The sequence below is a fragment of the Molossus molossus genome, unplaced genomic scaffold, assembly GCF_014108415.1.
Source record: "Molossus molossus isolate mMolMol1 unplaced genomic scaffold, mMolMol1.p scaffold_m16_p_5, whole genome shotgun sequence".
Lineage (NCBI taxonomy): Eukaryota > Metazoa > Chordata > Mammalia > Chiroptera > Molossidae > Molossus > Molossus molossus.
Window position 1 is genome coordinate 32,453,270 of NW_023425388.1, and position 72,089 is coordinate 32,525,358.

A 72,089-nucleotide genomic window follows, 5' to 3' on the forward strand; every position below is an offset into this window, starting at 1 on the left:
TAGTAATCAGAAGACAATAGGAGGGAATTCTAGTATCCATTAAAATCATGAGTGTAAAAAAGAGTTCTAACTCCTCAATGTATCTTGCAATTAAGGCACAACAGATCACAATTCTTTAAAACCAAAACATGAAAAGTAGAGGAAATATTAGCACTGTGTGAAAATATGTTCATTAAATATCTAGCTGAGAACATGTCCAGACCTAACACAGATGGAATTGTTGATGTCTACTGCCTATTTAAACTACACAAGTTTAACTATACATTTAATAAGGTGTAACAAAAACATATTGAAGTTTAATATAAGGAAGGTGGCATTTCAAGGTTGTAACAGCTTGGAACTGACTGAACTACTTGGTCCTAATCATGGCTATCTGAATTCCACACTGTCTATAGCTTGGCTATATCACAACTGTCCTAATGTCATAATACTCTCCACTCAGGAAGGTTTCACTCTAAAAAAAAAGTTGCCGTTGTTTTGATTGTTGCAGCAGCAAGGACCTAATCTGATTAGAGTTTAAGATCAATCACTGAGAGCAGTGATGGTTGCCAAGTCAGCATCCAAATGAAAAAGGAAAGCTATGTTTACAAATGTGAAAGAAGTAACACTCAACAGAGACTCAAATGTGAAGTCAAGAGGACTTCCTATCAAAATTTCAATGTTTGAAAGAATTGAATGCAAACTTACCCTGGAGGAATAATTTTCAGTTCTGTTTATATGGCTTTCACAGCTTTTATGCATTGTTTCTGGATTAGAGTACAGAGATTTGATAAAAGTTCCAATAATATAGAGCTTCCCAACAAGTGTGTGGCTGCCGTTGTTTTGTTAATGGGTTATTGTCCAACCAAGGCTGACAGACATCTGCAGTATCCTACTTTAAGTGCTCTTGACAGTGGTTACTGTGGTGAGAAAAAGTTCCATGAACATTTCATCCAGCTTTTCCCAGGTGCCACCTTACCTCAGATCTTCACTGTGTGCCTTTCACTTCTCGTCCTAGGCCTGTTCTTAAAAATGTTTGAGTGGCATGGAGACCCACTGAGTACTCCAGGAATGTGCAGAAGTGTGTATCGCTAATGCCCATAGGGCCACCCTTGACCAATGGAGAATGGAAGCCAATATATAAATCCATAAATACATTGATATAACTAGATAAATAAACAAATAAGTAAATAGATAAAAATGCTGTTCCTCTTTTTATAGCAGGTGAACAGTTTGTGTGACTAAGCTCTTGTGGTTCATAGTAATGGCCAACATGGTAAAATGTATCTTTTCTCCTTTTTTGATGCCCCTGTTCTTCAGGTCTACTCCCTGATGTCACTTCCCAAATAAACCATCTACAGCCCTGTTTCTTAGGTTTTACTTTTGGAGATTCCGGACAAAGACAGCTACGGTTTATCCCTCTCAGTCCTCAGTGTGGTTGAGCATGTCCTCTCTTAGCTGGAGCTTCCTTGTCCATCACCTACTTATGGAAGCAGCCTCTACACTCTGTCCCAATGAGCCATGCAGACACTATCATTTTTAAAAAGGTACCAGGACACTGAAAGGTTCAGAAGCATTGCAATAAGCTATGAATGTACGCGGGCTTGTTATTGGACTCTTAAGCTCATAATTTACAAAGAACTAACAAAAAATAAAATGTATACAATTTCATTTCTGAAAACAAAATGCTCTTGGTTATTACTCTATCCAATTACATTATTAATTGGGAGGGTGCTGGGGCTAACAGAGTAAGACAAAAGGACATTGAATGTCTAGGGAGCCCAGAGGAGCCTAAGAACAAAGCACGAACGTGAATAAGGTGACAAATCACTAAGTAATCTCGAAACATTTTAGATTTTAGCTGAAATGTGATTTGGTATACCCTACCACATAGAAAAACTAGGTCATTTTTTGCATTATATTGTAAATACTAAAATGAAAATACATATTTTTCATGGGAAAAGAGCCAAACCCTATGGCAGAGCCCCATTACATGCTGCTGGCCTGCTTTCACGATTTATGTGGACTCCTTGTGGCTTCGAAAGGTGTCTAGTGAGTACTTTAGAACCACTATTTACATTCCTAAAGTGATGTTTTCTTATAATATACATAAGGTCCTATAAAAGTTGACCTTTCAATTTATGAGCTTGTAGGACAACACTCTAATACTCTATAAAAGAAAAATATTTTCATATAAAAAAAGAAACATGTTCATAGTTATCCTTTCTACACCTATCATTAGAATTTAATTAAATATTATCAATAGAGGTTTCATGTAAAAACATCCCCAAACCTTAACACATGTATGAGAAATAGTGTTTCTTTTATTTATTATGTATTAAATTATATACATTCACTCTGTGTTTCCATTTCTCCTTTTTCATTTTTAAGATGTTAGAATCTAATTCAACTATTTTTTCACTAAATAGGTGTTCACGACATCACTTAACAGGTAATGATGCCAGTTCCTAAAGTGATCGTTTCTATTAATTTTAAAACATGTATGGTGAAAATCTAACTGTGATGCATTTAGAAGTTGTATTATGTGGATTTTGCAAAACTATAGGAATAAAAATTTTTATGGCAGAAATGCCTACATTGTGTAACAATATGTTTCCATAAGTTTAGCTTGTGATAATTGCAGAAATGAAACATGCAATAAACATTATTAAAGATATATAAAGTCTTTATCTGATTATGACAGACACTTATTTAAATATTTTGTCAAATAAGTTATTAATTAGTTATAAGCTTTTAATTCAAATTTATAAGATTCATGCACTTTTGTGCTTGTTTATATTAGAACCTCACTTGATATACAATAAAAATGAATTTTTACTCAATAACATTTACTTAAAATATTTTTATCGAAATGTATGTATAAACAGAAAATAAATTCATAAGTACAGAGGCCAATGTATTTTCCCCAAATTAAGACATCTGTGTAACTAGAACTAAGTTAAGAAACCAAACATCAGCTGCATCTTAGAAGGTCTTATGCCTCCTTCCATTCAATAAGCCTCCAACTGATACTATTCTCTTTCCTGACTCTTATTCAATAGATTGGTTTAGACTGTTTTGTACTTTATGTAAATGGAGTAATGCAGTTCATTTTTGAGTGGTTTAGCTTACTTCACTCAATTTTATGTTTATGAGACCTATTTGTATTATCTTATGTAGTAGTATGTCCTTTATGTTTATTACAGCATAGCATTTCACTGTATCAGTATAACATAACATTATTCCAGTCTTCTAATGATAATACATTATTGATGGACAATATGAAGTTATCACAGATTATATTGTTATGCATATTTAATGCATACCTTTTGGTGAACATACACAGGCGTTTATATTGGGCATGTGCATAGGAATGAATTACTAGGTCATATGGAGTGCATATAAATCAATGACTAACATGTGCAGCTCCCACCCCATTTGGCCTCTTTTCTCACATGAGCCTCAGCCTCATCATGGCTCCCTCTTTGCTTATGTCTGTTTAATGGCTGTTTGACAGAATATAAAGCAATGAAGAAATGAAGGAAATTTTTTTTTTTTTTTTTTTGAAAAATTTTGGGAGACAAATCTAATTTTAAGACAAGATCAACAAAGAAAAAAAAAATGAGAAAAGAGAGACTGATATAATACATTTCTATTTCATGAAGAGGAATAAGGTCTTCCTCCTGGTGTTTATTAAGTAGTATTACAACTACTCCTGGTAAAGGGGGTCATAGAGTTTATCAGTGATCACATTCTAATCCTGATTATTTTATTAAACAGTATTACACAAGTATCAGCATCCAAAGCAGAATTTATTAAAAGACAGACCATGATGATGTCTTTTATAAGAACCCCAAATAGAGGCTAATAAATTGAAATCTATATGTGATTTACATTATTTTCTTGTGCTCTCAAATTGGAAAAAAACACTAACTCTATTTTTTGAGACCACTGCATTTTGAAAACTATTTTTTTCTTTTGATTTCTACTATTATCATCTTTGTTGTTATTATCAGAAAGTTATTTGTTACTGTAGATATTATATTAAAGATTCAGTAGAATATTCAACAGGGTACCTGACTTAAACATTTTACTCTGTTGGTCTTACATGGGATATGAATATTAATAAGTTAATATTAGCTCTATAACAAATTGATCACCAAATGTATAATGGTTCAAATGTATTATTGTATTTTATCTGTGAAATAATCTTTCATGATGAGTTTTCTTGGTCAGGAGGTGGACATATTTTTCCATACTCACTTAAACTGATGGATTTTCTTCAATTTTCACCATGATTTCCATGAGAGCCTGCAGTGGGTCAGCCAGAAGTTGGATCATGGAGCACGTAGGAGGTTTCCATGGTGCAGCCTTAACGTGGCTGATCTATTTGTTCTGTTCTTGTTTCAATGACTAGAATTCTGTCACATGGCCCCATAAAACTGGAAGAGAACCTAGAAAATGTAGTGTTAATGTGTGTCCAGGGGGAATAAACAGATTCTGGTGAATAGTTAACAATAGTTGCTGTCACAATACATTAAATGTATATAAAGCATACCTGCTCTGGATAAAACCCAAAACTAGAACTGATATCCACCACCCAATAAATATAACCTTAGTACCTTAAAAATTTTTTTTGAAAGTATATATGTTTTCTTAGAAGAACATTAGAAAATTACTGCATAAAAATGTACACATATACTCAGAAATCCCATTCTTGGAATTCTATACTACAAAAACGAAAACATATTTTAGAAATAATTTCATTAAAAATGTACCGATTTTTTGTCCAGCATTCTCATTTAAGAAACTACATACTAGAGAAATAAAAGCATATTTTAAAAACTGTTGCATTAAACATGTACTCATTGTCTCAGCAATTCAGTTCCTGGGACTCAATAACAACAACTAAAAGAATATCATGTTGGAAAAATCTGTCCTCAACAATTTGTTTTTCAGAATATCTTCTGAAGTATTATTTGTGGTAGAAAAAAAAAACAAAAATCAAACTAGAAAGTGGAAGCACTTCAACAGGGAAGTAATGGGAGAACAGATGCATAGAAATTTTAAGGTCATGAAAGATTATGTGGCTGTTTCTTAGAAATTCTAGTTGGAGTGTAAACATTTTCATAATGTATTAATTAAAATATGAGAAAAACAAGATGCTGATGATTGTATATAACATGAGCTCATGTTCCTAAGATAATGAGAAGATAAATTTTTCTATGTGCAGAGGGCATATGTCGGAGAAAGGTGTTGTAATATAATCACATTGAGAGGTATGACTATGTTTGATCTTTTGCAGTTGGTACATGTTATCATTGAGCCAGGTGAATGCTAAAAGTGGGAGAAGATAAAAGACCATGTGCAAATGTACCCAGTGTAAAGACAGCATTGATAACATAACTCAGGACATTGTAAGTGGAAGCAGGACTTTGTACATGCAATTAAAGAACCGAGAACCACAATTCACCACAATTACCATAATTTGTATTTTAGTCACATGTGATTGAAGGTGGGTTTTTAATTTTATCTTTTCTTCCTTTTATATGTTTTATGATAAATGTGGAAATGCTCCTACAAAACTCTATAGATTTTTTCTTTTTCAAAACAATGCTGGGCAAGAAAAAGCATAAATGAGATTTAAATTCAAATCTTATTCCAATAATCCTCACAGAATTTTATATTTTTTACTTGTTTAGAATAAAAATCACTCTTTGGGCTTATTAAGTTCAGTTAGCAAGAACCTGATTATTAATATATACGTATATTTTTTATCGGTTCTTATAATTAAAATTGTTTGCCTAAATGTAGGTGTGTTAGCCATACATCACATAATTGCCTAGCATATGAGAAATATATTTGAAGAGTATTTCAGACATGCAGTTTTAGGAATGGTTCACAGCAATAACTATTGTACCAATATTCTATTTGCAGAAGATTTTCAAAGAACCTACGGGACTCAAGGGGAGATTTTAATTTCTCCCTTTCTGGCATTACAAAGGAAATGGTGTGTATATTCTTCTATAAGCCTAAATAATTCACATGACTGTTCTGACTTTTAATGAGACTTTCTCATCATTTTTCTGCTTGAATCTTTTTAGTCAGTTTCTGATGTGTTTTAGACTTCTTTTTACTCATTGTGCCTTGCAGTGAAAAGAGATATGCCCAACAATCTCTAACAATTCTGTAATAGATTTTTATACTTTCAAAATTCAACTGACTCTCAGAGAATTCAAATTATCTGTCCATCTGCCTATTTGTCTATTTATCATTTATCTATATCAATCCATCCATCTGTTATCTATCATCTATCTATTTAATCTTTCTAAACATGGCAAATTTCCTCTTCAATCCAGCAATTTGATCAAATCAGAGACATTCTGATGATGTACTTCTGAGTCCTAGAAATGGTTACCATGGTAAAGATGTCAAGAGTGGTCTCAAAAAATTATCTAAGTAAATAAGATGGCATTTCAGGCTATATCAGGAGGCTGAAAAGAGATTTTTTTTTTTTGGTAAAAATATCAAAGGGGCTGCAGATATCTTATTATTGCTCCTGTAGATATAAATATCACAAAATAAGTGGGGAAACATTTCCCCATGACAAAAGTGGAAAACATGGTGGAGCAGAGTCACTCCAGGATGAGTAATTAAGTCCTCATCTCTTTTTTCTTTATCAGTTGTAGTTATAGTCCTAATTGGAAGAAAGTGCTTGAAATTTAGATATTCTGAAGCATGTGAAATCTAGATTGAAGAGAATTCCACTAAACACACAAAAATTGTGACCACTTCCTATATTTTAGTGGAATGGCAACAATAAAAACAACATTATAACAGTATAATTGAGACTTATCTACCAAAGTTGCAAATTGCAGGACCAGGGGGGCTGCATATTTGTATTGAAGCTGTAACATTGGTCAGTGAAAACACTGGACGAGCAATATTAATTCAACTTCACAGCCCCTGACAATAGAGACAAGCACAGGACATCATAAACATAGCTGCAAACATTGTAATTCAGAATAATGTGGAAAAGACCTACCCAAAGACCTATTCCATGTCACATCAAAAGTGAAAACAGAGTCACCACAATGTAAAGGACAGCAAAGAGAATAGTCCTGAACATGAAATTAATTTCGGTTTAAGACTCCTGCCATGATTTCTTAACATTTTGCTGCTGTTTATTTGATAAAGAGAGAATAAAATACATATAATTCTGTAAGAATTAAAAATTAGTTCATGATATTCCTTTACATAATGTGACTCTGAGTTAAGAATAGTTGGGGACAGGCAAAGACAGTATGTGTGACGCCTGCCAAGAAGCACTTGTACAGGTAGGAGCACAGCTTGCCCGCTCAACCTGTAGACTCTTAGTCAAGAGCAGGGATTTGTTTCTATATCTATCATGTTAGAGCATTCTCTACCCTGCTCTCCCAAAAATGGCATTACTGAACAACAGTAAAATATATTTAAAAAATAGAAAGAGCTAAATTGGACGATAAAATAGATTGAGAAAAAAATAAGTGAAAAATTCTTTGGAGATTTTGTAAAAAAATTACAATGTATATAAATAGCAATCAAAATATTTATAACTAGTCTGACCAGTGTGCTCACTGGTTGAGCATCCAACCATGCACCAAGAGATCACCTGTTCAATTCTCAGTCAGGGCACATGCCCAGGTGGCGGGTTTGGAGTGAGATTGGGGGGATGGAAGATGGATGTTTTGTAACCTTGTGTTAAACACTCTCACCTGACCCGGGGGTGGGGGCGTGGGGGAGCCTGGCCCACCCAGGTGTATTGGGTGAAAGTACTGTAAGGGTTTGTAATTTGTTGGCTTCAAGAAAATGATTTTCACCGGGGGGTACCAATCTGAAACTACGTTAGGACAGCGTCCAGAGTTCGAGAGTACTTGCTATCTTGCATGTGGTTGTAGTGTTATAATCCAGTAATTCTCCATCCGCTAGAAGAAGGAACCTCTCCTGGGTTCCTTGAACCCGAGTTGTGTTTGCAAAAATTCTTGAAGAGGAAGGTATGCATCAGCCATGACCATGAGCTTAACTAATCAGGAGATGCCAGACGGGACAATGAGGCATTCAAGGCTAGGGTCTAGTAAATGTTAAGAAATATAAAATAAACAACTTGTGCAGTTACTAACTGCTGATATCTGCTTCTGTACACGTAGCTTGCTTGCTCTGCTAAACTCTTGAGTGACCCCCGTCCTGTACAAGCAACCCTCCCCCTGAGCGCGGGGCTGCAGTTCTCCTCTGTGTAGGTTGGCTGCAGTCCCTGCACAGGTAATAAAGCTCCTAATATTCAAAATTACTTGATGTCTGAGTGAGGATGACTCTCCTGGGTTACAACAGTAGGCTCCCTCTCACTCCAACCAGCGTGTGGTTGCAGGTTCATTTCGTTGCACCGACCCCGGCAGGCCAGAGAAGGCAAGTGGTGACCCCGATGTGACTCGGGTACACAGCGAGAATTCGTTGCAACCGCACATGGTAACAAACGCAGCGGCCAATGGAGGCGACCAGCAATGTAAGGGTATGCGAAAGTGAATGACCATCCGGATTTTAAATAAATTTCACCGGAGAAAGAGGTTTTCTCGAGCCAGGGGCGCCCGGTTTGGGACAGCTGCCAGCATACCTAGTGTCCTGAGAGGTTTTCAGTAAGGCGGCAGGGGGTCGGTACTTACAGCATTGCAGCAGCTGGTCCCCAGGATCAGTCCCAGCAGCAAGGCGGCTCCAACCTCCCCTTCGGAGGAAACTCCGGAGCCCACTGCTCCCGCATGGTCCATAAAGGAGGAAAGTTTTCCTCCCCCCTCCTCCACCTTTCGTGGAGGATTTCTTCGCCTCACCACGCCCAGCAGTGGAGGGCTGTCTTACAGAGGCCAGGAAAGCAGGTGACCTTGGGCTTTCCCAGCTATATTATGGCCAGATCAACAACCTGTGCACGAATGTTTGCCCTATCAGGTTTTTAAAGAATTCAGGCAAAGCATAAAGGTGAATGGTTTGCAAAGTTCCTTTACCAAAGGAATATTGAGCTGGTCGTTATCTGATGACTCCCTGGGATTGGACGGTGCTAACAAAAACAGTGTTGACGCTGGCCCAGTTCGCCGTGTGGAAGTTAGAATATCAGGAGAAAGCCACACACAAGGCATTGGGAAATTTTGGAACAGAAATTCCTATTGGACCAGACAAGTTACTAAGACAAGGAAACTATTTAGATCCCCAAGTACAGACAAGGCAAGATGCTAGATTGTTTCATCAGGCCTCAGATGTAGCTGCTAAAGCTTGGTGAAGGGTCCCAGAGTCTGGAGGAAAGACAGGCTCTTATGCTACCATTAGGCAGAAGCACAGGGATCATCCTATTTTTATAACACACATTCGATCTCATTCCATGCTCCCTGGACCTCGAACCCAAGGAAATCAACAGGCGGATGCCATTGTGGCAACAACTCTTGCATTTTGGCAAGTACGCACGCCTTTTTCACCAAAATGCTCGAGCACTCAGGAAAACCTTTCATTTGACCCTCTCACAAGCACAAGATATTATTAAGGTTGCCCAGATTGCCAACTTTCCGGAGGGACTCCAACATCAGCAGGAATCAATCCTCGGTGTTTATCCCCTAATGCATTATGGCAAACAGATGTAACACATATTCCATCATTTGGTTGATTTCAATGGGGACATGTTACTATAGATACCCATTCCAATTTTCTACATGCAACCCCCGCAACCGGGGAAAAAGCCAAAGATGTTAAGTGTCACTGGCTGTCCTGTTTTGCACAAATGGGGGGGCCACTGGAAATTAAAACAGATAATGGGCCAGCCTATACATCTCAAAGCATTAAATTATTTCTCCAACAATGGAGCATTAGCCATAAAACTGGCATCCCCTGTAACCCTACAGTATAAGCTATTGTTGAACGTACTCATGCTACTTTAAAATTATAAATTACAAAAAAAAGGGGGATATGGAAGAACCCCCTGTAAATCAGTTTTCTCTGGCAATCTATACCTTAAATTTTTTAAATCAAGATCGCTTCGGCGCCTCAGCTGCGGAGCAACATTTTTGACAAAAGGCTTCTGCCTCAGGGCCCGAGCCTTTGGTCCGGTACAGAGACCCACAGCAAGGACCTGAATGACGGGGTTCTGCAGAGTTACGGGCTTGGGGGCGGGAGTATGCTTGTGTTTTGTCTCCTACAGGTTCCAAGTGGCTGGGGGCTCGGTGGATAAAACCTTACCATGAACGGGAAGGACCTGCCCTTCAACCTTACTCCCCAAATGACACAGCTGACCTTGGATACTGATCATAAAACTCGCACTCAGTCCCGGATTTGGTCCCGTGGCCCCTCTCTAATTCTTTCCAGGGTTATCTGGGGAAGCCTTAAGCAGTTGCAATAATGTTCTGAAACAAGATTGCCTGGTGTTTTGCTACATCAAGGGCTAGATGCTTAGGACAGATGGTCTCTCCAGATCCGGCTGCCGGACCCCTATAGATCTGAGGGGAGGCGCCCCCTGAGATCCAGGGCCCCGAAGATCCTACTTAGGTTTCCCACAAGTGGCCGGGAGATACCAAGACATCCCCAAAAAGATTAAAGGAGACCTGGTAAAGCCTCCGGAGGTGTATTCTGGGTGACCGGTCTATCTAGATGAGTGAGGGCCGGATGCGGCACAGCCTCTCTTCTCCTGGGAATCCCCCTAAGACGTTAGGTGGGGTTCAAATCTGGCAAAATCTATTCATTCAGACCCGCCACTGGGGCGGAAGGGGAGACTGATCACCTCCCAAGTGGCATAGGCGCAGCTCAGGATAAGAAATTTTGGGAAGAAAATTTAAACGGTGTAAGACTCTGTAAATGTAATTGTGGTGAGTGACCGTGCTCCACGACATTTGTAAGCAAAAAATTTGTCCTGTGTGTCTTCCCTTGTTTTTGTCCACGTCTGCCTCCCTACTCTGTCTCCCTCAACTTTGTGATGGTTCTAATCATGGATAGCAGCCCTAGTGCCCAGAAGACCTCATTGGGTTGCATTTTGAAACATTCGTAGAGGAAGATTTGAGGAAGTTTCTGATTAGGGCACATATACTGATAGTGGGCCCCAAACTGGGCCCCAAGAGAAACCTGGGCAAAGGCAGGGCAGTGCCTGCGAGGCAGAGATACAGCTAAAGGCCCAAACAAGTTTCTGGCCCAAATATATACTCTTTGGGCCCTGATTAGGAATTGCCTTAATCCTGTGCAGGAGGCTAATAAGGTGAGGAAGCGAGGTGGAGAGAAAGACTTGAGAAAAGCCGAGAAAGGCTGAGTTCTTAATAACTCCCCCACCGTCTTCTGCTACAGCTGTAACCAATATGTATTTGTCGGCCTGGAAAGAGCTCCCAACAAAAGGAAAAAAAGAGAAATTTGCTAGATCTTACACCCATCAGACAAGGACCTGAAGAGCCATATCAAGATTTTGTATCTACAGGCAGTTAGCAGAATAATTTATGTTCAGGGGCCGTCCTTGCTCTGTGCGTTCTGCATGGTGCCACGCTTTGGGACTGGGGTCGGTGTGGACAGTCCCTCATCCTGGGAACCGGGGGCGGGGGGGATGTGCAGAGGGAGAGTTGACACACAAGCACTCACCCCGAGGCCACAGGGCTCCCCGGGGAGGGCAGTCAGGCCACGGAAGGGGCGTGTTCCTTCCGTGCCAGCCCGAGCAGCTTGTCCGCCGCCCCAGGTTTGGCAGCAGCTAGTTTCCAACTGGCTTCTTTAAACTTTGGGGAGTTAAAAAATAAGGATTTCAGGCGCGGGCACGAAGTATTACCCTCCCCTTTCCTGAGTCCTTTTGTAAACCTGGGGTCGGAGGAAACTTCCCCATCTTTCTGCCCAGGGTGGGACCCAAATACTGCCAGGGGAGGGCCTCCCTGGACACTTGTCACCGTGTTTTCCTGTTAGGTCTCAGGCTCAATTGGTTAATTAGCTCTAAAGGTATATTAGAGATGCCCCCGGGGAAAAACAAGACAAAAGAATAGCCAAGGCATTAAAAGCAGCCCTTCGGGAAGCAGGGCCCTTGGGGAAGGATCGCCCTAGGAAGGGTCAAGTGGCAGGCCTGGGTCCCAATCAGGGACAGAAAAGACTAGGACTAGGTCAGGTGTAAAGGATCTGGTGCAGCAGACTCAGTCCTGACCAAGCCAATGGGCCCCTGACCTACCCTACCCTGGACTTCGAAGAGGACTATGGACCATGGGAGAAACACTGTGACTCATTTGTTTCTGGCCATGCTGGAGTATCCATATCCCCTACTCGGACGTGATCTTCTTCTCCAGTGACTGTTCAATTGCTGGCCACTGCCACTCCAGGTCAGCCCCACATCAAGTTCTACAAGACATTGGCCATCGATCCTGCCTGCCTGTCTCCTGCGTGGTGGCCTGGAGAAACCTCTTTGGGACAGCCCGGAGGTGGTCAACTTGGTGCAGGCAGCCCGTTCAGGCCTCGGGGATGTTCTGCTGCCACCATCGGAAGAGGTGTTGTTCGTGGACGGGAGCAGCTGTGTCCAGGAGGAGGTCGGGTATGCTGGGGCAGCGGCAATGACTCCGGACCATGTCATTTGTTCTCAGTCATAAAGTAGGGGAACTTCAGCCCAGTGGCCTGAACTCATAGCCCTGATCCAGGCTCTCCGATGGGGCAAGGAAAATCTGCTACAGACCAGGGCCCTGGAACCAGTGGGGCCTCTCCAGGTACACTAGGTCAGAAAGTGACCTGGCTGAAGAGAAGCCAGCCACCCAAGAATCAATGGATGATGGACACTGCTTGCTGGGAGGTTTTTGGTCCCCGAGGCTTTAGGTCAGACTTCAGTGGACCAGCTGCACCAGCGTAGCCACTTAGGTTACTCCAAGCTTACTAAATGCCTGAGAGACAAGTTATGCTCAGTAAAATCTCAGGGAAAGGGGGAAGGCAGAGAGAAGCAGGAATGTGTGGGTCTGAGTACGGAGGAGAGAAGGAAAACTGGGCCATGTGCAGACAGCAGGTAGATCGAGCAAGCTCCCAGGTTTATGCAGGGAAAGCACCAGGAAAATCGGAGAGGGTCTATGCAACTTAAAGAAAGATTTAGACAGGACCTTGAAGGAAACCTCAGCCAAATTTACTTTAAAAACCGGTGACAACTGGACCACTCTGCTCCCCGTCGCCCTCTTGCAGTTCTTGCGGGTCCTGCAGCCCGCCCAGAACGCTGTCCATTAACTCATCTGCGACACCCTGCCCGTGCCGCCTCGGACCCGTGCACCCTTTCCAGCCCGAGGACTCTGGCGAATGGTGTCCTCTGTTCAGAAGACCGAAAAATGAGTGATGACGCTCCTGACCACCGCAACAGTGGCGTTCTCGCATTTGCAAGAAAACAAAAAGGGGCGAGATGTGGGATTGGGGGGATGGAAGATGGATGTTTTGTACCCTTGTGTTAAGCACCCTCACCTGACCCGGGGGACCTGGCCCACCCATGTGTATTGGGTGAGAATAAGTGTTTGGGATCTGTTGGCGCTTCAAGAAAATGATTTTCACCTGGGGGTACCAATCTGAAAATAAATAGGATGGCGTCCAGCGTTCTAGAGTGCTTGCTATCTTGAAAGGCCCCCTCTCACTCCAACCAGCGTTTTGTTGGAGGTTTATTGCACCGATCCCCGCAGGCCGAGAGATGGCAGTTTGGTCCCCAGGGGGAGCATGCAGGAGGCCGCCAATCAATGTTCCCTCTCATTGATGTTTCTATCTCTCTCCTTTCCTGTCTCTCCAAAATCAAAGAAGAAATATTAAAAGTATTGATAATTAATGATTTTAAAACAAGTCAAATATGCAAGAATATGAAATGAAATGAAATAATACAAATGGGAAACCTCACTATAACAGTGACCATAAGAAGCCTGCAGTAGAATTCTTTGTAAATTATATTAATTTAATATATCCTTTAGTATCATTGTATACATCATACCTAAAATTGAATGTGATAAGACACACTAAGAGAAATTAGTTTTAAAGCACAGATGTATATTGCAATCCCTATGTATTTTTATATTTGTTTTTTTTTTGTATAAACTATTTCAAAAGATGTATTTTAAACTCTAGAATATTGATCTAATGAAGAATCTCTCTCCTGAAAGTTGAAAATTTTTCCAAATAACCTAGCCCCTCTTTCTTAGTCTATATGTGAAATAGATTTCCTTAGATAGCTGTTAGCATGACGTTGAACTAATATAAGAGACATTGGGAATGAGCAACATTATTAATGATATAGATAGAAGGGTATGGATAAAGTATGAGGAACTGACTTTATCCCATATGCCCTCTTAAATTATTCTTAGCATTATGGAATCAGAATATTTTAACATGCTGAATAAATCCTTTAGGAAATGAAGACATCACAAGGGCTTTAGAGTTTCTTCCTCATTTCTTGTAAAAATTTTGTATTTTGAAAGAAAATATAACATTTCTGATTATTAAAAAAAGCATAGATTAGAAATACATTTTAGTATTTTTTATCTATAGTTTGCCTCTCACAAATGGAAAAGGAGGTTGTAAAAACAAACTGGTATCTGGGCATAATTAGACATGCTCATTTCCCGAGATATAGATGATCTAGGGTCCATACTTAGTAATAAAATGTGTCCCAATGATTTCAGTCTCTGCTAGAATGACCTCATTATATTTTATCCCCCCAAGCAGAACCACCTGTTTTGATGTTGGTAAATCCCCTTCTCTCTCAGGTTTGGAATGCTGGTGTCATTAATTTATTTTCCTCTTCAGCGCTAATGTTAATGAAGTCACCACATTCTGTTCTGCTTGTAACAGTATTTTAACCCACTTCCTCCCTTCCCACTGTCACCCTGGTGGATCAAACATTCTGTCACAATAGTGCATATCAGTTAAGAATGCCTTTTCCCTCTCAGTCAGAGTTCAAAATTTTTGTTATGCAAGATGAGTAAGTCTTAGAAGTCTGTTGTACAACACAATGCCTATGATAATATTGCATCTTATACTTAAAGATTTGCTAAGAAGATAGATCTTATGTTGAATGTTCTTATCACACACAAAAAATGATAATAAAGAGGTTAGTTGGAAATATTTGAAGGTGATAGATGTGTTTATGATGATGGTTTTAAAGGTGTCTACTTATCTCCAAACTCATCAAGTTGTATATATTAATCAACAATAAACTGATTTAAAAAAAAAAAAAAAAAAAAAAACCTTAAACACTCTAATTGTTAGGCTTAAATTTCTCTTATACCACTTGATAGATTTTGATACTGAGAAAATTATTTAACCACTATGGGACTTTATTTTCTCATACTAGGAAAATAAGAGTAATTATTACCTATATCATAGCTTCAATATAATATATCATATAACATATAAAAATTTACACCTGCATCATGGTCAAGCTATTAAATATAAAGTGTCTTAAATACTGCAATACATATAGTGAATTCATAGCCATTATTCTTGTTATTATGTCTTAATTTAACTTTCTGCCTCCATTTTTTTTTGAAACCACACTATCAACTTGATATTTTATTTATTTTTTATTTTTAATATATATTTTTAAATTTTTTTTAGAGAGAAACATCAATGTGAGAGAGGAACATTGTTCAGATGCCTCTTGCATGCCTCCCACCGGGGATCAAGCCTGCAACCTGGGCATGTGCCCTGACCAAGAACCAGGATCCCTCACTCCATGGGCTGACACTCAATCCACTGAGCCATACCTGCCAGGCTCAGCTTAGTTTTTTAAAACTATTACTTAAGTTTGCTTTTATCCTTATGTAACACATAAAGTCATAATTTCTTAGTTAACCAATTACGGTATAAAATTTCAAGTTTGAAGTGGACCCAAAATATCTTCTACGGCTTCTCCTCAGTTCCTTTCCATTCTATCCAAACTCTTTTCTGACTCACATTTTCTCATACTTTTATATAATACTCAAATTCCTCAGACCTATTAAAACCCAAACATATGTAATGACTTCAGGCTCACATAAGTTGTCCGGGGAACTTGATCTGCCCTATGGGACTAGAGAATCCAGGTGCAGGACCCATTAATTTCTCTCACATTGTCTCTAAATAATCTGTTTATTTTTTGAACTTATAGCATTGTATAATTTCTTGTTAACTGGTCCATTTGACTTTTTTCTCTTTCCTTCATTAGAATGCATGTTTAGAAGAATAAGGAACTTGCCTATAGATAGTTCCCTTGTATTTTACTCATGCTAAACATAATGCTTGACCAAAGAAAAAAATTGGCTAAAATATAGTTGTTACACTAATTGAAGACCTATTATTCATTCTTTTACTAGATAAATAATTGTGTCATAGGAGAATTCAGGTCATTTTTGGCACTGTCAAAGCCATGCATCAAAATATCTGTCATGTCTCTCACCTCTTCTGCTACTGGCATACTGATAAAGATCGCTTACATTCGTAGGAAAAGTTGCAGGACAGGCAATTTTTACTTACTTTTATTTATATTTTCACTTATTTTTATATTCTTTGTTTTGAATTAATTTTAGATTTACAGAAGAGTTGCAAACATAGTACAGAGCTCCTGCACACACTTTACTCAGCTTCCCCAACCCTAATTATGATACATTCACCAAAACTAAAAATTGAACTTGAATGCAACACTATTAACTAAGCCAATGGTTCCACCAGGTTTTCCACTAATGTTATTTTTCTGTTCTAGGATCTAATCCAGGATATAGCATTGCATTTAATCATTATTTCTTCTTCTTTTTTTAATCCTTACCCAAGGATATTTTTCCATTTACCTTCAGATAGAGTGGGAGGGAGGGAGGGAGAGAGAGAAACATCATCGATTAGTTCCCCTCCACACCGGGGTCTGGGACAAACTGCAACTGAGGTACAAACCCCTGCCCAGAATCAAATGTGGGCTAATGCTCTAACCATTGAGCAACTAGCCAGGGCCATTTAATAATTATTTCTTATGTCTTAGTTTCCTCCAATCTATGCCAGTTTTTTTTTTTTTTTTTGTCTTTCTTATTTATTCATGACCTTGGCACTTCATATATATATATATATATATATATATATATATATATATATATACATTTTTTTTTTTTTTTTGGTATGTGCCCCTAGCGGGACCTGAACCTGGCACTCTCTGGTCCGCAGGCCGATGCTCCAACCGCTGAGCCAAACTGGCCAGGGCGGCACTTCATATATTTTGTAGAACACTCATCAGTTGGTTTCTTCCAATGTTTTCTCATTAGATATTTAAGTTGGATTAGGGTTATAGATTTTTTTAAATCCTCACCCAAGGATATTTTTCCATTTATCTTTAGATAGAGTGGGAGGGAGGGAGAAAAGGAAAGAGAAGAGTGAGGCAGAAGCATCAACTGGAGAGAGCCGCATCGACTGGTTGCGTCCCACACAACCCCAACCAGGGCTGGGGAAGAACAGCAACTGATGTACATGCCCTTGACCAGAATCAAACCTGCGACTCATTGGTCCGTGGACTGATGCTCTGACTGCTGAGCCAAACTGGCTAGGGCTATGGTTATAGATGTTTGAAAAACAAAAACATAAAGGTAAGGATAAACATATACTTTTAAATAAATTCAAGTAGTCTGTACCCTAAATGGAAGCATTACAGAGAAGTATAATTTCACAAAAATCTAGAACACTAGTGGTATCTTTAATTATACCTCATCATAAGTCTTTAAAAGTATTTTAGAGACATGTTTCAGAACCCAAATTTCTATGTAAATATTTTTAAAATAATAAACTAAATTTTTATTTTTGAAAATAATACTAAAACAATATTGTGTGTCTTAAATTATGGACCATTTCTGAGTAACTTAAATCCATTTAAAATGTGATGATCATAAATCTAATGCATTTTCATCCCTAATATAAAAATATTTATTTTCTCATTTTAATTATAATTTTTTTTTCTGGGATAAATGGATTGGATTTCATTTTTAAACATAATTTATGTTTTCTTTTTCTATTAAGTTTAGTATACCAATTTATGTTTAAGTCTGTCCTCAAGCATTTATAATGGAGATGTTGCTTCACTGATGGCAACTTAATATCATTTATATATTCAGGGGAATTAGTTCAGTGTGCTGATGCATTACAACAAAATTAAAATTAAATTTTAGTTGTCTCATAATATTTTTTCTAATCATTTGACAACCTAGTTAGTTAACATTCTAACATATTTTCTCCTCTGAAAGCCTAACAGGTGTTGGGTAGATTTTTTTCATCTGTTACAAATCAGTGCTGATTCCAATGGACATGTTCCATTCAATAGATGGACATTTTTGTACATATAGGTATCCTGCACCTGTTCAAACAGCATCAGCTCCAAACCTGTCTTCTTGGTTGATGCTGGCTGTTCTGTTTTTGACACCTGGCCCATTCGATCCACTTCACTGTCTCTATAGAAGAGATTTATTATACACATACTCTTGCACTTGTCTCAAATTATCTAAATCTGTCTCTGTCTGGCAAATGGTTAGTTTCAATGGGACTGTGAAAAGATAGGTTGACTTGTGCTGAACCATATTTTTAATGTATGGCAAAGTGATTTATCAATTCTCTAAAACCTTCATCAAAGTAAATTCTGACTATTTTACCACTAGAAAATAATCTTAGGCTGGAAATTTCACACTGGATTTTTCCAATTTTCAGAATAAAACAGATTTTGAGGGTCAGAAATTGAGAATGTACTTATTGTATATATGGAGAATAAGTTGACCTCATTGCCCTTATTATATCGTTGATAGAAAAGGTAAAATTGCCCGGCCAGTGTGGCTCAGTGGACTGAGCCTCATCCCATGAACTATGTGGTCCCAGTTTGATTCCCAGTTTCAAGCTAATCCCTGGTAGGGGGCTTGCAGGAAGCAGCCGATTGGTGTTTCTATGTCACGCTGATGTTGCTATGTCTCTCTCCCTTCCTTTCTCTCTAAAAAAATGAATAAAAACATATTTTTTCTTAAAAAGAAGAAAAGGTAAAGTTAACCTTTTGGGGAATAAAAAGAAAACATGAATTTAAGTTAGCTGATATAGATACTCTTAGGAGGAGAAGAATGGAAAAAATAAAAAATAAGAGGAAAGTAGAGATGAAGAAGGAGTCCCAATTTTATTAGAAAATGATACTTTTGGTTAACATGGATGTTTCTATCAAGGGAATATTAAAAATTCTTGATACCTGTTCCTCAGTGATTAGAGCGTCAGCTCGCAAAAGGGTTGTGGGTTTGATTCCTAATCAAGGGAAAATACATAGTTTGCAGGTTTGATTCCCAGCCCTAGCCAGGGCCTGTGCAGGAGGCAACTAATCCATCTCTCTCTCCCCTTCCCCTTCTTCCCTCCTTGTCACTCTCAAAAAATTAATGGAAATAACATCCTTGGGTGAGGATTAACAACAACAAAAATAATGTTGTTATATCTTTATAATATTTTTCATCTTTAATTATTTATAATTTCATGTGATATAGTATACATAATGTTTTATAGTTTAATTATCAATATACTATTAAAATTTCTACATATTTATAAATTTAAGAATAATTTTTAAATGCTTTATTTTTAGGATCATAAGACTATAATTTTTAAATTTTATAAAAATCCATTGGGAATATTTTGCCTAATAAGGTAATTCAATTCTTTAAAGTAGAAAATTCATATTCATTACTTATGTTTGTTATAAATATTTTTATAAATATCCTAAAACAAATAGTTCTGAGATTTTCTGTGATTATTTTCTTTAAAATGCATGTGTACAAGTGGTATGACTGGATCAAAAGTGATGACATGAAATTACTTTATTTTGCTTTGTCACCAAATATTCTCCCATAAATTTTGCACTAACCCATAATTACACATAAATTACTATTATTTTTTCTAAATTGGTTACTCAACATGAATACATTGAATATGCTTTTGTGCATTTACTGGTAGTTGATATTTACTTTTGGTGAACTGATTATTCTATCTTTTGTGGCTCTTTACACATTTATTTTAACAGTAGAACTCCTATTTAACTTTTTAAAGTACAAGTTCATAGCAAATGTTAACATTTTGACCACTATATTATTTGTTAATTATATGCCACTGACAATTATTTCAGAGATTTCTCATGAAGTTGCTGAGCAGAGGAGCAATAAAATAATTTTCCTTTTTATACATTAATCATCATTTACTGCATGTGATTACTTCTTATACATATGTGATAAAAATTTTAATGTAATAATTTTACTTGATCAACACTTATTTTTTAAACATATTTTTTTTTATTTTAGAAGAATAAAAAGTAGGTAGACTTTTACAAGAATACATATTCCATGAACAGAGAGGGGGAATGCTTGTCTTTTGACTTCAGTGGGGACTTTAATGAAACAAATATAAATCAGAAATAGTATATTTCTAAACTAATACTCTCACCTTTTTGCCGAAAGAACAGGATTTTTGTAGTATATGCATTCCATGCTAATTTTATTTTTGAAGAAATGCATTTATTCACACTCCTTTCTTCTTCTCAAGTAGCTTCAAACCAGACTTCTCAGAAGACAAAGATTTTCTTTTGTAACTAGATCATAATAAAAAATAATAATAATAATAATAATAATAATAAATAATAAATAAAAATAGACCTTTGCATTTTTAAAAGGCCTAAAAGTTTTTGGAAATTGGCCATTCTAACTAAAAATGATTTAGCACTAAAAATTTCTTGTGTATTAGTTCTGGAAAGACTTTGAATGATTGTTATCATTTAAAGAGAAAGGGAGGAAGGAAAGAAGGAAGAAGGAAGGGAGAGGTCTTAATATTTTGTTGTTGTTGAGAGTGTTATAGATGTCCCCCATTTTTCACTCTTTTTCACCCTCCACCTGGCTCCTGCCCCTGGCCTTCACCTCACTATTGTCTTTGACCATTGGCTATGCATATATGCATATAAATTATTTGGTTAATCTCTTCCCACACCCCATCCCGTCTTCCCTCTGAGATCTGTCAGTCTGTTCCATGCTTCCATATCTCTGGACCTATTTTGTTAGTTAGTTTATTATAAGTGAAATCATGTGATATGTCTTTCTTTGATTGGCTTATTTTGCTTAGCAGAAGAGAGAAATCTTAATTTGTGTGAGGAGTGGGTGTAGGGCAAGGTCGATGATTTCAGATCAAATCTTTGAAATTCCTTGGGCATTACATTTATAATCTCTATATGATTGATATGCTATATAATTCACAAAAATCAACTATACTAAAATATAAGGCATAATAAGCAAAAAATCTATATGGTACATTTCTTGAAATTAAGGTCAGAGGTCATTTTAAATAAACATAAATCTTTTGTGAGCAAATAAGTTATACAGAGCACATTCCAGAAATTATGGGCAAAAATTGTGGGTCAGAGTTATGACAAAAGATGTTCCCTTTAGTTTAGTTACTTCTTTCCAAAAACTTTGCCCTTTTCTTCATGCTTAGACCCCAATCACTTATATTTTTCTTTTCTCATCTATATATTCATTTTTTTCTACCTATCTATCATCTATCTATCATCTATGTAACAGAAACAGAGAGATATGCTAGCCCAGAACTTAGTAAAAATACAGACTTAAGAAATAGTTGAAGAATGACTGGAAGTACTAAGAATCAAGTGCTAATGTAGTTGAATAAAGAGGGTGCTTTCTTTGTAAGAGCATTAATAAGTACTCATTATTTTCTAAGACAGTGTAATGGATAATGAGTTAACAAATACTATAGCAAAGGATGATAATCAGAAATAATCAACAAAACTAAAAACTAAAAAACTACATATATACTCAATGTGAAAATGTCCTTTGATAGATTACATAACGAGTATATTATCAGAAATAACATTATTTATTGTAAAGCCATTATATGTTTGGAGTTTTTGTTTATAAAAATGAAGGAATATTTTAAGTTATATATTTTAAAGGAGTATTTTAAACATCCTTTTATTGTGTCGACATGGATATTGAAATTAATAATGAAATAATTATTAAAATATGAGGAACCATCTAGGTGAGAGAAGTCACCTTATTTATTTTTCAAATATTTACTGGGAATGTTGTTTTTCTGATTTCATAAATGATCCCTTGGCTCTGCTTAAAGAACCTATTAAAAGGTAAAAGTAAACTCATCTACAAAAATATTTGTAACTCTACAGGAAAACAGAAATGGTAGTATAGTCAATAATCCTTTTCTGTCTTAAAAAAAATGAATAAGCATTTTGAGGTTTTCAAGTAATCAGACAAGCAGGAAAGAAATGAAGTCCCAGTTTGACAATTAACCAGAATAAACTAAAGCTCTGATGTCTGAAGTGATACAAGAAGTGACAGCATCACATCATTATTGCTCAGAAACCTTACAGCAGTTTATCAAACAAGAATTACTCATCAAAATTCTAATTTCAGTAAACATTTTACATAGGATTCTATTTATGTTACCACTGTAATTAGCTAGTTATTAATAATAGGAAAGGAGCAAAGGGGAGGTCAGACATTATAGAAGTGTCATTGGGCAGCTTCACTAGGTAGCTGCAACTTTGAACTCCCGAAGGAACCACCACCCTATTCCCTGAAAAACACTGGGAGAAGGGATCCAATGAAGGATAGACAGGTGTATGTCCAGTAAATTTGGGGTGACACAGGGAAGGTACTTGCTTCTCAGCCACAAATAAGAACAGGAATCATTGGCCAGAGTGGGTGTGACCACAGCAAGCATGCGAAAATTTGAGAATACATAATCTCCTAAACAAATGAGTTTGTTCTTTTGTGTTCTTGGCTTGCTCTCGACTTTCTTGCATTCACCCGTGTTTCCTTCATAGCCATATGGATCTTCAGAGCCCAAATGCAGTGGACTGATGGATTGCAGAGGGGAAATACAAATTAAGCTAGCCTGATACTAGACTGGACTGTGCAGACATGGAAAGGAAATTCTGGACACTGGCTCTGATTTTGGCTCTACTGAAGCCCGAGCTACACTTCTTCCATGACTAGACTAAGGGAAATATGACTTAGGAAACCCAGGGGTGTAATTCCGTGGAAATAAAACTTTCTACTATAGCTCATCCTTTTGTACAAATCTTAGAAAATTCTTTTTCTCAGAGTATTTAAAGAAATCCACCCCCATGAGAACCAGGGCAGATGAAGACCTCTACTATCCAGTAACACTTAAACATAGGAAATTAAAAAGTGCTTGATTGCATTAACTAGTCCTAAGAATTAGTGTAATTAATAATTTTAATTAACTTGGTTAAAGTTGAATGGTACTTTTCATTTTATTTTAAATTGCAGTATATGATTGATTGTTAAACCCTATAATTCTGTCTGAGGCACAAATATAAAAATATTTATTTAACAAAACCTTTTGTATATTTGTTTACACAAAAGAGTAGTATATTTCTACTATATTTTTAGTGGATACTTTTCATTTTACTTAAGAAAGGGTTGTAATCACTTTTTCATGTGCTATATTGTTGCTTTTATAAATTATTCACATCTTCTTCCAAGAAATCCCACCATTGGCCTGGTCATTTAATAAACTGTGGATATTGATAAATTCTGGAAATTAAAGTATATGAGCTAAGAGAAATAAATAAATGAATAAAATTTTGTCACATACATAAATACAGTCAAGTTTCTTGATCCTTTCTCTAGACAAAAAAAAAGGTAGATTAATTCTTACTTAATGGCTGTCACTTGCCTTCTAAGGCTCTGTAGGTCACTAGTCCATGGATTAGTTAGTGTTATCGAATAGGCTTCTCTGCTTTAATGAAAATGTTTTATATCTACACTTTCTAATATGGTAGTCACTGGGCACATGGGGCTATCGAAGATTAGGAATATGGCTAGCAAGACAGATAAACTACTTTTAAATGTTTATTTTATTTTAATTAATTTAAATTGAAATAGCCTGCCTCGGGGTAGGCTAAGGAATAGAGCCTGAAACAATTGCTTACATAAAAATTAGTTTGGGAATGCAATCCCAGGGAGCAGGAGTGACAGACAGGAAGCGACACAAAGGGAAAGTTAATGAAATGATGTATTATCAGATTGGACACTGATTCTAGCAAATGATGCTCAGTTTTGTAGGGCTTCTGAGGAGCTTTATGAAATTCATTTCAAAACTGTCCACACAGAAAATTAAAGAGAGAATATTCTTCCTTCAGTTCTCATTTCCCATTGACTGAGAATGTCACAGCCGTTAACTTATCCACAATTTAGAGTTACATATGCATGAGGAATGAGAGGTTTAACCAGAGACATCTCTCACAGGGGCATTGGAGGAAACTTGTAATAAGAAGGACAGTGATGGACATGGGCCCCAGGAGAGGCACTTTTGTGAGACTCTGTGTGTGACCACGGTCACCTTAGCACTTCATCAATAGGAGTCCGAGAGTTAGCTAAAAGATTTTCTCAGCAATAAGTGTAAAAGTTTTAAGTGAATAAAATAGATATGGTCTCTGATCTTGTAGAATTTAAGAATTAAGCTGAGTCGATTAGAAAGTAAAAAGTAAAGAAAAGATAATTAGAAATTTTGATAATTAGAAACTTGAGAGAATAAAGAAGGTATATGGAGAGAGCACAGTAGGAAGAGAGTTAATTTGACAGAGTGATCAGCAAGTCTCTCTAAAAAAGATACTATTAAAGCTAAAACATGGATGATGAAGAGAAAGCCTGGGGAAAAATATTGTGGAATCGATCAAAAACAGAAAAATATAAAGATAGCTGGTTTTCCAAAATGTCCCCTTGGGAGTTGAAAAGGAAATCCCAAGACCATTCACCAAACAGATAATGAATCCTATCAATTCAACCAATAAATAGTGCTGCCAAGATGATCCTTGTAGATTTAAACAGTTGTTAAGACTGTAACAGTACTCTGCTTTTCCCTGGTAAGCAATAACTGGGAAATTCTTTACAAAAAAGAAAATATATAAACCCCTTACTAAAAACTAAAAATAGTGAAGTAATACATTTTGCTTTCAACCTTGGTGGCAGAAACCATCTTTAAAATGGTAAATTGTTCACTGGGAAAACATGAAATCTGGAAGAGAGGAAAAAAATAGTTCAAAGAAAAAACAGTTAATTTATCGGCATATAAAAGAGAAATAGAACTGGAAGTATCTTTTCATCACTGATGCATGAAAATTTGACAGATTTCAGAACAGAATCTGACAGTGCTGAAATAACATTACTGAATTTGGGTGGCTAAATTAATTTGATTCTCCTTGGGAGTGTAGATTATCTTTAGTTTTTAATATCTCAGTATGGAAGATTTAATACACTTATTTGCAGAAATTAAATTTAAGGTAGAAAACAGAATGTTGAGCCAATCCAGCCAGGCACTACTTGCCAAGGAAGAAATCATAGATGTAAACTAACTTTTTAAACTATGTTTTATAGGAATCTAATTTCTTTCCATCTAACTTCCTACCCTTGGAATATTTTATTTTTACAGGAAGAATTGTCTTTAAATGTTTGCTTACCATTACTAAATTACCAAATTTAAATCAGAAGCAAATGTTTTCTTCCGACTTTAATTTGCAATCTCATTTTTACCCTGAAATCATCAGTTTTTAACAAACACAATTACCATGAAAAAATGTTCATATGTATTTATGTATTCTTTACAGTAACTCCATGAAGTATACACCATTTTAACTAAGTTTCACAGAAGAGGGAAAAAGGAGGCCCAGACATATTAAGTAACTTATTTGTCTTGTTCCCTTGTTCTTTTAGACTATAACAGTGTCTGGTAAAAAACACCTGTTTAAAAATTATTGTAACTTGTTGCTTGATCAAATCACTTTTGTATGCATCACTCTATAAATGCTAAAGGAAAACTCATGGTTTTGCTTTTCTCCATCTCATATTTTGCTCGTAGTCTAGATAAACACTCAACTTTTTCCAGCTAAAATCTATGAGTCATCCTTCAGTATTTTCTATTTCATGCTCTACATCTACCCAAATTTGTATTTAGAATCCAAGAATCATTTCAATTTAACATGTTTGAATGCAGCACCTGGGCATTCCTCTAAACCATATCAAGCCTTTATTATTACCTCTGTGTAATGTTCCTCTTGACCACTACCATACAATTTTCAAGGCATTCCCTATGGGGCTATTCCGTATTTCTGCTGTTTTATTTCTCTCCAAAGCATTAATCACCTATCAATTTACTGAATATTTTTTTTATTTATTGTATTTATTTTATGCTTTCTATCACATAAAAGGTAAACTCCATAGGAAATATTCCCCTGTCCCTAGAATAGTTTCTGAAACATAATAGGTACTCAATAAATACTTGTTGAAAAATTGGATGGATCAATCAATCAATCATGAATGGTTTACCAGAAACTGGGATATTTTGTGCCCTTTGTACCTCTCCAGCCTTACCTAATGCCACTCTCTTTTTTATTTTCTATAGCCACCCATGTGTTCACTCTGCCTGGTCATTCCTCATACGGCTGGATATTTTTCAATCCCTCACAACTCAGTTTAGAGGTAACAACCTCAGAGAAATCGTCCTATACTTCACAAAGTAACTTTCTACTTAGCACCAGTAATAATCTCTAAGCAATATGCAATTTGCATATTTTATGACACTTATTACAATCTATAGCTTCTAAAAAATTTGTTCCTGTACCTAGTTCCTATCTCTCTCCCTAATAGAATATGTGACCATTAAGGGCATAAACAACCATGTTGTATTGATCATTGTACCTTCAATCAACCTAGTGCCTGGAATATAATTGAAATGAAGTTGCTGGAGAGGGAGAAAGGAGAATTTTAAATTTAATAAAGTTAACTCTGTATAACAGAATTATTGGAGGCACTTCCATAATATTATTTATCTATATTAATTTTTATTTCACACATATGATTTATTTGCTAAATGATTTACATATTTAAAAAGACACAATAGCATTGACTATAATTACTATTTCCTTACCTTTTGTTGGGCCTTCTGCACACTATGTGGGTTCAAAAAACAAGTTTCTAGGTGGGTAGATCCTAATACATTGGGCTATATTTACTCTCAAGCAGAAAGATAGCATAACAACATAGAGCAATGGCTTTCACCAGACCTCATTCTGGACACAGGCCTGATATCGGTCATCCTTCTAGACTTCATTGGTTGATGACATTTTAAAAAGATTTATTATGTTATTCTTTAGTCCTCACTCATTTACTTAATTTGTCAATTCCAGGTTCTGCTTTGGAATAAAAGCTGCACTTTATGATTTGCCATTAAGATTCCCAGGGGGCTATTTTAAATTCCCAAGAGGTTTAGAAGTTCTGATAGGTGGTCCCTTGCTCTTTTATTATTTCTTCTCTTTTTTTTTTCCTCCTTATCTCTTTTTATCATAAAGTTTTCTATCGGGGGCCCTTTGGTAGCAAAAATAACCAAGTCAATCACCAGAGTCCTAATATATGGGATGACAACGTTTTGTAGAATAAAATTCATTTGTGAAGAAAAAAACACCTTTTTTTCTGAACAGGCCTCATTTCTCTCTTCAGTAACTTCCTTTCTAATTCTCCTCAGTATTTTCACCCTTTCCTGCAAGTGTTCATGATTTAATATAAGGTTCTTACTGCTTTGCTCTTTCACTAGTTGTTATGAAATCTCATTGTTTAAAGTATTACATCTAATTCCATTTCACACTCTGTTTTCTTCATGTATCCAGTCTGAGGCGCCTACTTATTTCTCAGACATATTTATTTGGAGGGTTCACTTCCATTTTAAATTATATATGACAAGAACATAATTCCCATTTAATTTTATTTCATTGCAAGAGAACAAAAAAAGACAAAATGATAAAAAGCACATTTTTAGAAGTTTATTCACTTTGCTACTATGTGAAAAGACACACATTTTTTTTGCATTACATGAATTAAAAATACAAAATGATGTATTTAATTTTTGACATGATTACATTTAAAACATGAGAGTTAGTACTTAGTTCATTTTATATGCAAATATAATTTTTAGAAAACTTTTTTTATAGTTTTCTAAATTAAAAAAGAATTCCAGTTATGCTGTTCTTTGCATACAAAATGAACCAAGAACCCACCATAGTGCAATTTGAATTAATGTGTTCAAAGAAATGGTGATAGATTTTTTTCCTGAGTATTAAATTTATTCAAATAATTAATTCTATTTTCTGAAATCGAACTAGCATTTATTGAACCATAGGAACACAATTAAAACAGATGCAAAATATCTGGATTGTTGTTCATTTTCTAATTCAACACATTTCTTGCATTTGGTTTGCTTCGTTTTTGTTCTTAATTACTAGTGTTTTCAGGCACTAAGGTATACACTGAGCAAAATACGACATTCTTAGGTCTCACTTGTTACCTGAGTCTGTCCTCAGCATTTTATGTATTTATTTACAGTATGCATCATATACAAGGAACCTGGCCTTCGTATGCTGAGAACTGTCCAGGGTCTGATATTTTACTCTACCTGAAAGCTAACAAGTTAGCCTGGTAGTTTTATAGATGCTGTGAAAAGACATGAAACTCAGGTCTGAAAAAAAACAATAACAAAACAAACCAAAACAAAACAAAACAAAACAAAACAAAAAAACCCAAAACTTTACTTTTTATAGCACAGTAAGAAACATGAGCTTCATGTTTGCATTGGTTAACCTTGACCCCCAAGTGCAATGGGATTGGCCTAGAGGGGTACCGTGCCAAGTAGGTTTGTGACACGGTTTAGAGATGCTGAGACTGAACATCTTCCAGTCTTTGAAACAGTGTGCTGAAAAACCTGAGCAACTTTTGCCTGGAGGAAGACATTCTCTTTATCATCCTGGTCTGGAAACAAATCTGCCTTCTGCCCTAGAAGGTGACATTATCTCTATCTTCCAAAGCCATTTTTTTCTACAAATGTTCTCACAAAGATAGTCCAGATATAAATTGATTCAATACCTGCAGAAATCGCCAAAAGCATTGTCTCTTGTCGAGCCTTATAAAGAGATGATTCCTGACCCCAAGCGGTTCACAACATAGTGGATGTGAAAGGCATATAAGCTAAAGCCCCTATTTTCCCAACTTTTATGCAACTTGAAACTTTGTGCTGTTTGAAAATTAAGACATGATATACATGTACTCAAAGCTATCTCTTCCTTTATGATTTTCTCCTTTGATTTTATTCTGAGGTAGTTTTTATCCATATTAACAAACTAGTTCAGGAAGACTCATTTTGGTTCTAAAATTTGGTTTCCATTTAGAATAGCCATAAAAATTACTATATAATTTGATAGTGTCAATTGGAAGACAAATTGATTCAGCGAATAAAAACAAAAGTTGAGGAGACATCTGTTTCATTTGTAAAGATTTGTTATTTTAATTAAAAATTAATGTCAACATGTGGGTGAGTTGTACTTTCAAAGTTACAGTAATTTAATAAGTCATTCTCTGATGCATAATGAACTTTGGAAAATATAAAAACTAGTATAAATCTGTATCAAATAAGTTAGGGAATGTTGATAAAACTATTTAAAGGGAAAAAACTCTATGTTTATCATATCTTAAACTTTCAATTGTATTTTAATTAAACAATCAGTCAAAACAAAGGTAAATTACATATATATTGCTTTTAAAATTTTATAAAGGCATACATTTATAATTTTTTTATTTAATAAGAGGATAAATGAAATAATGAATAAATAAAAAATAGGTTTGCTTACTTTTATAGTTTTAATATTTACCTCAATATAAATATTTGGTTTATGTTATGTTCTTAATTCAGTTATCCAAGGATATATAATAGGTCTCCTTAGTGCCAGACAGATACATTATTTTAAAAATTATCTAATGCCACATCCTTATAGCAGAATTTGAACTTAGCTGAAAATTTAGAGAAATATATTTATAAATAACATTTATGCAAATCAATATGCATTAAAATATAAAAACGATTCCCGGAAGCCAAAAAGTGACTTCTACTATTCATTAAGTATGAAAGTTAAAACCATTCCCTTCCGTGTAATAAAAAATAAAAAGATAAAAATATGTTACTTTGGAAGGAGTCAGAAATATTTCTAAACATGTAGTTTTTATCTAGCATTATTATGATTTTATTTTTACCCTTTGGTTTGGAAAATTTCAAACATATTCAAAATTTGAGAGGGTAGTGTAATGAATCTCCACTTACTCATGAAGGACAATATTGTTTTATCTATACATCTATTTACTTCCCTATTTGCTTTGTTATATAATAAACCCCACATATCATTTTATTTAATTATAAATATTTCATGAGTATAGATTTAAATTATTTTAATAGAAATGTTTTGAAATTATAAAAGTTTAAAAAGCAAGAAAGAAGAGTAAATGTAGTTGAAGTTAAAAATCAAGTAGTCTTTAGTATCATATTATAAACATTAATCACACGATACATCTATAAACACATTGGATTATACATTGCAGCATATATAAAGAAATATTTGCCAAACATACAGACCTTAAAGAATTTACCATTTTTTTAGGCAAATAAAATGTAGACAAATTAATAGTAAAATAGCTTGAATTAGTGTTTTAGAGTACTTACCAGATGGAATATTAAGGCAATCCATAATTGAAATGGTATATAACAAATTTGTGAGTTTAAAAGAGGATGATAACACATGGTTTATTCACTATTAAAGAGGTGAGGAGAAAAGCTATCAGGTAGTTTTGATAATGCATCACTTTTTCATTTTTTGGAACAACGGTGTATAATTTTATAAATATTATTTATTAAATTCATCTGACTTCACATTTAATTTAATTTCCTCCACTGTTCTATCATGTTTCATTTATTCTCATACAGAGCTCTTCTGAGAGCATGTTTTCAATAAATCACACAAGAATTCTCATCTAAAAATCTTTTTTTAGAGACCATAACCTAAGAGTTAACCACAGGAGAGAACCAGGCAATAGATGTTAAGGATGTAATTCTGGAGTTGTATTATTCCCCAAGTAGTGGGCAATAACCCCATCACTCTATGTTCCAATACTTAGTCACTGGAGAGATATAAATAATATCTACCATGCTGCAGTATTAGCAATGTAATTATTAGAATATATACCTGCATGAAACTGAGAAGAATCTTTTAAAAACTTTGAGTGTATAGAGTTGGCTAATGTGCTCATATTAGAAAATGCCCACCTTTAGTTTGAAGACTCTGACAAAGACTTAATTGCGAAAAGTGCCTCACAAATCAATGTTGACTTTTTCAGGAATTTCCCCATCTCTCATCCTGTCAGATAGAACAATAGTGGGGTCCCCTGTCAGCCTGGTCTGACTGGGCCAGGCAAAACATGCTAAAATCATGCAAAAAGGAGCTGCAGGCCCTGGCTACAGGTACCAGGACAACTTGTTTTTTGTTGACAAATTGATCAAATTAGTTCATCTAGAAAGGGCAATTATTGACTCAGCTAGGGGTCTGCACATTTTTCAGATGTGCATTTATTTACTTTACTGTTTGGTAACTCATTCTTATTTTGCAGTAAAACCCCTCCACCTACATACCTTCCAAAGAGGTCCTTCTAAAGGGCTCTCTGTCCATCCTTTCTACTGATTTTAGCCAATATAGGAGTGAGCAGATCTGAAACCAGCCAATTAGAACATGGAAAAATCAGAAGAGTAGAAAAATTCAGGGGAGTGAAAACTGTCAGTCAAGAGGAAAAAATGCCCCGTGGCATCTGGAGGTCAGGCATTTTGCCTTCCAGAGAGATGGGTCCTAAAGAATCTAGTCTCAGTCAGCAAAGATTGGCTTCTGCAGCTTCCTCAAAAATGCTGCTCAACTCCACATCTATACAGCACGTACGCAATGCTATCAACTTTGTTTGTTTAAAAAGACTTTATTTTTTAGAGCAGAAATCTGTTCATAACAAAATTGAGAGGAAGATACAAAGATTTCTCAACCCCACTGTTCCCATGTATAGTTTTGCCCCCCATTTTCAAAATTCTGCAACAGAGTGGTACATTTGTTAAAGCTGATGAACCTATACTGATGCATCATTATCATCCAAAGTCCATAGCTTACATCACAGTTCACTACTGGTGTTGCACATTCTATGCGTTTGGACAAATGTACAATAAAATGCATCTACCGTAATAGTATCATACAGAATAGTTCCAGGTTCTAAAGATCCTATGGGCTCTACCTATTTATCTTTTTCTTACGTTAAACCCTAGCAACCATGTCTTTTTACTGTCTCCATAGTTGGAATCATTCAGTATGCTGCCTTTTTTGCTTGGCTTATTTCACTTACAAACATGTATTTAAGGTTCTTCCACATTTTCTCATAGCTTTATAGCTCATTTCTTTTTAGTGCTGGATGCATCACAGTTTGTCAACTCCCCTATTGAAGGACATTTTGGTCACTTCCAAATTTTGGCAGTGATGAATAAAGTGGCTATAAACACCTGTCTGCAGGTTTTTATGTAAACATACATTTCCAATTCACTTGGGTAAATACTAAGAAGTGTGATGTCTAGATCATATGCAAAGAATATGTTCAGTTTTGTAAGAAACAGCCAGTCTTCCAAAGTGATTGTACAAGTTTGCATTCCCATCAGCAATGAATGATTTGCTCCACATTCTTGTCAGCACTTGGTGTCAGTGTTCTGGATTTTGGCCATTCTAATAAGTGTGCAAAAATATCTGTTGCTTTAATTTGCATTTCCCTGCTAATATATGATGAGAAGCATTTTTTTCATATGCTTATTTTTTCATCAGTATATCTTTTTTGGTGAAGTGTTTGTTAAGGTCTTTGGTCCATTTATTAAAAATCAGGTTTATTTCTTGTTGTTTTAAGAGTTCTTTGTATATTTTTATCAGATGTGACTTTTGCATATATATTCTTCTAGTCTGTGGCTTCTCTTTTATTCACTTCACCGTGTTTTTTACAGAGCAGAAAAGTTTGATTTTAATGAAGTCCAACTTATCATATCTTTTATTTATACATTGAACTTTTGGCATCATATCTAAAAAGTCACCACCAATCCCAAGGCCATCTATAGTTTCTCCTTGGTGTACAGATTTAATTTTTAAATTTAGACCTTATTACTTGGAATTTCTCAAGTGTAAGATTTTTTTTTAGAATTACCCTATTTTTAATGAGCTGCATTTACTTTTTTACTAGAAAGAAGATGATATTGATAAAGTCTCTGTTGCTCTGGCATTTACATATATAAACTATTAGTTGTATCATGTACAATTAGTCAACTTATCTGATAAGTTTTGTCTTGTAAAATTTATTTTCGGCAAAGCATGCTAAATGGGGGCAAAGTATAGCTCTGATTTTTCTACCCACTTAAAAATGTGGAATTTTTACATTCTGCAGCTAAGTGTGAACTCTAAGTTCTCAAAAGTTCAAATCTCCCTTTGGTCTGTGCTTCGTATTAAATCTACATTTTCAATAGTTTATATAATACCCTGTGCTTAGGAATTTTACTTGCCTCTAGTCTTTGTTTAATGTGTTGTATGTAACCTGTTGTATTATTCTCTCCAAATTAGTTGAGTTACTTTTAGTAATATTTTATTATCTCTACAGTTAATCAACACACAGGTCATTACTAATTAGTCAGCCCTCTCCTTACCAGGTTATGCACTAAGCAGGAAGATTAAAGGCAGAGTTGAAAAGAATTGCATTCCATTTCCCAAGTAAATGCAAATTTCCTCTGGCTGTGCTCCTGGATGAAAAGCCATGTTAGCACGGTGCATCACTGGTTTTTCCTTCATCTTTATGAACTCCCTTTCTCCTTGAAACCACATCAGGTATAACAAAATTAATAGAGAAGACAATTACCATCTCAAGCTCCCACTGACCTCTCTCATTTGTCAGATTTGTACAACTTTGCACCAGTTAAATTTATAGTATTATACTAACAATTAGTACGTAAACATTAATATTTTTATTAAAACAATTTTTAATGATCAACAGGGATATTGTATTACTTCAGATTCACTATACAAAATCTTGGATTTGGTAAATCTAGTAGTTCCCGGTTTAACATATCTAAATAAAAGCTGTTAGGTGTAGGGGAAGTGAATGTGTTTCCAATTCAGTTATAATAGTCATACCAATGATTCCTTTTGCTATTGTGAGGATCACACTTTTTTCACAATAAAATCCATCTTAGAGATTTAAAAAGACAAAAGAAAGAAATGCAAGATCCCAGGAATGTGTATTACTGTCTAGGTAGAAATGAATATTTGTTATGCAATTTTGGCCAAGTTGATTCTTAAAGAATTACAATTTTGTACTTAATTGAAAACAGTGTGAGTTAAACATTTGCTTATTATTAATTTTGAAAATTATAGAAATTATGTTTACAAAACCTCTGGTACGAGAGGAGTGATGTCATGCAAAATGGTGGAGCAGGAAGGTGTGAGGGTGTCTCTCCAACCAGGCAACCACTGAAATGAGAATAGAGATAGGAACAAACTGTTTTGGAACTCTGAAGCTTGACTGGACACACAACAATGGGAGCACGCTGGATGAAGGGGAAGACTATTGTTCCTACGTACAAGTCGTGTGGGGAAACGTGTCTTTGATCCCCATTTCTAAGCCACGCTAGACCATAGGCGAGGGTTCAAGTTTCTGGAGCAGCTGGCTGGTGCTCTCTAGGCCACAGCTACTTTCCTCTTTAGCATTTATGGGAAGATTTAAAGGGCCAGTACACTTTTACCTTGTCCCCCTTTCTGAAGCCAGGGATGTAAGAAAACCTTTGTCTGGTTACTAGCTGACCACAGAGGTAACAAAACAGAAATGTTGATATCCCACCCAAAAGCCAATACACACTTTACCATAATAGAGGGAAAAGTCATAAGTGGACAGTACCGATGCCTAACAAGCAGAAATCTGCAATCCCTGAGGAGTGGGAGAATAAGATTTTCAGAATTAGTAGATTAAAGTCTCTTCAACAAATGGTTCTGTGTGTACTAGATATCCACATGCTAAATAATGGAATTGGACCTTTATTGTATGTCATATAAATAAACTCAAACTGGATTAGACTTTAACTGAAACTACAAAACTCATAGGAGAAGATTTTCATGACATTGGATTTGGAAATTACTTTTTTTTTTTTTTGGATGTGACATTAAAAACACATAAGAAAAGCAAAAATAAAAAAATTGACTTCATCAAAATTAAAAGCTTTTGTTCATCAGAAGACATTATCAATATAATCAGAAGGCAACCCAGAGAATGGACGAAAATATCTGCAAATCATATATCTGACAAGGGATTAATTACCAGATATATAAAGAACTCCTAAAACTTAACAGCAACAACCACAATGAAACAAGCAGTCCAAATTGGAAATGGAAAAGTAATTTGAAAACAATATTTCTCCAAAGAAGAAATAAACATTACCAATAAGCACATGCAAAGATGCTTAACATAAGTAGTCATTAGGGAAATACCTCATGTCATAATTTAACTCTCTTGCATATTTACTCTGTGCCTTTCTTAGCTTCACTGACAAATATTAACACCAGCTAAAACAACTCAGAGATGGTGATGATATAATTTGGTATATTACATCAAATCATATTTGGTATATGATATAATTTCTGTGTTTCATTTCTTGTACTACAAGGTGAGTGTCAACCTGAACAATGATTAATTCATTAACGTATAAATATGAGTGGCCGAGAGGTGTCTTCCAGATAACACTAGTGTGTGTGTCTGTGTGTGTGTGCATATCTTAACTGAACTTCTATAAGTTTAAAATAATAATAATTTCAAATATTTGATATTAAAAGCAACCTCTAGTCTTTATATTTGGTGTTGAATTTAAGTTATATTTCACTATAACACATTATTTGTAGCTAAGATTAAAAAGGTTAGGAATAAATTTGAGTTTAGAATGGTCAACATTAAAGGGACTAATTAAAAAGATGAACTTCATTTTCTCCCTTTTGTCAGAACAACTTCTATTATTTCCTTTGACACCACTGGAAAACTTAATTTACCGCCTGTGAACACCAAACACTCACTGGAAAATTAATGAACACTATTCTATTTCTCTCTCTCTCTCTCCCACCCCACCTCTCTCCCTCACTTTTCTCTCCTTTATTCTCTTCTTTTCTTCCTAAAACCTTTAATTGTGAAAAGTAAGATTTATTTTATGTCTAAATAAATTATTTCAAGAGCCTAATTAGTTATCTCTAACTTTAGGGCTTTGAGATAATTACTTTGTAATATAATTGTTCTTAAGAGTAGAATTCCTATTGAGCTTGTGTTATTTTGCTTTCTGCTTTATTTATATTAGTTATCTTTAAATGTGGGTGTAATATAAGGTTAGAAAATATTCCACTAGTATAAAATCATGTTCTATCAACATCAGTGTATTGTTTCAAAGAACAATAACACACATAATAGCGTTTGTTTTCCATGATTTTGTATTTGTAATGTGTTTTTTTCAGATATGTGTCCTGTGAATTTCTCTTAATCTATTTCCCTATTTATTTTCTTCATAATGTCTTTTCAAGGGCACAATTTCTAAATTTTGATAACTAATTCATCTCTTTTTAATCTTTTATGGTTTGTGCTTTTTGTAGCTTACCTTAAGAAATTTTTGCCTAGCTCAAGATCACAATAATCTTCTCCTATCTTTTTTTTAGATTTTTATTATCTATTTTTATTTAATTTTGGCATATGATATAATTTCTGTATTTCATTTTTTTCCATGTCTGTATGTTATATTTGTGATAAGGAACAATATGGCAACTATTTTTGTTTTTTTTTATCCTCACCCAAGGACATTTTTGATATTTTGTTTAGATAGAGTGGAAGGGAGAGAGAGAGAGAGAGAGAAACATCGATGTGAAAGGGACACATCGAGTGGTTGCCACCCGCACGACTCAACCAGGGCCGGGGACAAACTGCAACTGAGGTACGTGCCCTTAGTGGAAACCAAACCCAGGTCTCTCCAGACCATAGGCCGACACTCTAACCGCTGATCCAAACCGGCCAGGTCATCCTTATATGTGCTTTCTTTTTCTTTTTATTTATTTATTTATTTTTTGGTACGTGCCCCTAGCGGGAACCGAACCTGGGACTCTCTGGTCCACAGGCCAACACTCCAACCGCTGAGCCAAACCAGCCAGGGCAGCAATTATTTTTATGTAAGTGAAAAATTTTGTATAAATAATGGATCAATTTCAAGTTACTAAGTCAAGGTGTCTCAAAAGAGTGAAGACAACAAATGTTCCCACAATGTATTTAGCAGCATACATCTTTCGGGGAACAATGTTTTCCAAATAATTTGAACTGGAATACATTTATATCCTAATAGATACATTTTATTTGGTGAACATAATTCATGTAGATTTAAAATATATAAAATTTGAATATATCACTTTGTAATGAGCTATTTCAAAAAGAGGGAGATATTTTGCTGTAGATAAGTAAATGATGAACTATGATTCTAATAAGCAATGTTCAATTTCCTTCCAATTAAGTAAGCTTATTAGGGAAGTACCCAATAGCTTTCATTATTATTAAAATAATTAGTCCACTGACTAACATTTTGAAGGTGAAATATCTTAAAATTTATTGATAACATCAAGTTATATTTCCACTAAAAGTCATACAGGGTAGTGAGAATTTTATGTTATTTGATACAAGAACTACCTGCTTCATTAGTCTATAACTTCCTTTTAGGAAATAGTTACTGTATTGGTCAGGCTTTTCCAGAGAAATAAAATCAAACAGGAGATGTATATATATATTGTCATATATGGCCGATTTATTAGATTTATTATAGAAATTGGCTCACATGGTTATGGAAGTCAAGAAATCCCATGATCTGCTGTGTGCAAGCTGGAGGACCGGGAAGCCAAAGGTATAATTTAGTTCAAGTCCAATGGTCGAAGAATCAGGATATTGATGGTATAGGTCCAGATCTGAGTCCAAAAGCTGAGAACCAGAAGAACTGATGTCTAAGGGCAAAAGATGAATTTCTTGCATCAAACACAGAGAGAGAACAAATTCAGCCTTGCTCTGCCTTTTAGTTCTTTTCTAGCCCTGAATGCATTAGATGATGCTCAGCCAAATTGGGGAGGGCCATCTGCTTTACTCAGTTTACCAATTCAAATGTTAATCTCTTCTGGGAGCACCTTCACAGACATACTTAGCCTAGCCAAGTTGACACCTAAAATTAACCATCACGGTTATGGTATACTATTTCTACATCAACTTCACACTTCTGGATCATTTCAAATACATATCATTTCAGATAGAAAGGCATAGTTGTTTTGTTTTGTTTGTTTGTTTTTTCATTGATATTCTCTCTCTCCCTCAAATTGTATTATGTTCACAAGCGTTTTCCTCTTTAGCTTGGTGTTGGGACAACTGGATATACAGATGCATTAGAATGAAACTGGACCATTCTCTTACATCACTCACCAAAAGTAACTTGAAGTGGATTAAAGACATAAATTTAGGACCTGAAACTGTAAAAATCCCTAGAAGAAAACAGGGGAAAATCTCCTTAACTTTAGTTTTTGCAATAATTTTTTTTTCATGACATCAAAGCACAGGAAACAAAAGCAAAAACAAGCAAACAAAAAAAGTGGGACTCCATTAAACTAAACACTTCTCCACAGTAATAGAAACCTCCAACAAAATGGAAAGGCAAACTACAAAGTGGGAGAAAATATTTCCAAATTATATATCTGATAAGGAATTAATAATCTGAAATAGAAAAGGCCCTCATACAACTCAATTGCAAAAACAAAAACAAAACCCACAAAAACAAAAACAAGTCCCTGCCCCACCCCCAAAAACATGCATACAAAAAGGCAAATAATCTGATTTAAAAATAGACAAAGACCCAGAATAGACATTTTTGTAAAATAGACATGTCCAACAGGTATGTAAAAATGTACTTAACATTACTAATCATCATGTACAGACTTTTCCAATCTGTACCATTGCAGTTAATATATGAAAGAATGAAAACAAAAACCCAGATCTGGTGATAGGTTGTTCTATCTTCCCATGACATAATATTGTTCTCAATTATGCATAGGGCAACAGCAAATGAAGATTAGGACCGTTACTTTGTTTGCCACTGTGGCCACAGCCATAAGTAACTGTGCTCAGGCTTCAGAAGAGGCTCATCTCCAATGTCTTCCACTGTGGAAAAAAATAAAAAATAAAGGTCTGACTGGACTCCAATGAGATCAGTGAAATTGCCAGCGCCAGCTTCCATCAACAAATCTAGAAGCTGATCAGTGATGGTGGCCTGATCTCCCTAAAGTCTGTAACTGACCATTCCTGGACTCAATGACAAAAAAACATCGTGAAAGGGAAGGTATATAGTTATAGGTAAGAAAAAGGGTACTGCCAATGCTGAAATGATGGAGAAGGTAACCTGCATGAGAATTCTGTTCCAGCTGCTAGGAAGGTACCGTGAACCTAAGAAGATTGTAGCATATATCACAGCCTGTACCTGAAAGCATACAGAAACATGTTAAAAAACTAGCCAATTCTCATGAAACACAACCACGAGATAAAGGCAGATAAGGCTCATAAGCAGCTCCTGGGTGATCAAGCTGAGGCCAGCAGGTCTAAGACCAGGGAAGCATCAAGCCCCATGAAAAGTAGAGGAAATTATGGTACAGAAGGAGGAAATTATCAAGACTGGCCAAGGAGGAAGAGACGAAATACTCAATTTCCATCTCTGTTGTATGTACATAGTGGCCTCAGCAATTACATAGGTCAATCATTGAATAAAACAAATCTTTATCTACCAAAATAAAAGAGTAAGACTCATAGAGGATTCTAAATATTTAGAAACACCAGTGTTAATATCTAGACACACATTTTTACTTTATATAAAGTAATAAAAAATTTAAACAATGGACCTATTTGCATATGAATATATTAATAACACTTTACGTTAATTAGTCATTCCACACATATTTTGTTCATTTTAACTGATATCTAGGTAATGGCAATTATTTTCCTTTAGCAAGAAAAATCTAGGTAATTAACTTTTTTTTTCTTTTTGGAAATTAAAGCATATTTACATTAAGACTTTTATGATAGCATTCCTACACTAGGGTTATTTACCTTAAAATTTGGTTCATCAAGATATTACTGATAATTAGAATTCGTCTGTTTAATGTCATAAAAATAAGTTTTTTATTATAAATACAGTATCTGATTGTCTAGCCAGTGTGGCTCAGTGGTTGAGCGTCAACCCATGCACCAAGAGGTCACTGGTTCAATTCCTGGTCAGGGCACATGCCCAGGTTGTGGGCCAAATCCCCGGTGAGGGGCATGGCATGCAGGAGGCGGCCAGTTGATGTCCTTTCTCATCGATGTTTTTATCTCTCTCCCTTCCCCTCTCTCTAAAATCAATAAAGATAAAAAAAAGACAGTATCTGAAAGGTAGAAGAAAACTGAGCTATAATTTCAAAGGACAAATCAACTTTTTAGATACTAACTCTGAATATTATGTCAGCTTTATATGTTCTTTACTATTTTCTGTCTTTAAAATATTTATTAGGGGAGTTCATGCCATCTCGAAGGATAAGAGACCTTTCTTTCTTACAGCTGCATATTATTCCATTGTGTACACATACCATTGCTTTTTAATCCACTCATCTATTGATGAACTTGGGCTGTTTCCAGATCTTAGCTATTGTAAATAATGCTGCTATGAACATGGGCGTACATATATTCTTTCTGATTGGTGTCTCAGTTTTCTTAGTGTATATTCCTATAAGTGGGATCACTGGGTCAAATGGTAGTTCAATTTTTAACTTTTTGAGGTAACACCATAGTGTTTTCCACAGTGGCTGCATCAGTCTGCATTCCCACCAGCAGTGTACTAGAGTCCCCTTTTCTCCACACCCTCACCAACACTTGTTGTTTGATGATTTGTTGATGGGGGCCATTCTGACAGGTGTGAGGTGATACCTCATAGTGTTTTAATTTGCATCTCTCTGATGACTAATGATGTTCTAAGTGAAACAAACCAAGCAGAGAAAGACAACTATCACAATATCTCACTTATTTGTGGAATATAATGAACTAAACACACTGATGAACAAAATTAACCCAGAGACATAGAGTTAGGGTACAGACTGCCAAGCCTCAGAGATGGGGGACTTTGTGGGGGAAGAGAGAAATCACAGAATTTACATCATGTATGCATGACCAATGAACATAGACAACAAAGCTGGGGATAGGGTGGGGGAGGAGGGTGTCAATGGAGGAAAAAGGAAAAACATCTGTAACAAAAACAAATTAATAAATAAAAAATTTAAATAAAATAAAAAGTACATGTAAAATAAAAAATAAAATAAAATATTAGGGGAGTTCAGACTACTTTTAATGGCTTTTCTTGATGATAGCTTTATTCAAGGATTATTCTAACCAAAATTGGACACACATTTAATGGAATCAAGACACTATTTTTTAATGTTTACCAATCTAACCTCTGTCTTCCGTCTTTTCTTGCTTTCTTCTTACCATTCTCCCCTTCCCTTCCCTTCTCTTTTCTCTTTCCCCTTCTCCTACTGACCTACCCCACCCCTCTCTCTCCTCTCCTCCATCTCTTTCTGTATTCCAGTTCAGATACTATAACTACACTGAGTTATCATTAAGGTTCCATGCTATTTGTAAGAGCCATACATCAGTATTCACCTCCACTAACATACAGTGTAGCTATTACATGCAAATAGTGACCATCGTTTTAAACTGAATATAAGGATATATAATTGGCAAAGTTCGGGAGGAAAATTTGGGGGTATAAACAACAAACTAAGTTTCAGATTGTAAAATTATGTCATATCTTTGTCTTTCAGTGATCCATAGAAATAATAATGGTGTGTTTCTGGCTTGGCTGTTATGTGGACTAAAAGAAATAAAATTTCCAAACATATAACATAGTGTCTGTTACATGTCAACTGTTCAACACATGATTAGATGAAAATTAAAATGCAGTATGCTCATTTCCCCTCTTGCCACTGGAGTGGTCATGAGATTTAGTGTTAGCTGGTGGATACAAGGGGTAGATTTTGGTCAAGCTATTTTTTTTTTTTTGTCTTTAGGACTTCATCATTGTCACAAAAGAGTGACACATTGTGTCACAATAGTGTCTCAAATAAGTGTCCTCTTTTCATATACCACTTCCTTTTGTGAAGGAGGACATAATATTTACCAGACCACACAGCTAATAATCTAGTAATTTCAAGAACAAGATTTAAATCCACGTGAACTTCTTCTGGAGACACTACTTTTAACCAGCATGTCCCGAGGTCAGTGGCCTATGTCAGTTGTTCAATAGCAGATGATTACTCTCTTTGACACATATCATGGTTTTATTCTCTCCTTTGTCAGTCTGATTTGAGTTAGACACATGTTTAAAAGCCATTTCAATGATAAATTATTTTTGGAAAAGAAACTTTTATAAACTTAAGTTTTAAAGAAGGACTTAGAAGTTCAGTATTATCTCCATGAAAATAGGACTTGTGCTATTATTAAAATCTCCTGATAGAAAAGCAGTACAAAGTAGGATTCATTGGAAATGTAATGTAATTTGTTGAGACATAATGTTAGCCTCTCAGCTGAAACATTGCCATGTTTAAAAAAGGAATATTTAAACATTTGCATACATTTTTTGTATTTTCTTAAGTGTGAGACTTTCCTTAACCTTGCAAATAAATGTTAGCACATTTTGCGGCAACCTTAAACAGAAAATGCATTAAGTTTGATGAAGAGATCATGTTAAACTCAAGGAGAGGAAAATTATAAAGCCTATTCTAAGAGACAATAATAGTTTCAGCTATATCACTAATAGAAAAAGGTTATTTTTTAATTGGAAATCTGGATATTCAACTAATAAAAAGAAAGTTGAGCTTTCCTATGGTACGCATTTTATTTAAAGCACCCTTATACAGTTGATTTGGAGGGGAAGAATAATAGTTTGTGATGATTATGGCTATTACTTTTAGATTATAGCACCATCCAGTTGAGAAGTATAATAATTATTACTATTGTGCTATACAGAAGTTGTTGTGTATTAGATTTGATAACTTTTAAATTTGTGGAAGTAAACGTTACCTTTGAGTAGTTAATATGGGTACCATTTTAATGATACTAGACAGGTTAACCTATGGCTTAATGAGGCCAAAACAGCCAATAAGCTAATTTTATTTAGGATGGAAATCAGTTTTTATCAGGTGTGGAGACTTTACTGAGGTCTTTATGATCTTGTTATGGACATTCTTGCCCTCATTCTGAGTGACTATTTTCTTGATCTATCAGTTGTAAAATATCTTTATTACTATCTCTGTTATGAACTTGTTTCCTCAAAATTCATATGTTAAACCCTAATCCCTCAAAATGAGTATATTTGGAGATAGGACTTTTAAAGAGGTATTTAAGATTAAATAAGTTAATAAAGGTGGACCCTAATTCAATAGGACAAGTGTCCTTTTAAGATGTGAAAGAGACATTGAAGATCTCTCTCAGTACACACAGAGAAAAGGCAATGTGAGAACACAGCAACAAGTCCTCCATCTGTCAGCCAAGAGAACACGTCTCAACAGATAGTAAGCCTGCTAGCACCTTGATATTGGACGTCCAGGCCCACACCTGAAAGGAAATACATTTCTATTTTTTTAAGCCACCCAGGTTGTGGTATCATGCAATGGCAGTCCAGAAAACTACTAAAACCTCTGAATGAATCTAAGAAAATGGGTTGAGTGGCATTTTGCCAGTCATTTCTTCTCTGGTTGGAATTAATCTCGTTGGAAATGCTAATTATTTTCCTGATACCCAAGTTATAACACAATGCTAAAAAGTTTACTAATTACACCTTAAACTTAGATATTTAAGAGGGTTGGATTTACTTATTCCTCTGGTGTTGCTGTTACAGTAAAATACTCTTGAAACTAAACTTAAGGTTAGAATCAGCTCATAAAACTTGAGAAAACTATAATAAACAAATCAAAACTATAACTATCAATTGATCTAAAGTAAATTCTCCCCCCACCCCACTCTCTCCTCCCAAGCCACTGAAATAACCTTAAAGTGGTTAAGAAAAGACATTCTTTAAGACAACAATAAAGCAGAAAATGGAAACATTCGGGCAAAAGGGGGTGTGCGATGGATGGAGCTGATGTACTAAATTTAATTTATAGCAAAAGACACAGTTTGAGATGATTATAGTGAATTAATACTGATCTTTGGTTTCTTTTTCTTTTATTGTTTTAAACTTGAGCTGCTGTTTGGTTCATACACATCTTATTACCCCCATCAGACTCTGAAGCCTCTGCCGGGATGTCCGTTGCCTCCAGACCAGGGGTGACTGTCCCAAATGATCTTCACTTAGGAACAGTGTCATGCAAGCAAACCAAAAGTAACCCACAATATTTTATGTTTCCTTGTCAAAATACTTGAACCATATATTTTAGGGCACCAACCAGGAAACATAAGAAATAAAAACTTAGAAACTGTCAAGTGGGAATGCTTATTTTACTACTTCTATTAGCATCTGCATTATATTTATATTAAACGGTTTTTTGTTTTTGTTTTTTTTATCCTCACCCGAGGACATTTTTCCATTTTTTGTTCAGGCAGAGTGGGAGGGAGAGAGAGGAAGAGAGAGAGAGAGAAACATCGACGTGAAAGGGACACATTGAGTGGCTGCCTCCTGCATGACCAAACAGGGCTGAGGACAAACTGCAACTGAGGTACGCGCCCTTAGCGGGAACCAAACCCGGGTCTCTCTGGACCACAGGCCGAAGTTCTAACTGCTGAGCCAAACCGGCCAGGGCTATCTTAAACATTTCTATGCATTCCTTCTTGTCTTTCACCCTAGAATCAATATTTAAATTTTGATTTTTTATTATAAAAAATGCATCCCAGCATTCACTTCTGCTTATCTTTAGACAACATCAAAGGTGACCCTCGTTTTTTCTCAAGGATTGTAGATGCTAGTTTACACATACATTTTTCCAAAAAAGTCGAGCTGTTCTCTAAGAACATGAGGCATGAGGCAATTTCACACTTTATAAGATTGTTTCTTAAGGAAAGAGACAGAAAAATGTTTTCCTCTTAGACTTGGTATGTTCCTATTAATTCAATTACTTATGTGGCAGGCAGGATCCCACATAGTAATCACTTTCTGAGACGTAGTGGACAGAGAAATGAAAGAACTATTTTCCTAAAATTCCAACTTTGTATTTACTGCTCATTATTCATCTGATTTGAATATCATGCTTTAAAAATAATTTATATATAACATGGCAAATCACATCCTTCTTTGTGTCTTATCTCATCTGGACTGATAAAATTTAAGTTCATATATGAGTTATCTTAACATATTTGCAAAACCACTGCTACATAATTTTAATTAGCACCTCCATTTAATATTTTCCTTTCTGTAAACATGCTTTCTCCATATATGCTTCCTTTTTGATTGATATTATAACCTCTAATAAAAAGTTAAGTTCAGTAAAGCCCAAAGTCTCAAATGTAACATTCTTGATCAAATTATTTCATAATTTGAGGTTAACTCAAGCACACAATATATTTTTCTTCTTCAACTAGAATTTAAGGCTGAAATATTTAGTATTTTAACTGCTGAAAATATTGGTTAACAGTCAGATATTTGAGGTGACACATCTGTTGACAATGCTATCTAATCATTTTTGACATTATTTTTATTGTTAAATTAGGAATATAACCTTATATATATTTCAGGTGCACAACATTATAATTTGACATTGAATAAATTACATTAAGCATCTATTATTAATAAATGATGAATTATGAGAAAAAGCAATTATGAGAAAAAAATAATGAAATGTGCACAACGTGTTTGACTTTATATCGTGAAGTTGTCTACTTCTACACATTAAATTACCATAAATTTAGCTTCTTTTTATTTTTTTAAAATATTTTTTCTTTACTGATTTTAGAGAGATAGGAAGGAAGAGGGAGAGAGAGATAGAAACATCAATGAGAGAGAACATCTATTGGCCGCTTCCTGCATGCCCCCCACTGGAGATTGGGCCCACAACCTGGGCATGTGCCCAGACCAGGAATTGAACCAGTGACCTCTTGGTGCATGGGTCGATGCTCAAGGACTGAGCCACACAGGCCCAGGTAAATTTAGCTTCTTAAAAAATGTACATTTATTATTTTACAGCTTATGTGGGGCGGGATTTGAGTAATATTAGCTGGATCTCATCAGGCTAAAAACAAGGTGTTAATGGGGCTGTGATCTTATCTGAGGTGCAGGGATATCTTTCAGCTTAGGTGGTTGTTAGCAGAACACTGTTCCCAGGAGATCTGTGAATGAGGTCCTGTTTTCTTCCTATTTGATGACTGGGATTATTCTCAGTTCTCAGAGCTTGCCATGTGACCCTTTCCAGTAGGTTCTCCTCTTACCATGATAATTTTCATTTCTTTTTTTTTTTTTTAGTTTGGCATTAGAGGGTCCCTGAGCTTCACCGTCTTTTAGAGGAGTCACCTGATTAGGTCAACCTTGCACAGAGTAATTTCTCTGGTATGAACTCAAAATCAATGGATAGATAACATAATCAAGGGAATGATAGTTTTTCCTGTAACCTGGCGCTACCCCAGGGAGAAGTAATTATATAGGGAGAGTATATAGAGCTGTGGTGAGGAGGTGGTGTTGGGAGCTATTATGGGCTGAATTGCATCTCCCCAAAGTCTGTATGTTGAAATCCTTCTCAAAAGTATCTTTATCTAGAAATAGGGTATTTAAAGAAGTAACTAAGTTAAAATTAGATTTTTAGTTGTGTTATTAATCTAACATTAGAATGGTGTCCTTATAAGAAAAATAAATTTGACCATAACACCTACACAGGGATGATGATGTGAAGGCTCAGGGAAAAGAGGGCCACCTGCAAGCCAAGGTGAGAAGCTTCAGAAGAAACCATACCTGCTGACACCTTGGTCTCAGACTCTAGCCTGTAGATTTGTGAAAGAAATAACTTTCTGTTGTTAAGCCATCAATCTGTGATACTATGTTATGACAACCCTAGCAAACTAATTCAGGAACCAACTTAGAAATGTGCCTATTAGAATCATAAACAGTTTTGAACAATAATAAAACATCCCTTCATTCTTGAAACAAGCAATAACTAAAGCATGTGTGTGTGACTTCAAAATTTGTTTGATATAAGTAATCTTTCAAACATTTTCAGCAAGCTATACTTCAAATAGTAAAATTATAAAAAAAGTAATCAAGATCAAAGTATTTCATTAATAATTACATTCCAAAGGGAATTTTTTACTTGTACATGTTTTTCCTTTTTAAACTTTCCCAAGAATTTATTTGTCATATGAAAGAAAATATTTAAATAGCTATGATTCAAACTGATATACTCTTTTATAAATGTTTTATAACTTTCTAGAACAATGTGTAGGCACTTCCGAGAGGCAAATATAAACATTGCATAACTAATACTTTTATGATCATGAAAAATGTGGTTTTAGAAGTAATATCTCAGAATTCCAAAAGTATTCAATTTTAAATTAAATATCTTTCTAATTTTGTTAAATAAACATTTTCTGCGTCAATTTTTTCCCTTTATTGATTTTACAGAGAAAAGAAATAAGAAGGAGAGAGAGATAGAAACATCAATGAGAGAGAATATTGATTGGCCTCCTCCTGCATGCCCTCCACTGGGGATCAGGCCAACAACCTGGGCATGTGTCCTAACCAGGAATCAAAGCAGTGACTTTTTGGTGCATGGGTCAATGCTCAACCACTGAGCCACACCAGCCAGACTGCTTCAATTTTTTATGATAAATAAGCTTTCAGAGAATTATGTCTGTCATCTTTTACTTCAGTAATTCGTTTTGTCAGCAAGTATTTATTAGATGAATTTTTCTATAATCTTTCATGGAAACAGCACATTTTCCTTATACTATTTTGGATTAAAAGATACATTTTCAATGTTGCACACACTTATCTTTCTATTGTGGTAAAATGAACAAATTTTATTTTTGTGCTTTAAAAATATGTCTGCTATTCACAGTTCTTGCTGCAAGAGGCAAAAACAAAAAAAAAACAAACAACCAAAAAAAAAAAAACACAACATCTCTATAAAGAAATATATTTATAATTAATTTACAAAGTCAGTTTATTGCATTATTTGTAAATTGCCTTTTAGATAAGTCACACTATGACCTTGATGTGGTTTACTTCAACATAATAAGCCATTCATAATCACAATCTGTTAGTATTTTTTCCCTTTATAAAAAAGGCAATTTTTTTCATCTTATCATGAGGCTTAGATACTTTTAGCCCAGTAAAGAAGAATTAGATGTTAAGCTCTTATTCCATAAGGAATAAACAGGCATATTTGGATACTTTATTTTTTGTAAAATTAGAGACAAAACTGTACACTTCTTATGGGGATTTTTCCCAATGGAAAAAAATATTTGCTACTTGTTACTCAATGAAAAAACAACCAGTGTCTAATATAAAACCAACTTACTATTTAGTGCAATGAATAGAGCAAATAACTTACTCATTTAAAGTTAATTCACTGGCAGTTATTATCTATGCAGATTGATTGGACATGTGGTTCTTCTAGGGAATCAAAATCAAACTTTGATGGATTTGTTTATCATTTCCTAATGGACTTATTGGCATAAAAACAATAACAAAACCTAAAAGTCCTAGTTAATTTAAAGCTGTTACAAAAAACACATTATATAATGAATCCCTTTCCACTTATGTAAAATCTTTCTACAAAATTCCCCCCAAATTGGTCAAGTTCTGGTTATTTTTTTTTTTTTTTTTTTTTTTTTTTTTTTTTTTTTTTTTTTTAAATTTTTTTATTAAAAGAATTCCCCCATTGACCCCCTCCTCCCCACTCCCGCCCCCCTCCCACCTTTTCCCATACTATTGTCCGTGTCCATTGGTTATGCATATAAGTTCTTTGGTTTATTTCTTCCCACCCCCCCAACCCCTTTCCCTTTGAGGTTTGTCAGTCTAGCAATGAATTTGTGCTTCTTAATCCCTTCACCTTTTTCATCCATTCCCCCAACCCCTTTCCCAACTGGCAACCAACAAAATATTCTCTGTATCTATGAGAATGTTCCTGTTCTTCCTGTTCATTTTGTTTGTAGATTCCATTGTTGATAGATATGTATTCATTGCCATTTGTTTGTTCCTACATTTTATCTTTTTCTTTAAAAAGACCCTTCATCATTTCATATAATAACGGTTTGGTAGTGATGAACTCCTTTAACTTTTTCTTGTCTGGGAAAGTTTTTATATGTCCATCGATTCTAAATGACAGCTTTGCAGGATAGAGTAATTTTGGTTGTAGGTTCTTGGTTTTCATCACTCTGAATATTTCTTGCCACTCCCTTCTGGCCTGCAAAGTTTCTTTTGAGAAATCAGCTGACAGCCTAATGGGAACTCCCTTGTAGGTAACTAGCTGCCTTTCTCTTGCTGCTTTTAGGATTCTCTCTTTGTCTTGAACCTTTTGCATTTTGATGATGATGTGTCTTGGTGTGGGCCTCTTGGGGTTCATCTTGTTTGGGACTCTCTGTGCTTCCTGGACTTGTATGTCTGTTTCCTTCACCAAGTTAGGAAAGTTTTCTGCCATTATTGTTTCAAACAGGTTTTCGATTTCTTGTTCTCTCTCTTCTCCTTCCGGCACCCCCAAGATGCGAATGTTGGCACGCTTGAAGTTGTCCCAGAGGCTCCTTACACTATCCTCATTTTTTTGGATTCTTTTTTCTTTTTGCTGTTCTGGTTGGGCGTTTTTTGCTTCCTTATATTCCAAATCGATGGTTTGCTCCTTGGATTTACGTACTCTATTATTGAAGCTATGTAAATTATTCTTTATTTCAGTTAAAGCCTCCTTCGTTTCTAACTGTGCAGCGATCGTTTCTGACTGGTACTTTTTTATGCTCTTGAGGCCCTCACTGAGTTCATTGAGCATCCTTATAAGCAGTATTTTGAACTCAGCATCTGTTAGGTTGCTTATCTCCATTTCGCTTAGTTCTTTTCTTGGGGTTTTGTTCTGTTCTTTCATTTGGGACCTGTTTCTTTGTATCCTCATTTTGCTGCCTTCCTGTGTTTGTTTCTGTGTATTACTTAATGAGAGGTATGGGGCTCGCTGAGACCCGATGCTGCTCGTTTGAAAGAATTTAGGAAAAACCTGAAGCAGGACCCAAGACAGGCCAATCCTATGGTTAAGCAGGTAGCAACAGCTTGGGTGGGCCTGAAAGTTGGGTGGGGCGGGGCCTCAGGGAGTCAGCAGGGCGGGGCTACCAGTGTGAGCCAGGTTGCTGGAGTCCCAGATATGGCGACTGTCTGCCGCTCCAGGGAAGGGCTCACCAAAGGAACAAAGGCCTCTGACAGCACGTTTGTCCCCGAGAAAGCCCCCTCTCCAGCCCTCGCTCCAGTGCCAAACAGCTCAGTTCCTCCCTGTATTTCTCTGGTGCCCCTGGAGCTGCCTCCCCTCCGAGCTTAGAGGGAGAGAGTCCGACCAGTCTGTGCGCGGGCCCTTTAGGGAGCTGCCTGTGGCTCCAGCCAGGTCAGCTTCCCTGAGCCTCAGTTTCTGCTGGTTTTTCCAGCCAAGGTTCTGGTTATTTTTTAAAGCTATCTTTAGTTATTGATTCATTTGCGTCATAACTTAGAACAAGAAGAATTTGCTATAACCATATTGTCCTTGACATACCTAGGCTAGAATAATATTTATAAGACAGGATTGGTGCACAATTTCCTGGATTATCACAAACAATTGAATTAGTTGCACACATATTATCAGTTGCTACTATTCCAGTCAAAATAATTATTGCAGGAATGCTGACCTTGTTGTCAATTGTACTCTTAAATTTAATGATTAAGACCCACCCAAAAATTATAAATATATTGGCAGATAGTTTTATTGTCATGTAATAAATAAAATCTGTACTTTTTATTTTAGTAAATTTGTTTCTAACTATAAAGTAAAGGCATTCATTGAGAATCTATAATAATGTTTAACAAGGTGAAAATATTATACTAAAAAGGTTTGCCTATGATTCTCTTACTATAAGGAATAAATCAAAAAGCAGTTTATTCACTTAGCTGATCACTTCTGTTATGGAGTGTTCTTTTGTGCATATATTTACATATCACCTGTAAAATTTTAATCACAAGGAAGACAGCACCATGCATTAAAAAACAAAAAAAAGGCAAAGGATTGAGGAGACTCATAAAGCAATGATAAAACTGTAACTCAGCCCGGCCAGTGTGGCTCAGTGGGTTGAGCAGAGTCCCAAGGACTGAGAGGTCTCAGTTTGATTCTGGGTCAGAGCACATGCCTGGGTTTTCGGCTCGATTCCCAGTAGGGAGCGTGCAGGAGGCAGCTGATTGATATTTCTCACATCTATGTTTCTATCTCTCTCTCCCTAAAAATTAATAAAAACATATATATTAAAAAAAACTTAACTCAGAGAGTGGGTCTGGAACTGGACAGTCTAGAACGCATTCTAGATCTTCCAGTAAATGCATATGCTACTTTGAGGGAGTTACATAATCACTATATATGTCTCCCTGTTTCTTCATCGTATAATGAAAAGTTGATTGTGAATATTACATTGTTTAATGTATACAAAGTTGGTAGAACAGCCCCCTGACTCACAGGGAGCCCTCCATAATTGCTAGTTAGGACTCATGGTTAGTCTATGAGTCTTAGTTGTCATGTACAAAAGTTATAAATCTAGAGGACATTTTAGTCTTTATAACATTAAGGTTTTTGGTTATAAGAGTTGACTATAAATCTACTTTAGAGATAAATGTACTATTTTCCTATTCAGCATATTTTAGAATAGTCCTAATTTTTTTAATAGCTAAAGAAACTATAATAAGCATACCATGGCCCACTCCACTTCTTAAACCCAGGCTACACTAGAAACACTGAAAGATATTTAAAAAGTGAGAATATCCATGCCCCAGACCACATAAACTACATCAAGATCTAGGAATGGGGCCGAAGACTGGCCATCAAATATTAAAGTTATTTAGTGAGCAACCCTGAGCTCCTAGAAAAAGATATGACATTTTTTCCTTTGAGTGCTCCACATGTTCATTCTTCCTGTTGAATTTCATGCAGAGAAATAAAAATATCTATGTATATAAGATGTTACCATGGTGATGATAAATTGACAACAAATAAACAAATGCAAACGACAGAAACAAAAACAAATAACTTTTTTCACTCTCCAATGACAATATTTACTTTCTGAGCTTCTGTAATCTTCTCCCAAAAATGCAGAGGTAATTTTTCACATATTCACGTTCACTAAGGTCCCTTTATTTGGCCTTTTCTACTTTAGTCATTGAAATCTTTTCTTTATAATGTCATTTATGCCCCAAATTTCCATTTTTACCTTTATTAAATGAGACATTTACCAGTATATTTGTGTTCTCATTTAGCATGTCAAGCAAACTTATGAAAATACCCTCTGAAAATCCCTGGCACTTCCAATTGATATTCTCATTGCTGAATTAGTTACCTTTCCTCCAAAAATACTTCAAAGATCCAGATTTCTCCATTTCTAACATCGGTACCCCTCGTTTCCCAAAGTAATACATTAGATTTATCTTTTAATCATCCCTCTTCCTCATGTTTCTCAACCTTTCAAATTGAACTTGCTGTGAAATCTTATATATTTCAATTTATTTGTTATTTACATATTATGTCTACAATCTTTTTTCTTATAAAAAGTAACTTCAAAGAGTAATTTATTCATGTGTCTACTCACATTTAAATATTTTTTTACCCAAATTTTATATCACCTCCAAAATTTTTTTAACTTTCTTTTTTTAGGCATGTGTATGTTTTAATCTCTTCCCATCCTTACAGTCATAATCTTTATAGAGATCATTATTTGCCTCTTTTCTAGCAATGTAGTAGCTTGACTGCTGACTACTGGCTTCTCTGTTGGATACCTGAGAAATTAAAAAAATTTCAAATATCTCCATTTTCCCTTATCCACCTAAATATAAATGTGTCATTATTAATATGCAAGGGCCTTCCCATCTACAACCAGAATGTTCAATACGCTGTCATCCCAAGAATCTATTTCTGTGTTTCAAAAACCTACACATTTGTTAATCTAATTGAAAAGAAGGCCGAATGTGATTATGTCCTTAAATGACACGTCTTTTAATCATCTCCAGTCTTATATTAAAATACTGTTTAGAACTGGGATTAATTATTATTCAACTTTGTGTTCTCCCAAAGGCCTTAGAAAGAATAGGACTTGATTTGTTTTAAAAACATACTGAATATCTACTAGTGCAAAATGTCTGTGGAGTCTCAAATACACAGGAATGATAAAATTACTAAGATAATTAGAAATTTTATCTAGGCAAAATACTTTAACCATTCATAACTTTTCAGGATGTAATACTTTTGTTCTAAATACCTACTATGGCATTCCAATTTGAAAACTAAATAAAGGGGATTCTGTATAACCTAGAAAGAGAACATCTTAAGTAATAGAACCAGGATGGAGTCCTGGTTCAGAATATTTTTCAATACAGCAGAGTTGGCCTTAATTCCTCATTCTTTTTTTTTTTTTTTAGTTTATCTGAAATGACTTTAGTGATCAGAATATATAAAAACAGAATAACCAAAGATGATACTGCTGAAGCAACGCTTTAAATACTGCCTTGAGTAAGCCCATGCAACCACAGCATTTAGTCTTCTTCATCTATCCTAATGCAAGAAATGGTATAACATTTTTTGAAACAAAAATTTTTATTTAGAGAGAAACTATGATTTGTAACCTGCCTCATAAATGGTTTGTGTGAAGAATTAAAAGAGACAGCATTCCACTGGAAATTGTATCCACCCATTTAAAAACACTTAAAGCCTGAAACAGCAATGGCATTGGCTTCCTTTCTGCTCACGATCAATACATAAAGTCTTAAGTAATGCTTTTTACTCATAAATCTTCCTATTTTGCTTCAGCTGATTCAAAAAATTAAGAAGGCTTTACTCTTTTTCTTTCTCGGCAATATCTCTGTCCGCAGTTCTGGATCATGAAGCATGATTGTTGAAAACCATAAAATTAGAAAGACAAAAAATCCATTTCAGTTAAGACAGTTTTGTGAAAGAGCAGGTGGCTGATAAAACGCCCCACTCCCTGGTGCTGAGGCAAAAACAGCAGCTGAAGAACAAAGAGCACCCTTTCCTGCGGAGTTTAAATTAAATTCAGATTTGTTTCAGCGGGGCCTTAATAGAGTCTCTATGATCGGGATGCTTTGGCTTAGCTGATGTCTCCACATGCTTTTGCTGTGTCGAAGGCTATATAGTCACTTTGTACATTCGATAAAATGGTTTTAGTGATAACCAACTGCTAGATGTATTAAATGTGTGGTCATTATTTGTGACCTTCTGCTACATTTCTTACATGTGCAAACTGTAAGAAGAATACCACATTAATACCATTATAGTTGATTTTTTGTGTGTGTGTGGAAGGGTTGCATTTATTATCATTATTTAGTCTTTACTATTTTACTTTTTCAATCACAACTGCCAATCTCACTGTTTCATATGCAGCTGAATCTCCACAGCCTGAAGAAGCTCCTTCTGTCAGTAATTAAAGAAAATCCTGCCTCTGGATGAACTGCCATCATGCAAGGGAGAGAGAGCAGCCACTATTATCACGGTGGTGTTTTACTGGCAGTAACTTTGAACCGATGTTTCTTGCAGTCACCATAGAAAGGGGAAAAGGAGTTAAAGAGGGATGAAAACTTGACAGAGAAGAGATCTGATATTCTCTGTTTTATTTATTTCGCTTATTTTTCTTTCTTGTACATTAATTCTTTATAGGTTCCTTTTGTCTATTTGGGACGAATTAAGAGCAGTCCACTTTCCATAGCATTAAAAGCAGACTAGAATAGCTCTCCCAACCAATCAATGTGTTTCCACCGCAAACTCAGTCACGAGCTGCCTTTCCGCCGCAGGCAATGTAGAGATGGGCTGCTTTCCCCTACCTGTCTCCTTTGTATGTTTTGAGTAACCCAATACAGACATAGGGTATACAGGCAAAGGTATGTAGCCAATCACATGTATATTTACTTTGTGGGCCGTGAAATACGAAATAGAAAGTTGTTCCATTCTTATTTGGAAAACTTTCATCTTACAAAGGGTAGGTAGTTTCAGAAACTTATCACAAGATGACCCAGATGTTGTATAGTACAAAAGTACAATGTAATATTTATTTTATATTTGATGTAAAAAATGGTCTTAGGATGCATGTGTATGTGTGTAGCCAGTTTAGTGCTCAGTCAATTAAATAATCTGGGGTAAAAAAAAAGAATTACAGTGAGTATAATAGACAAACATTGAAATAAAATTTAAAAATTACTAAATCAACTGATTAATATTTGGGGGACTAAATAAATATTAACAGCTGATATTTATTAAAATTGTTTTCAGTCCTGCTGGTGTGGCTCAGTGGATTGAGCAACACCCCACGGACTGAGAAGTCCCAATTCCATTCCTGGTTAGGGCACATGCCTGGGTTTCGGACTCAATTCCCAGTGAAAGGGCATGTAGGAGCAGTCGCTCTACATTTCTTGATCACATGATGTTTCTATCTCTCCCCTGCTCTGTCTCTAAAAAATGAATTAAAAAACATACATTTGTATTATTTTTTAAAAAGCCCAGCAGTGTGGCTCAGTGGATTGAGTGTTGCCCCATGGACTGAGAAATCCTGGTCAGGGACATGCCCAGGTTGCAGGCTGGGTTCCCAGTGGGGGGCCATGCAGGAGACAGCCCATTGATGTTTCTCTCTCACATCGATGTTGCTGTTGCTTTCACAATTTACAATAGCTCAATCTTCAAAAGTAATGAGCTCCACTCTAAGCGAATCTATCTGAAGAATTTCTTCTGGACAACTTTATTACTCATAATCTGTCTCTAATGATGGGCAGAATATTGGGTACTGCCTAACCTTGATAAAGTGAAAGAGATATATTCAATAAAATTAAGAGATTTATGTAATGTGAGACCGTATAATTTTCTCTAATTCTCCTTCACCAAAATAAAAGCAGAAACTATTTTCTTTCCTCAATTAAAAAACAAAATGTAACTCTTCATAGTCTCCTTAAGATATCATAATCTCCTAAAACACTATTGAAATATTAGGACCCTAAAAGATGTATAGTTCGGTTGTTTCCATTATTCCAAATCTTTATTATCTATGTTTACTATAGTCTTTTTCTGTTTCTGTTTCTCCAGGCTTTCAAATTTACCCTTACTCAAGGGAGATTTATTTCCTTACTGCCGCATTACTAATGTGAACTGTTTATCAATGTGGACCAGTTCTCACTGGTACTTTGAAGTATTTATCACATTTCTTAAAAAGTAAAATAATGAAATAAAGACATTTCAAAATTATATAAACATATTATTTTATAAATCAGTTAAAAATATTTCTAGGAATGTATACCACATGATCATTTTTTGTTGTTTTTAGAGTCACAACTATTATATTATCATGAAAAGGAAAGTTTCCATTTTGTATTTCTATTATAATACTGTTTCATGACTTTGGTACTGTTGGTCTTTATGACACTTAAAAATATAAACTTACTAACATGGAATAGCATTTACATTTTTTATTAAGTATAAAAATTAATTTTCAGCAAAATATGTGTTTATAATGCCAGCTGTTTATTTGTTGTTGTTGTTTATATGTATTCAAGGTGGTCTGGTTGAATAAACATTTAAGTGATAATGGAGATTGTCTATGTTGTAGAGACATGGGTATGCCTTCCCTTTACTCTCTATTACAAATATGTATTGTTTTTCTAAATTAAGACATTTGTTTTCTAATAAAAATGTAACATTATTTTTTTAAGTAACATTATTAAAAAATAGATTTAAGATAACTTGCTGAAAACCTTAATAGCTGTAAATTTTCTGATAGTACCTCACCTCATCTAACTCTGTCATAAAGGATGAAAGAATTCTTAGCCAAGCTAGGAGTCCTAAAACCTAAAGAAGAATGGTTTTCTAAAGTTTAAAAAACAAAACAAAACAAAAAAAAACAATGACCTTTTTGGTTTTTTAACTGTGTCAAGGAAAGGGTACCTAAGAAAATTATACCTGGTTAGCATTATCAAAGCAAAGTAGACTGAGAGGGCTTAGAAAACCAGAGAGACCAGTGAGTGCAGTCAAATTAGACCCACAAGAAACACTATTTTTTTTTTTGCTTCCATTCTTCCTGGAATCGTTGTCTGGTCCTCTGGGTGCCCTATACTAGATAACTGATCAACATGGACTAATGCCAGAAGATTTGAGTTTGGAAACCAGACCAAATTGCAAGCAATTTTTAAGAAAGATTATTTAATCTGATCAATTTCCGCTTGAGGAGACCTCGATTCATACGCATTAGTCTGGAAAAGAGAAGAATCTTCCAGGGTATAGCTGATCACTGCAAAGGTAGGTAAGAAAGGGAGCCTCCTGGAAGTGAGAGTATTCATCCCAGAATGGAGAGAAAAAAAGTGTCCCATGCAACATTCTAGAAATAGGACCTCAGTGTTCCATTCTTTCTTAGATAAGGACAATAGAGCAGCTGGGTGGGAATAATTATTCTCATAGCTGTATAAGCAAAAAGTCTGAAATCAAGTTTTTTTAGGATCATGCTTCTACCAAAGGCCTTGGGGGAGTCTGTTCATAGCCTCTTGTAGTTCCTTGTAGCTACTGGCATTCCTTGGCTCATAGCTACATCACTCCAATCTCTGCCTCCATCCACCCTTACATTGTTTCCTCCTCTATGTGTATCTATCTAATCTCCCTTGGTCTTTCTTTTTTTTTTTTATCCTCACCTGAGGACATTTTTTGATATTTTGTTCAGATAGAGTGGAAGGGAGGGGGAGAGAACAGAGTGGGAGGGAGGGAGAAAGAGAGAGAAACATCGACATGAAAAGGCCACATCGAGTGATTGCCACCCACACGACCCAACCAGGGCCGGGGACAAACTGCAATTGAGGTACGTGCCCTCAGTGGGAATCGAACCGGGGTCTCTCCGAACCGCAGGCCGATGCTCTAACTGCTGAGCCAAACTGGCCAGGGCTCGCTTGGTCTTCCTTTTAAAGGGACTAACTGGATAATCCTGAATGATCTTCTCATTTTAATATCTTCAACTTAATTATAGCTGCAAGGACTCCTTTTTCCAAATAAGGTAACGTTTTTGTGCTTTAGGAATAGGGATTCCTTTGGGGCCACTATTCAACCCACTTTAAGAGAATAGAATGTATATCATTGAAATAAATTAGAAACTATGCATAAAAGTATAAGAACTAATTTTCCCATTACACAGAGAAATAAAGTCAATTCCTAGGTCAAGGTCTAGAAGAGCCTAAGAGTTGAAAGAAGACAAAGAAAATGATGAAGTTAGATATGGAACAGTGGTCCAGGGAAGGCAATGCTCCATTCTCATACTAGGCCAAATCCTACGTTGTTGGAGGAAAGCAGAAATGGAAAACCTGGATAGGCTTAGAGATCTCTGAATGTCGAAGGAATATGCTTTTTGCTTTCAATCTGGGAGACTAAAGGCCTCTTAGGGAAGTTTAAATATCTAGCTTGATGCCAGAACATTAAAAAACAGGTACATGGGGTGCTAGGTTAAATAACAAGTCAGTGAGATCATAAGGCACCTAGATATATGAGTTGAAAACAGATACCCAGAGTTCTGGGCTCCCAGAATGGTACACGATAATACATCTGCATAGGCTTTTTGTTCCTGAGAAAAACAAAAAATTAGCTACCCATAAGCTAATATGCAGAGGTATCATGTTTGGAAAGGGAATGATGAAAAGAATGCTGAGTAGATCTAAAAACAGAAATACAAAAGAGTAACAAATTATCAGAGAGGATAATGTACATTTGCAAAGTCCTGTAGGGGACAAAGGATAGTAATGACCCTGTGCCATATTTCCCTGGATATCATGAGAGCACATGAAGCTCTGCACAGTAAGCCCTGGTGCCCTGAAGTATAGGAGAAGAAGGAAGGAAAACCCTGCATTATGTTTACCATTATTTCAGGACATTACACTCCAAAATACAACAGGAAAACTAACAAAAACAGGTTCAGTTATAGGAATATAAAGGCTCATTTTTCCACATCTAAACTTTATAAATGTGCAATTTATACCCATTACACTTGTAATTCTTCTACATTTTCCAATCCAGTGGTGGCTTGGGGTATGCTAGAATGTTTTCTATGTAAGAACACTCACTAATTCCCCAAAGAGCCAGGTTTAGAAGAACAATTTTCTCACACTGACCTACAAAATATTTTTCTGGGGTTATTTTAGCTATGGAATGAGAAAAAATTAAGGAAGGGACATAAAAGGTCATATACCTTGAAGATCACTAGCTCTACCCAGTAGAAATCAAACATTTGAGGTTAGTTAAGGATGTGTGTGTATGTATGTAATTTGTTGCCATTTTGTGTGTGTGAACTAACTGTCCTGTCTGAAGTACTCTGATGATCACTTGAAAACAAGTTTAAAGATTCTATTAAAATATGAACACTGATTCATATTTTGTTATTAATATTCAGTAAGCAAACTAATACTATAGCCAGAAAACATCCATTGCTTTTGGATTTCAGTGCATTTCTCTCTCTAAGACAAGGGTTTGTGATAGTGTTAGTATTTGGTTCTTCTTCTGTTTTAGAATCAGTCAAGTTTATTTCAACATCTTTAATTTTTCATCCTTTGTAGCCTTCAGATTTTTATTCTTTTTTCTTTCATAAATATTTCATAGCTAAATGACAAACTCCAGGGAATGAAGGACTATTTCTCACCTATGCTGTTGAAAATTAAACAGGCATTCGTTGCATGCATTTTAACATCTTTAGTGTGTGACCTTATACTTTTTGTTTCCAGAGAGAAACTTTTACTATGACTCATAAATAGCATTTATTATATAAATCAAAGTCAGAACATTTTAAAAGTCTCAAAGCAATAACAAGGAAAATCAATTTTTTTCATATTTGGAAATATATGTATTTAGATATTTATATTTACATATATTCAACTTGTAGTAGTATTTAGCAAAGTAGGTGTTTTAATTAAAACAATAATGTATTTTGTTTTTGTGAATTAAATATAACTGTGCTATAATGCAGATGTGGAAATATGTATACTAGAGGAGTTATTGACATTTATAAAAAAATGACTATAAACAAGAATAGAATTTGAAGCCCATGGAAATGAAAGAGCTGTATGATTCTTTTCTAAATTTACATAATAAAATGTTTCCAAGAGATTGTTCCATATTGCCTAATTTAACCACGTGTAAGGAAAGGAATTGTTTGCACAAATATAACAATATTTATATTTATTTATATATTACAATGATATTTCTCAAAATAACTTAAGACTGTATGTTTGTCTTAGCTATTGAAATCATGTTAGTCTATCTTAAAATTATATCTAGTTTAAAACCTAAACTCATTTCTTTTTCACATAATCTTTTATTGTAATGGAGTCTTTGGAAAAATATAGATATTGAAAGTTTAAATAATTATGAGGTAATTTTATACACCATATATTTGTTATGAGCAAGGAAAACATAATTTCTGATATGCCATGTAGCACTTACATTCTCATTTCCCTTAGATTTCTTTTTTCCCCTCATGTTGTCAAGTTTCTCTCAATTTTTATAAAAGCAGAACAACAGGAGATATTTTGCATAGAAGTTCTTTAAGATTCTAATAGAAGCCGACTCATAGATGCAAAGAGCTGAATGATAGTTGCTACAGGAGACAGAGGCTGGGCGCTGGGTGAAAATAGTGATGGGCCATAGCAATCTATAGATTCAATGCAATCCCCATCAATATACCAACGGCATACGTCACAGAATTAGAACAATTACTTCAAAAGTTCATATGGAACCAAAGAAAGGCCTCGAATAGCCACAGCAATCTTGAAAAGGAAGAACAAAGTTGGAGGGATCACAATACCAGATTTCAGGTTATACTACAAAGCCACTATAATCAAAACAGCCTGGTACTGGCACAAGAAGAGGTATATAGACCAGTGGAACAGAACAGAGAACCCAGAAATGGACCCAAGGCAATATGCTCAATTAATATTTGACAAAGGTGGCAAAAGGATACAGTGGAGTAAGGACAGCCTCTTTAATAAATGGTGCTGGAAAAATTGGACAGCTACTTGCAGAAAAATGAAACTAGACCATCAACTTACACCCTACACGTGAATAAACTCAAAATGGATAAAAGACTTAAATGTAACTCATGAATCCATAAAAATCCTAGAAGAGACTGTGGGCAACAAAATTTCAGACATCATATGCAGCAGAATTTTTACTGACACATCACCTAAGGCAATAGAAACAAAGGAGAAAATGAACACCTGGGACTACATCAAACTCAAAAGCTTCTGCACAGCAAAAGATACAAGCATCAAAACGGAAAGGCTACCCACTGTATGGGAGAGTATAATTACCAATGATATATCAGATAAGGGGTTAATTTCCAATACATATAGAGTGCTCATACAACTCCACAAAAGGAAGACAAAGAATCCAATTAAAAAATGGGCAGAGGAACTAAATAGACACCTCTCCAAACAGGACATACAAATGGCTAAGAAACATATGAAGAAATGATCATCATCACTAATCAACAGAGAGATGCAAATTAAAACAACAATGAGGTATCACCTCACACCTGTCAGAATGGCCGCCATCAACAAATCATCAAACAAGTGTTGGTGAGAGTGTGGAGAAAAGGGGACTCTAGTGCACTGCTGGTGGGAATGCAGACTGGTGCAGCCACAATGGAAAACAATATGGTGTTACCTCAAAAAATTAAAAATTGATCTTCCATTTGACCCAGTGATCCCACTTTTAGGAATATACCCTAAGAAGCCTAAAACACCAATCAGAAAGAATATATGTACCCCCATGTTTGTAGCAGCACTATTTACAATCGCTAAGATCTGGAAACAGCCCAAGTGCCCATCAGTAGATGAATGGATAAAAAAGCAGTGGTGCATACACACAATGGAGTACTACGCAGCTGTAAGAAAAAAAGATCTTTAATCCTTTGAGACTACATGGAGGGACCTTGAAAGTATCATCCTAAGTGAAACAAGCCAAACAGAGAAAGACAAGTTTCATATGATCTCACTTATTTGTGGAATATAATGAACATAACAGTCTGAGGAATGGGGTAGTCCCAGAGACGCGAAAGCAGGGTACAGACTGACAATCCCCTAAAGAGGGGGGTGGTGGGGGAGAGATAAACCACATAACTTATATGCATGTATGCATGAACAGTGGACATGGACAACAATCTGGGGAAAGGGCAGGGAGGGAGGGGGAGGGGGGAATCAGTGGGGGAAAAAGGAGAAACATCTGTAACAAAAATTAATTAATAAAATAAATTTTTAAAAAAAAGAAAAAGAAAATGGTGATGGGATTAAGAATTAGAAGTTGGTAGTTACAAAATAATCATGAAGATATAAAGCACAGCATACGGAATATAGTCAATACTATTGTATAACTATGTACGGTGCCAGGTGAGTACCTGCAATATAGACACATCATCATCAAAATTCAAAGTTTAAATACAAAGAGAGAATCATAAAAGCAGCTAGAGAAAAGCAGTCCATTACCTACAAAGGAGCTCCCAAAATACTGTCAGCTGATTTCTCAAAAGAAACTTTGCCGGCCAGAAAGAAGTGGCAAGAAATATTCAAGGTGATGAAAAGCAATGACCTACAACCAAGATTACTCTATCCTGCAAAGCTATCATTTAGAATCGATGAACATATCAAGTTTCCCAGACAAGAAAAAGCTAAAGGAATTCATCACCACTAAACCAGTATTACATGAAATGTTGAAGGGTTTTCTTGAAGATGAAGAACAAAAAATATAAACAATAAAATGGCAATCAATACATATCTATCAACAATTGAAGCTACAAATAAAATGAGCAAGCAGAACATAAACAGACTCATAAATATGGAGAACTATTTATTACTTGCCAGATGGGTGGGGGTTGGAGGCAGGGGTGAAAAAGATGAAGGAATTTAAAGTAAAAATTGTTTGTTAGACTGATGAACTTCAAAGGGAAGGGGGGAGGGAGGGCTGGATGAGATAAACCAAAGGACTTGTATGCATATATGTATAACCAATGGACACCAACAATAGTGTGGGGAAGGCAGGAACAGGGCGGGATTGGGGAGGAGGGCGTCAATAGGGAAAAAAGAGAGAAACGTCTATAGTATATTCAACAATAAAGATGAGTTAAAAAAAAACAAACTTAATATTTGAACCAACGGGTGTATTAAATGAAGAGATGTAATACAGAAGAGTGTTGGTTTGAATAACATACCCACAATGGCGTAAAGAGAGATAAAGGGACAGGAATATGACAGATATAAGGGGGAATGAGAAGTTCCAAACACTGTTGAGAAGATACTTAGAGACCATGAAGAAAATACAATATTTAAAGAAAAATTGATGAAATTTTCTAGCGTTGAAGAAAAGCATCAGTCTAAGTTGGAAAGAATCACTCCAAGTTTCCAAATAGATAAACAGCTTTTTTTCAAAACACTGATGGACACATAGTAATATACAGCACAACACCAAAGGCAAAGAAAAGAATGGTAAACAAACAAACAAATAGAAAATGATAAGCAACCAGAAAGTAAGGAGGTAAAATCTACGAATGAATAGCAGTTTGATCCAGGGAAGACATTTTTGCTACATAAATAAATGAAAGTAAACAATACAAAAGTAAATTCAAAAGGTAGTTTAGTCTGTTCAGGATGTGCTAACAAAGTACAACAGACAGTGTGGCTTATAAACCAAAGCAATTTATTTCTCACAGTTCTGGACGTTGAAAAGCCCCAGATCAAGGTACTGGTAGATTTGGTGTTTGGTGAGAGCCCCTTTCTGATTCACAGACAGCTGTCTTCCTTCTGTGACCTCTCATGTAGAAGGGGTAAAGGGTTTTCCAGGAGTCTTTCATAAGGGCACTAATCCAATTCATAAGGGCTCTGACCCCATGACCCAAATAGTTATCAAATTTCTCACTTCCTTATACCATCATATAGAGGGTTGAAATTCAACATATAAATTTGGGGGGAACACAAATAGTCAGTCTACAGCACAAGGCTTAAGGCAAATTATTTAACTTTTTTGTTGTTGTTGTTTGTTTGTTTTTGTTTTTATTTTCATACTGCTACAGCAATTTTCCCAGGAAGAAAAAGTTGAAGATATTTACTGGAAACAATTGGGTAAATTTAGAAACTACAGATCCTAAATTTTTTTTACAAGAAGTTCTTCAGCCTGAAGAGAAATGACATATATAAATATATCAGGTGGGAATGAGAAGCTGTGAGAGTCGATGAGTATAAAATAATATTTTTTCCTCTCTCAATTTGTATAAAATAATACTAAATAAAAAGTTATAATATTTCGGAAGAAATTTATAGGATTTCCAATTAAAATAATTTTTAAGTATACATATGTTTAAAATATTAAATGGAATATATATACACTGAAAATTATTTGTTTAAGTGGAAATGAAGCTTAACTGAGCATCCAGAATTTTATTAGGTAAATATCTTAAGAGACTTTAAGGTGTGTTGTGCAGTATTTTCAACACTTAGAGCATAACTATTGGGTGGGTGATAACTAGACTCATATGGTTGCAAAGTTTCTATTTTTCAGCACTGTAGTATTAACTAAGTCTTCTATTAAATATATGCATATTTTACCTCTTAGAGAAACCACTTACAATGATAACAAGAGATATAAGTAAAAAGTCAATAAATAAGTAAAAATGTGTAAAGCCTTTCAATGGATATTATATATTTATATGACTAGCATAGGGCCTGGAGTAAAACAGTACTCAAAACTCATTCAGTTGATTAGATTACAGTTTAGATTTAATCCTTAGTGTTGATGTATATATGAAACCATCTGTATAGAAGGGCAAGAACAATCTGCCTCTGACACCAAGGTGATCTGCACGTAGGACTTACCTCTGAAACTTTCTCTTCAGAACTAATTAGGAATTTAGTTGCTGTACAGTGAAGAGAAAAGCATTCCAAAATTAAACCTAGCCTGAACGAGGACATGAAAAAGATTGTGACATCCTGGTAAAACTATATATGATTTGTATTACCAGAACATAGAACATAGAATTTCCAGAGGTGGAGAGTAAGGGATGCAGCTTTGTAAAATAAGAGCACGGGAAGAGGTTTGAGATAATAACCATTAAGTTCCATTTATACAGTTTATTTCTGGAAATAAAATAACTTCCAGTAGGACCAACTATTGTTTCTAACTTCTCTACGGCATGGTCAGATTTATGTTTGTTCTTAAATACAATACAGTCAATCCAAGTGACTGTGAAATTTACCATTGAATTTGTAGGATGGTAAAGCCTGTATTCCGGACCAGATAACTTTCATAACTAATGTCATGGATACTTACATACCCAGAGATTTCTGAACACATTCTTAGCCTTTTCCCCCAACTGGTTGATCAGATTGTGTTTTAGCAATTGTAACATTCCAATGAACCCTGGCATTTAAGTTAATAAGGTATAAATGAAGACATAGCTTGTTCTCTGAATGGCTGTAACAGCCTGCTGAGTTTCATCAATCATGACAGAGCTCATGCTGGGACTAAACAACAAGGAAAAGTACAGAAAAATGGTGGGAAAGGTAAGGATGTTACTGCTTTTAGACGGGCGTGGGGATGTCTTTGTGACGTTCAAGTGTCAGAGAAGGGTGTGTGAGTATCCATAGAACGTTTGAAAGACAAATTCCTAGCCTGCTATTATCTGAATAAAGTAAAAATTACAGTGGACAAGTCTGTGCATTTAAAGGTAAGACAACAACAATTCCATTTACGGCCAAATGATTTCATTCTTGGATGATTTCATTTTTGTATGTTAAGTAGTATTCCCATGAGAGCCTTGTTTCATAAGGGTTGGCTTCAGAAAATATAAATTTTAAATGACAGTATTTAAGAAAAGTATACTTATTTTTATAATGCTTTTTCAAACCCTTTTCACATATTAAAAAGAATCTTTCTCTAATGAATTTCTTTCACAAGAGCTACCGTAATTATTTGTTTTAAGAAGTAGTTAAAAATCTACCTAGCTTTTTCTATGTGTCTTTAGGCCAAGTTCAATTTCCAGATTATCATATACTTAGGAAAATATATCTTATTTTCCTGGACCTATTCATCGAACAATGGAGAATTTAGTTATTTTTCAAAAGAAAATTATTCAAGTCAGATAAAAGTTATCTGTAATGCATATAATTTTAGTTTAACAAATAAGATGACATCTGAATTATATGTCAGTATAATATATTAAAATTGCCCCACCAACCAAGAAATATTTATTTATTTATTTATATTCTTTTATTCAACAAATATCACTGATGATAATAGAGCAAAAATGCAGCAAAATGGAGGAAAAATTATGGAAGTTTTCACTATAAATATGAAAATAAGATGAGGATACTTCCCCAAGATGTTAGTAGATGTTTGAGAAATTTCTCCCTTACCCACTACTGCAAATATAGTGTAAGAAAGAATTAAAACAGCAAATTACAAAGAGAGTTGTATTAGAAATAAGAATATCTCTGTGATTTAAAATGCAAGGTATTGAACAAGGCAGAAAGTATAGTCTATTGATCTCTGGCTTTTGAAAGCCAGAGATATGGCAGGAAGACCGGAGTAACTGCGGTTAGATATTATTTAGTCCAGCGGTTTGTGCGAGGGGAGAACGGGAGCTTGAGACAGAACGCCTGAACCCAGAGAGGGAGGTGGGGCTCCTGCATTCAAGTATACGTCTAAAAATTATTTCATACTAATGACACTGAGCAATGACTTATTTGAAGCCTTATATATGGAGGGAAGAGCAAATACACAAATGTAGCTTAAAGCAGGATTTGACCAATTTACTGATGGGCTTGCTCATTCTTTTCAATATCTTTATCTCCTTAAAAAAAGGGTAAACAACCAAAGGCTTTAAATCTATTTCACGCATGGAACGCTATTAGACAAATAAAAGTACATGCAGAAAGACACGGCAAAAAGGGCAGAAAAATATATATTTCATTCATGATGAACCTGAAAATTAAAATTTATGAAGAAACACATGAATAGATTTATTACTAAAACCAAACATAGAAACATAATTTTGATAAAGTTAATAACATATCAATATAAAGGAAACTAGAAGTAAGTACAGTTAGATTCATAAAACAGAAAAAGAGAAACATAACATCTAAAATAAAACAAATAAAAAAGAAGCTCAAGATGTTATAAAACAATAATAAGTAGAAATGAAAGAAGTAACAATGGACATAAAAAATTACCAATTACTTATTGTGTAGAAGAAAAAGTCAATAAAGAAAGAAGAATATATATGCTTTTTTATATATTCTTTTTGTTATTTAGGGACTATTATTTAATTTCATATACATGCACATATTTATCCACACGTATTTGTGTGTTTTCCATACTTGAATATAACTAAAATTTCATTGCTAACACTGGGAATCCTAGGATCAGGAAATATTAATTATGTCTGAAACAGTATGTTTCCTAAAAATAAAACAAATCTGAAGCATATTTAGCAAAAATGTCAATTTTTTAAAAGTGTTGTAATAAGATCACAGATTTTTTACTTTATTATATTATTTTCTATATATTTCTTTTTTCTTGATATTATAATTTAACATCAAAAAAGAAAATCATTAACAGAATTAAAGCACATTGTTAATAATTTGGATGACCATATATTTCTAGAGTGAAACATCTATACAATTTTGTTTTAGACAATTGAAGCTTTGATATTAAATAGTCTGAAACAGTAAAAGTTTAAAAATATCTGTGTGTGTATCTAAAAATCTCATTAATTTATCATATAAATGCATTTTTACAAATACTTGTACATATTATATATAACATATATATATTTACACTATGTGTGTGTGTGTGTATATATATATATATGTAGATAGATAGACGATAGATATAGATAGATAGATAGATAGATGATAGATGATAGATAGATAGATAGATAGATAGATAGATGATAGATAAGAATGAACTCTGACTGAAAAAACAAAAATCTGCTTTTTGGTTTATTTGGCTTGGATAACAGATACAGATAAAGCCTGCTGCCAAGTTAAACACACACACACACACACACACACACACAATTATTTTCCCAAAGTCACTCTGTAACTTTAAACTTCTGTAGCAATTTCTTCTTTGAGTGACTACTTTCTTAAAAAAAAACTGTAAAACTTTGTTCTCTATCTCCAAAATGGAAGACTATTAGAAACCTTGTTGTTTGAAATTACATCAGTATAAATGTAACATCCTTCTCTTCTCTGGAGGATCTAACTGACATTGACACAGAGAGGCAGCCTAGATTTCCAATCCAGATGAAGAACGTCAGATAATATGTTGCTAAATACACCTTTCCACATTTATCATAACTTTGTAGTTTTCAAAAACCAAGAAGCCTGGGTTCCCTTTGCAATCCAAAGCTGATATTGAGCATTTCATATACAGCCTACTTTGATTTAAGACTATCAAATGTTTTATTTAAATTTTACCTAAACTCCACTCTTTCCCTTAATCTCATAATTACTTAATTTTTTCCAGTTTTTGCTGAGATGTCCCACTGCGCCTTTAGAGTGTAGTTTCTCTTGTTGCTATGAGTCAATAAGCCTACTTTTCTCAGACTGCTACAGGTTTATCCCTAATTGTTTTAGGCTGATTGGGAGAGAGACAGAGACAGAGAGGGAGAGATAAAAAAAGAGAATATGAATGAATCTCAATGTCATCCTCTAATTCGATACAGACATTTTAAATAATAGTTTGGTAAAAGGAGTCAGAAGAGCAAACACAAATTTTGTATTATGGCATAGAACAATAGCTCAACTTAAAAATTTGACAATGTGATCCACCAAATTAATATAGATTTAAAAGAAAAGATTATCTCAATAGATGCAGAGAAGCACTTAACATAATTTAATGCTCACTTATGATATTAAAATAAACAGATTCTTAGCAAATTATGAATGGAAAACAACTTCATTTACATAATTACGGCCATCTAATTAATCTATTCATGAAGCATTATTAATAATAAAGATCCAATAGAATAATTCCCATTAAATTTAGAAGTGAGAACTGCATGCCCTGTTTTATTGATTCTATTACATATTGCCTTGAGCATCACATTAAGAAAATAAAAGTTAAAGTTAAAAATGTATAGATTGAAAATGAGAAAATTTCCAATTTTTATATAAGGTGACTGTTTATATGAAAAAATACACATAAAATCTACAAGAGTTTTTAAAAATTAGTAGAAAGTGAGCAAAAGAAATCGACATTAAGACTATCAATGAGCAAGACTGACATTAAAAAATGATAATATTTTATACACCTGTAAGTGAAAATGTATTATTAAAAACAAACAAAAAAAACCCCATAAGATATGAGAAATAAATCTATCTAAAGCTATTTACGATCTTGATTGTAAAATATGCAAAACATTTTAAGGCCATATAGTATATAAAATAATAAATGTGTTGATTTTCTTTTATGAATTATAAATTTGAGGAAATAGCTTTAAAAATCACAATTGTGTTTTCTTTTTAATGGAATTTAAGAAGCAGGTCCTAAATTTTACGTGAAAATAAATGGCCAAGAACATGAAAAATAATTTTAAAGAATAAAATATGCAATTTTTCCCGTCAAATTTCAAGACATACTATAAACTTTAGTAATAAAAACAATATAATTATGCAGTAAGCATAAGGAAATAAAAACAATGGTATAGAATAAAGAACAAAGCAACAGACCCACACATTTATAGAAACGATATATGATAGATGATTTTATAAATCACTTGAAAGAATATGGTCTATCAATAAATGGTTCTGAAACAATTGGCTATTGGAAATTTAAAAAAGAAAATGTACTGCTAACCTTCTTTTAAAATGTATCTGATTTCTGTTTAAGAAATAAAGTATTTTACTGTGTCCTCTTTTGTAAACAATTTTCTAAGTGTGATTATAGTTGCAATGTGTCCCCATGAAAGAAGTAAAACACATGGACTCTGGAACACGTGAAGCCTGTATTTACTCCCGAGAGCCGTTGTGAACTATTGTTGAGGATGGAGCTATGCCTGGGCTTCAAGTTGCCAGGAGTATGATGTTAAATGGGGAGATAATGGGATATTACTCTTTTTTGAATTAGGATGTTAGTGTCTTTTGCAGTAGTTGTTTTTAAAATCAAAGCACTGTGACTATTTCCCTCATAGAGCATTGTAAACAATGAATTTTTTAGAAGAACGTCCTAAAGCCTAGGTAGGTGTAATTATTTGCACTATTTGGCATAACTGTGGGTGAGAGAATAAATAGTTCTGTCTTCTGAATCTATTTCTTTATTTTCCAAACTCAAGTCGATATACTATTTTTACATCAGTTTTGGTCTGTATCTGTAATTTGAGCAGAAGAAAATAAGAATGCCCTCACATCCAAGAGTGGGAAGAAGAAAGGGAAGGCAAGTGGAGAAGACTGACTCTTGAGTTTAAGCCTGGAACTGCTAAGAATGAGGCTATGTCTTGGAGAATTGCAGGGTGGAGTGTCTGGATGCAGATCCGCAGCAAGTCTGCCATCTGGAAGCTTTAATTCCCTGCAGCTAGACACTTCTAAAAAGCTGCTCATCCCTTACGGTAAACTTAGCATTTCTGCTGTTCTGGCAACTGTGCACTTGGTGTGCAGGCTGCCTCTGGCTATTAAGTTATTCTTGTCAGATTACCTCCTGTCCCAGACAGGCTGGAGCCTGTGGAGTGAGGTTCCGGCTGTGTGCAGCAAGCAGGGAGCCTGTGCCAAGGTCAGACAGAGTTGGGTACCACTCACAGGTTGCATTTCCTGGAGATGTAGGGAGCAAGGCAAAGTAGCATCTTGGAGAGAAACCACAAGACGTTCTGAACAAGAAAATCTTACAACCAATGTTGAAGGGAGGATGGTGGAGAGGGGGACAGAGATTGAAAATCTAATTATCAAGCAAAGGAATTAAGAGTGGGAGACAAATGGAAAGAGCATTTGGTGCTTAGTCACAGATGGTGGAGCCAAACCTCCAGACTGAAAGAGTAACTTCAGGGTCCTTTAACAGGGCACTGTGGCCTCAGGGATGAAGAGAAAGGGAATGACATAGAGTAAGATGTTGTCTGGACAATTTGTCCTTCAAAATATTTAACTTAGATAGTTTTCTCCTTTTATTAAGCTTATGAAAATTCTATATACATATATATGACATACATATATGTTTATACATATACCTATGTGACGTGTATTTGCATATGTGACCACAGTTAGCTAGATATTAATGAAGGAAGGAAGCAGAGAGAATCAGACACTGAGCCTGTTTGTTTCACAAAGAAGCTACAGCCTTGCCCCTAAGGGGTCATACCTCATACCTCTCCCTCCCCCTTATCAAAGTGGCATGAGGTGGGGAGGGGGTCTACTTGACCATAGAGAACTGTCAGTGTAGCTTGGGGAAAGGATAATTGGCTAGGGAGTGGGGACACATCTGAAGCCTAGGAAGGCTTGCGAGGTTGATTGTTATTTTGAAAAAGTTCCTGGTTATAATCCCAAGTAAACAAGGAAACTCTCTCTTGCCAATCCTGGAAACAGACTCTCCCATGAGTTCTCTCTCTCTCTCTCTCTCTCTCTCTCTCTCTCTCTCTCTCTCTCTCTCTCTCTCGCCAGAACCACATGACCATGTACGGCCAGTAGCCATCAGACAGCAGAAGCTCCAAAGGACTATGGTTTAATATGAAGCAGAAGCTCTGGGCACTGACCTTCATTTTGGCCTTTCTGAATTCACAGGTTGGACTTTTTCCGTGGCGGGGAGAGAGACTGGACATCAGAAACCCGGGAGTGGCCTTCCTGAACAAACCTTGTCTACCACCATCTCCTGTGCGTGGGTCCGTGAAATGTGTCTCTGCAGATCCGTGGAAGAGCCTCTT

The 72,089-nt window shown here is 35.2% G+C and overlaps 1 pseudogene; it reads left to right on the top strand.

Moving 5' to 3' along the window:
- Positions 1–9,037: 9,037 nt before the first annotated feature.
- LOC118616907 lies at positions 9,038–39,704 on the top strand (annotated as a pseudogene).
- The last annotated feature ends 32,385 nt before the right edge of the window (positions 39,705–72,089 follow it).